The 71,760-nt window shown below is 50.1% G+C and overlaps 1 pseudogene; it reads left to right on the forward strand.

Annotated features, from left to right (window-relative positions):
- The first annotated feature begins 5,955 nt into the window (after nucleotides 1-5,955).
- Nucleotides 5,956-49,796, forward strand: LOC146811330 (uncharacterized; annotated as a pseudogene).
- Nucleotides 49,797-71,760: the final 21,964 nt, after the last annotated feature.

Consider the following 71,760-nt stretch of genomic DNA (forward strand, 5'->3'; position numbering starts at 1 on the left):
TACAAATACTGTAAAAAGCGGATAATGTGGGAATCCACTCCTAAGGCCTCAAGTATCCCCTATAATCTATTGTTTCTCACCAAGTCAAAGGCCGCCGTGAGATCCACGAATGCCAGAAACAGGGAGCCCTTCTTTATTCGGACGTATTTCCCCACCAGTAGGGCAAGGTTTAAGCTCTGCTCAACTGTTCCCAATCCCTCACGAAAGCCATACTGTATATCTGATAGGACCTGTCTATCTTCTGTCCACGACTGTAGGCGCTCTAGAAGTACTCTGCGCGCAACTTTTACCAAGGTGTCCAGCAGCGATATTGGCCGGTAGCATCCGGGGTCGTTATGATCCCCTTTTTTAAATATAGGGACTATTATAGATTCACCCAGGGTCTTTGGAATTGCTTCCATACAGCTGCTTAAAAACCTGGGTCAATATAGGCCCCCAGAGATCGATGTTTGATTTAAATAGGTCCACAGGAACTCCATCGGAGCCCGGAGCTTTACCTTCCTTACTCGCTGCGATAGCTCTCCCCACCTCCTCCAGTGTGAAGGTTTGCTTTTTCCCGCTTCTCGCTTGGGATAACCATGAGAGTTTCATTAATGAGCTCCTGCTCAGCCTAAATCTTTGAGTAATGACTAACCCAGGATTTAAATTCATTTGGGTGTCTTCAAAATATCTGTCGACGCGTTTCAGCCTTAATTATTTCAGGCCTCTTCAGGACTAGGGCAGTTGAATGTGACCGAAATTCTAAGGGACTAAGGAGAAGTCCCTTAGAATTTCGGTTACAATTCGAATTTCTCGCCATTCGTTCAGTTGAATTATGAATTTGCACATTCAACTGCCCTAGTCCTGAAGAGGCCTGAAATAATTAAGGCTGAAACGCGTCGACAGATATTTTGAAGACACCCATATGAATTTAAATATGACCAAATAGATATAAAGAACACTCTATGAATATGTGGTTAAATAGATAAACCCTTGAGTTTCTCTAAGAGAGTGATCTTCAAAAAAGGAATGCTGGTGTGATAAAGTATTGAAAGCATCCTGAGTAATTAGTAGGGCAAAGAGAAATGGTGTAAAATGTAAATGTGAAATATAAATATGTGTATATATATGTAAAACTTGATTATATATATTGCGAAAAATAAAATAGCAATGATTGTTTTTGACATTTATTAGTCAAGTGTATATATTTTCGTGCTGGTCTTCCTTTGACTTAGGATTGAAATATTTAGATTCATCTATAAAAATAATCTGTACAAGAAGAGATAACTAATCTACCTCTTCATTTAGTAGTATTGTGGATCAATCCCGAGGCATTATTTTCTTTTACGACTTATGATGTCACTAGCAATACTTTTTACAACGTTTTCCAACTCAGCTGATGGAATGTTGTTATAGATATTAATCAAAACAATGCAATGGGCCAGACTTGTGTATAGTTTGATCAATTGATAATATCTGTCCCCCCACCCTGATTCTGTTTTGACTAATGGGAATTTATTCGATAGATATATAGACATACCGCCCATTGCTCTACCCCGTGGCCCCTTTACTGCAGACATGTGTAATGTTTTAAATCCATTAATATGTATTGGATCCATCAAACACGTTTCCTGCAAACAAAGTATATCAAAGTCTAAAATCGAATCACACCACATTTGATTATTCACCTTGTTGCACAACCCTGCGATCTTCCAAGATATAATCTTGCACAAAGTGCGGTCATAGTTTAACACGGGTCCCCTTCATTCTAGCATTGCAGGCTTCGATCTTAAATCTCCCATGGGGGGCGTTACGTTTGTTTGGGGGTCACACAAACCAGTTATGGGGGGTGGTCTACTTGTTCTGTATACTCCCTGCGGCTGTTCCAGCTCTAATATAATGGGTGAAGGATTAGGCAGTAATTCCTCTGCATCTATGATGCTACCTTTGAGCGGAATTACAACGCCACCCGATCTAGAAGGGCTTTCGTCCTGAGCCGGGTCACAGCTTTGTGGGGCCAGTCAGTCGATGTCCTCTAGAGTATTAAAGACATTTTAGCGATTGGTGACTGGAATGGTGTACCTAGCTTGACTCAACCCAAGTGATCTGTCTTCCTCATACATTAAACTGTGGGAATCTATACGGTTGGTTAAAGAAGCCCAGGGGTAAAATGCTTATCCTCGATGTATTCACAGACCCGTCACATCATGACAGTATCAACAGACTCACTATTGATGGAATAGAACAAGTAGCAGCACAATTTAGGGAATTGTCTGGGTACTTGGTAAATAGAAATAAAACAGATTGTCTTCAGGGCCAGCAACCACATATCAACAGGTAGTTCCATCTGCTGGGTACACTTAAATATCTTGGGTACACTATTATCTTTCATGTGGAAAAACTAATTGAAATGAACTATGAGTTCGTACAAAGGAAGGTTAAAGCTAATCTTAAGAATTAGCACTGTATATCAAATGTCAGTTCTCCCTAAGTTAATATATCTCTTTTGCCCTATTCTTTTGTTGAAAAAGGCCTCTTTTTAAATTAGTCCATCTTTAGTTTCTACCAATTTCATAAGGACCCTCGCTCTGCAGTTTCTGCTTTCACAAGTCAAAGTTATCGGTGCCATGTCCGGAGGGAGGGAAGGGAAGCAGACTGAGACTAGGACTCCTGAATCAGAGTAATGAAGTTTACTGGTAAGTAATGAAGTTTACTGGTAAGTAATAGCTTCATTACCTCCTTGTAGCTCCTCATCCAAGTCTTTACTAATGAGGCGATATATAACCCTCCAGTGCACTTATAACCTTTCATATGCTCTTTATTTAAATAGTTTACTCCTCTTATGAATATGCTTGCATTAATACAGCTTTAAACACTCCTGCAGCAAAATTCTTATTTCAATCCAACCAATAGTGTGTTACGAAAGTGTTAGGAGTGGAGAAAGTGGTCGCCCAACATATCTCTTGCAGGGAAACCCCACCTGACTCTGCACAAGAGATAGATACTGCCCTGGTAAAGCAACCTTGCAAACAATCTGGAACGACACAGTCTATTGAAAGAGAAGCTAGCTTGATGGCCTGCTTTACCCACCTACCCAGGGTCACTGTTGTCACTTCCTTCCTTTAGTTCATATCTCCATAAGCCACCAACAAAGCTTTGAAGAACAAAACTCCTTAGTTCTTCTTAAATAAACCAACAGCGCCCTCTTAATGTCCAGTGATTCAGGAATATCCAAATCTCCTTCAATCACTGACAAAATATTCTCTAGAAAGTCTCTTGAGAACAATGAAAATGCTTCTGGATTTGGGCCTACACTTAGAATCAGGTATCATAACCATATTGTCCAGCAGGAACTTCAGTAGGGGTAAAAATTCACCAAATGCCCCTATCTCTCCCAACCTCTTAGGCAAGGTTATAGCCAACAAAAAAGATACTTTTGCCAATACCGTCAAAATGTCATAAGTTTCTGAAGGTTCAAATGGTCTATCCTGCAAACCCTTAATAAGCACTGAAAAGTCCCAAGATGGTACCAGAGTATGAACTACTGGCCTCGACAATCTGAAACCGTTTAAACATTTAAAAGCTTGTGGGATTATTTTAGAGATATCCCCAGTTGTTTCCCTGAAACATTTAATTGCTGCCCATTGCTCCAACAGTGTTGTGTGGTATAATCCTAAAAAATTAAACTCTTAGCAAAACCTGCAGTAAGGAACTAGGGGCCAGATGTATGACTGTTTTTTGCAGTCCCAAATGGGAAATCGGCCCATTTGTTATTGCAAAAAAAAGGGTCCTGGCATGTACAAACGTTATTTTGTGAGTTGGTGACTTGCCAAATAGTGTTTGGGACTCTTGCTATTAGGAAGGGGCAATCCTTTCTAATAGCAAGTCACAATGCAACGTACGATTGTTTTGCAACCACATTTGTGGCCGCATAACACTCGCAGTTTGCCACCTACTTCAAGTAGGTGGAAAGAAACTCGCAAACGGGAAGGGGTCCCCAGGGGACCCCTTTCCATTCGTGAGTGTGTGCGAAAATATTTTTTAAGAGCAGGCAGTGGTCACAGGGACCACTGCCTGCCCTTAAAAAATTAAACAGAGACATTTCGTTTTCCGTTAAGGAAATTGGCCAGCATTTAAAAGAAAAACTGCTTTATCAAAAAAGCAGTCACAGACTTGGCGGTCTGCTGACCCCAGCAGGCCACCATCCCTGCGAGAGCTTGCCATTCCTAATGGGGTCGGAAATAGCACTTGCTTCATGAATATTAATGAAGGAGGCAATTTGCGACCCCATTAGGAATCGCTGACAGTGTCTGAGACACTGTTGTAATTTGCATTTTGTGAGTCGCAAATTGCGAGTCGCATAGTGATGCAATTTGCGAATCGTAAAATATAAGGGTCGTACATCTGGCCCTAGCTGTGTTATATGAGCTCTATCACAAACTTGCTCTAATATGTTGAATGAAGAGATATGAAAAAAAAGAAACTGATGACAGGACTTTGCTTCTACCCCTTTATCTTGACACCACAACTCAAAATCTTTCCTGTGTCTTGAGTAGACTTTCAACATTGAAGGATTCCTACAGGCCTAAATGTCCACTGCCACCTCACTTGAACATTCCAAACCTTGAAGGACTAGCCCCTACATTTCCATACCATGAGACATAATGTTCCCAGCTGTCTTTGCGTCAGGGCAAAATGGAGCTGACAAAATTACATGCACCTGCTTATTCAGAAGCTTTTGTAAAATCTCTAGAAGGAGAGATATTGGGGGAATGCAAACAGAATACCTTGCGGCCACGGGATTGACATCACATTTGCAGACCACACATCCTTACTCTGAACAGAAATGCAACAGGCCAGCATTCTCTGGGGATGCAAACAGGTCCAGCAATGGACTCACCAGTGTATCAAGTATCAATTGAAAACCCTGCTTCCTTTTTTCATTTTCTAATTTTATGATGTTCTCCTGAGAAAGGAGTAGTAATAAAAAAAGTTGCTGTTTCGTTTTACATAAAATGGAAAAACAAATAACTATGACAATATTAAGTCTAAGAACATCACAGCTCATCTTGTAAGGGTACAGGAATGAGACGCATAGGCAATGTATTTGGCGGTCTCAGGGGGTGGAGCAAGAAGTGCTCATGGGTGTGGCCACTCATGGCGGTTGGGTGGTCTCTGAGGAGTCTAATGTCAGGAGATAGTCTCTCAGTGGTTGCCAGATATCCTTTGGTTTGGAGGTAGGTGGTTGCAGGGAAGCGTATAGCTTGCTATTAGTGTCACAGCGCATTAGGCTTTTAATCCATGCCGCTGTTGCAGGTGGGTGTTTTCTCCCCCAGTGAATGGCTATGTCCCGTTTGGCGAGAAATAATGCAATGGCGACAAGGTGGCACAGGGATTTGGGTATGTCCTGCACGTAGTCCAATAGAGGAGCAAAGGGGTTGGTTTGATGGTGATGTGTGTCATAATAGTAAGCTTATTGAAGACTTCCCTTTAGTATGGTGCAATTCTACAACATGTACACGTCATATGGGCATCATCTGCTGTCATTTTTTGGCATTTTGGGTAATCGGCTGATCGGGTAGGGACTAAGCCTGGCTAGTTTAGTGGGTGTGACGTAGGTCCTATGCGAGAATTTATAGTGTATTATCTTATAGGTGATGATGAAAGAAAACAAGGCACATCTGCGAGCAATAAGCAGACCAAACCCTATCAGTCAAGGATTGTTCCAGATAGGTCTCCCGCGTAGCTGTAAGTCTAAAGTCGCCGGCTGGTAAAAGATCTAAACAGGTGTGATATATTTTAGAGATCAGCCTATCCACGTCCATGTCAGCGATCATTAATGTCAATGGTGTAAATTCATCAGGGGCCAATGCGTAAGATTGGATCTGAGCCCTGAGTGCCCTCTGAGCCGTTGCAACAATAATGATCCATTTAGGGCGCATCTTGAAATCGTACGTCCTCTGTATGGTAGAACACATGGCCGTCTGGAAAGAGATCTCCAAAGGTATGTAGTGTATATTTCGTCAATGTATGTTGGACCACCCATTCTTGTGTGATAGGCAGCCAGGGGTTGTCAGCTAGGGGGATCACGGGAGAGTATAGGAGCTGTCCACCCAGCATCCGAATCAGCCTCTTCCAGATACAGCTGGTTGTAGACAGCGTCTGTATGTCATTTGCGTCTTGTAGGAGATGCGCTGGCAACAATGTCTTTAAGGGTGTTGGGGCTGCAAGATCTACTTCGGGTTGGTGTAGGGCATCTGTGTGATACCAGTGTCGGAGGAAGCTACACTGCGCGACTAGATAATATAAATGCATACGGGGAACTGCAAAGCCTCCGTGTTTGCACAGAAATACTAAGGTATTCCACCCAACCTGTGGCTGTTTACCAACCCAAATGACCTGTGTTAATATACTCTGCAATGTCTCAAAGAACTAATTGGTTAATGGGATAGGGATGTTTTGAAAGAGATATAGAAATTGGGGAAGAACAATCATTTTTAAAATAGCAATGCGGACCGCCATTGAAAGCGGGAGGCAGATCCAGCGCTCTACTTGGGTGGTCAACTTATCCACATGTTCCTTTTTGCAAGAAGGAACATGAATTTTTAATTAAAAGGAAAAATCAGTAATTCCAGCTCTATAGGGCATCCCTAAAACACACAAGAACGTGACAGATCCTCTTTTAAGACCAATAGTTTCTGCTATCAACGCTCTGACGGGACCACTATCTAAATTTGTAGATACATACCTCTGCCCAGTGGTCAAAACATTTCCATCTTACATCAGGACTACGGGTGACCTTATTGGTAAAATAGGGAACATCCCTTTTAACAACAACGGAGACATTCTAGTAACTCTTGACATAGAGGCACTTTATACCAGTGTGCCCTAAAAATGGTCAAGTTGTAATTAGAAAGAACATCAAATCTTAGCCTCAAGAACACGCTTGTAAATAATGTTTACAGTCCATATAGATATATTCAAAAATCACAATCCGTGTTTCCAAGTTGTTTTTTAATTGCTCAGCCTGTTGATCAATTTCTTTCTAGCTATAAAGCCAACCTGTGTTTCGTCGTTATTGGGAATTAACCTACGACTTCCTAAGGGCTAACAAATATAGAGAAAATGATCTTGGTTGCAATGTTACAACTCTCTATATTACCAATTGCAGCCTTAATTTAGTGACATTGGTGTCAATGTATATATCGCCTAACGTCCCTGTCCGTGACATGTGTTGAAACCTATGCCCAATAGATTATATATACAGTGGATAAATAGCTACACTGATACAACATCTGCATCAACATAAATTGTCTCCTAGACTTATTGTGTATAAAAGAGGGTTCTAATTGACACCTCGAAGATAGTGTACCACCATCTACATTATCTTCCACAATGTTCCTATCTAAGGCATGTTTCCTAGGTTATCACATTTTAGTGCTTAACAATAGCACACATTATCAACACAAGTACAACACATTTCAATGGCAAATAAAAAATACCTGTCGGTTTCAAAAGAATATTCGTATCTCAAAGAAGGGAAGCAAAACCCATGGAATAATCACTTCATGTTGCAATAACTCTAAAAAACAAATCCCTTATTATTGTCCAGACTATATGCATACCTTGTTGCCAGTTTTACTTCCGTCCCGCATAAAATCAATTTGTGCACCCTTCAATTTTCCATGTGAATATGCAACGTAGCCATCAGACACTATAGATAAAACACCCAAATGTAGGCAAAGTCAGAATCAAAACCATAATGCACTCACCCCTTAATGTCATCAAGCGTCCTTATTCAAACGATTAGGTGTAGTTACTTTAATTAGTCATGAAGGGTCTCAGATATTCAGAGATCCTCATCCTTAAAAAAAACATTTAGCAAGCAACAGTAATGTTAATTACATGTCCTAGACCTAGGCTTAAAATATCAGTGTTCCCCATCTTAATGAATCAAAACAAGCCCCCTGTCTGCTTACCATTTGTGCACTTTTCGGTCCATGAAATGACGAGCGTGTATGCTTGAGAATCTGCATTCAACTCGTGCACCTTCAAACACATCATTATGTGTTGTGATGATGAAGAAGGACTAGCCAGAAAAGCCAGTGCGGATGCTTATGGTGAAAGGCCGACATCTTGGAATAGGCAAAAATAGAGTCCTGTGAATAATATAAACCTATTTCGACATATGAAATCTGCTCAATGGCCCTGATTTGTTTTCTATTTATGGTGAGGTAGAATTAATATATCCACCTCTGTATATGAAAATCTTAAAAGCATCCATATAATTCCTCTATTTATTATAACAACAGGTTACAACGACTAGTCCTGAAAAACATTTGTTATCTTTGAATATCTGTTACCTAACGGACAGTTAATTAACTGCTATTCCAACTATACATCACATTTCTACTCCCATAATTTAATGTTTCCAGCTTCTATATTCCTCCATAAGTCGTACCTAAAACTACCGTAATGTCAATAAAGGCCTATACCCAATATGATGTAGATTTTCACATTTAAAAGATGGATTCCATGTCATCGATGAAAATTTCAATAAGTCTATTACGTACCATCCATATTATATCTGATATGAATGTTAATCATGGCCTGCCTCTTTCATTAATAATTGCTTATTCATATCACCCTATGGCGCTATCACATGTACCTTATGGCTCCCTTGTTTATGATTGCTGCAAACCTTATACATAGAGTTTATCATCACATTGTAACATAATCATAATATAATTTTTGACAAGCAGTTTGTCATCACAATGTCACATAATTTTGTCCTAGCATTTTTTTTAACTTGAAAATACAATTATTCTATAATGAACACCGACTCATATTCTCGTCCAGTACAATGCCATATTGGACGTACTCTATACTATATAGTCATTATCCCATCATTTCTTGGCAATATTCAGCAACATATAATGTATATGTAACCTATAAATATAGGATCTAACTAATCCAATTTGAAATATTGTGTGCAAACCTGTGTCCTCATATAAATAATAGGAACTCAGGCATTCTAATAGAGATGACGGTAAAGTCAAGATGGAACACAATTAGTGTAATCTAAAGGGCATCAACAACTTCTGCCTTCTTGAGTCTCATATTTAAGATCGCACGTTTACCCATAGTCATTGGCTTATTCTCCCAAAAAATATTGTTATTCATGATCCGTGTTGAGGCCTAATTCAACTGTCCTCGAACTCATGATCCACATCGCCTCCTAATACATAGTGGAATTATATTGATGCTTTTAATATATTCATATATGGAGGCTGATATAATAATTCTACCTCACCACACATTTCATTTGTCAAAATAGTTTAATGATATTTATGAGGCTTCTTTTGCCTTTTCCAAGATGGCGGCCTTTCGTGGTAAGCATTCGCACGGGCTTTTCTGGCTAGTCCATCTTCATCATCACAACACATAAGGATGTGTTTGATGACGCCTGAGTTGAACGCAGATTCTCGAGTGTACCCACTCATTGTTACTCAGACCGAAAAGTTCACAAATTGTAAGCCGACAGGAGCTTACTATTACTGTTTTTTGCTACATGTTGGTTTTTTTTTAAGGATAGGGATCTCTGAATTTCTGATACTGTCCAGCACTCATTTAAGAGACTACAGCCAAGCGTTTGAATATGGACACTTGATGACATTAAGGGGTGAGTGCGGTATGGTTTTGATTCTGATTTTGCGTACATTTGGGAGTTTTTTCTGTAGTGGCTGATGGCTACTTTGCATAGTCATAGGGAAAATTGAAGAGTGCATTATATTGAGTTTTTATCCGGTAAATAGGTAAAACCGTCAACAATGTATTCATATAGTCTGGACAATAATAAGGGATTTGTTTTTTTCGTTATTGCAACATGAAGTGATTATTCCATGTGTTTTGGTTCCTTTCATTTAGATATGGATATTCTTTTGAAACAGACAGGTACTTTTTATTTCTCATCGAAAGGTGTTGTACTAGTAGTGATAATGTGTGCTATTGCTAAGCACAGATATGATGACCTAGGATACATGCTTTCGTATAGGCACATTGTGGAAGATAACATAGATGGCGGTACACAATCTTCGAGGTGTCAATTAGAACTCCTATTTTATACACTATAAGTCTATGGGACAATTTATGTTGATGATGTATCATTGTAGCTATATATCCGCTGTATATATAATATATTGTGCATGGGTTTCCACACATATGTCATGGAGAGGGACATTGCGCGATATATACATTGACACTGATGTCACTGAATTAAGGGTGCAATTGGTTATGTAGAGAGTTGGAACATATAACAAGTAAATTTTTTCTATATGTTTTAGCCCTGAGGAAGTCTTGGGTTGATCCCCAATAATGACGAAACATGTGTTGGCTTTATGGCTAAAAACAAAGTGATCAGCAGGCTGAACAATTAAAAAACAACTTGGAAATACGGATTGTGATTTTTAAATATATCAATATGGACTGTAAACATTATATACAAGCATGTGCTTGAGGCTAAGATTTGATATTCCCAATGATCTCTTGATCACATGATTGGGAAGTGGGGTGAATCTCCCTACCTTTGTGAGCACTGCATCAGCAATGACATTGTGCAAAATATTGTGGGTAATAACTTCTTGAGTGCCAGATCATTTACTGATCACCCATACAAGACCACATTTGCTTTAATAGAGGGCAGCCTGCGACACATGTAAATTATATAGATATGGATAATACAATGGACTGAGATAGAGAAACAGAGGAACTATTCAGCAACCTATGAAGAGGTAGCACCGTTGGGGAGGCAGCAAGGAGTGGCAACCCACAGCACAGAGAAGGTTATAGGGATACATATATACGACTTGAGAGACTGAAGAAAAAGGATATGTCCGAATTGAAGGGACGGTGAGCCACTAAAGTAATATGTAAAACTTAATAGGATCCCAAGGGGGTTGAGATCACAAATCATCCCAACCTATGATGATTTGGATGAAGACCTGCTATTTGCCTGATAGAAGGAGCTAACATCTAATTCTATGAATCTAACGGGTATCCTCATTGAAAACGCAGACAGGAAGGTCTCTGAATTACAGACAGCATTTGTCAAACTTCAATCTGAGATTAAAAATCTCAGGGGCATATTCACAAGGAGTTATTGCCGCTAATGCGGCGATATTTTTATCGCAGTATTACCAAGCTATCGCTAACAGCCGTTAGCGACAGTTTTTAGGCAAAAACGTCTGTTGTAAAGATCACGACTTATGTTAGCGATAATTATATGCGGGAGAGGCGCTCCAGTGCAAAAACGGCCGCAAACCCCAATTTTCCATATTCACAGGGGATCCTTGAAGTTCTGAAGACCAAAAAAACTGTCTCTAAATGCAGTTAGAGCCAGTTACTTAAGACCAGAAAATAGCTGGTGTTAAAAATGAGGATAACACTGGGGCCTCATCTCAGCAGGTTTTGGTGCTGGACAGCGCTGCAAGCAATGTTGCAGCGCTGCCCTGCGACAAAACTGCAGTGCAGGAATGCGCACCATCAATAAGATAGTGCGCATTCCTGGGCCCCAGTCATGAAAAGTGTTGCAGCGCTGAGACAAGACAGCGTTGCAACACTTCTCACTACGCCCTTCTCGCGACAGCATGGATGCGCTGTATTCACTGGACAGCGCTCCATAACGCAAGTAATGACAGATACGTCAGAAATCCTGAAGTATCTGTCTGCCCTAAAGTCACGCATTGCTGCAGTCATGTCACAACCATGACGCAACTCCAGCAATGCATGGGGACAGCCTATCCCTGTGGCACTGCGTCACCCTAGGCACTGACGCAGTGCCGTTCATGAGGGGTGCCCGAATGTCGGCGCTGTTGGAAATCCATCGATGGTGGTTGCGCGCTACAGTGTCATCGTGTGGAAGCATTGGTAGAGTGTTGGTGTGTAGGGAGTTGACGAGACGTTCTTCGGTGGCCTTGATCCAGCTGCGAGGGGGTGTGATGATGGTGGTGGCATCCGGTGGGCAAGGTGAAGATGTGATGTTACCAATGATGGTCGGTCCAGCATAGTCCGGTGTTGTGGCTGTAGTTGAAGTTCCCGCTGGCGGAGGTGACATGCTCGACCGTGTGTCCTGCTATGTGGCTTGTTGAGGTGACTTGCTGCTTGCGTCTGATGTAGGGTAGCTTCCTCAGGAGGGGGTGGTGTTCTGGTCACTGGGGTTGTCCAGGTGGAACTTGAGTTCACCGGAGTGTGCTTCTGTAGGTTATGACAATGCCTCCTCCTTGACGGTCGGGTGCTCCTTGCAGTTGATACTGCAGCCGTCAGTGATGGCGATGTCTGGTGCGGAGTAGAGGTAGGTCCTGGCAGGCGAGGTGGCATCCAGGGTTGATGGCAAGGAGGGTGCTGGTGTCGTAGTGGTGGTGTCCAAGAGGAAGGCTCCTTGGTGCTGAGCGCAGTCCAGGGTACAGACAGACACAAATGGAGTAGGCTATGGGTTATCTTTGGCACAGGAGACAACCATTACAATGCAGGCAGTGCATCGTTAACAACACAACGCCGACAATGCAGGTGCCTTTACATCGCATTTGATTACAACGCATTGTGAGGTCAGTAATGGGGTAATTAAAAGTTTTTCGAGTGGGTATGGGTTTCGGATGTCTGATCAGGAAATTGGGGGGTGTTTTGGTGTAGAATATGAATATTGGGGTGTGTTTTGGGGTGAAATATGGAAATCGGGGTGTGTTTTGGGGGCTCAAAAAGGAATTTTAGGGTTTACGCTTTGGTTTGGGATACAAAGGTTAGTTTTTGGGTGCACTCACTGAAGTGGGAATAGTAATTTTTATGTCTCCGCTATGCAACACCTTCCCTACTGTTGCAATATGCCTAGTATTAGTATGCATTGGAATGGAATGCTGTGTAATGGCATGCTTCGTAACTACGTATGTACCTTTGGCACACGAGTAAACTTTGAATTCTGACATGATTTCACTTCTGCAGAAAGGAATGGGCTTTTTCCCAAGTAGTTCTGGGGATATTTACAGCATGAAAATAGATCTGTTTACATTTATCAGACGCCTGAAGATTAAAAATTCTTCAAACTGAATCCTCAAGGAAATAAAATCTACAATACATTGCAAACTAATTTTGTGTCCAGTGCTCTATCTATACAGGATATATATGACACCAAAACCCTGTTGTCTATTTCTGATTCTGAAGGGGATTCCACCACTACAAGGAAGATATTAGATGACCTGAATGTACAGATGGATTTGAATACCACAAGTGGGTTTAGGAATAAGTCCAAGTGGACACCTACTCTGCCAGGAGGGAATAACACAGACATCTTTCACAAATTGATTTTGGGTGATTTGGACAAGTATAGTTAAAGACGGGGACTACACCAAATGAGGGGAGACAATCTTAGCAAAGGCGAGCATGAAGCTCTGAGATTACTTAAGACAGATACTGATATCACTATTCGTGAAGCTAACAAAGGGAGGATTATCGTGGTGATGATCAATATGGACTATGAACATGATATACTAGCACAATTGAATGACCCTCTGTGCTATGGAAACGTGACTGGTAATCCAATCTGGGACATGACAACTAAGATCAATAAATCACTGAAACAGTGGCATGACAAGTGACGACGAATACACATACTAGAGGGTGGAACGCCCAAGATATTGATGCCTTCACACCCTTCCTAAGATACACATGGATCTCCCGTTTCCACCAGGAAGACCCAAAGTCTCAAGTATAGGTGGCCTGACTGAAAAACTCCAGGAATATGTGGACATTTTTCTGCAACCTTTTGTGTCTAACCGTCCATCCTATATAAAGGACACAAAACATATTTTGAGTTTATTAACTGACATCACATGAGAACCAGATATGACATTGGTAACACTGGACATTATAGCTTTATATACCAGCATAAAGCATGAAATGGGGACTATTGCATAGCAACACATACTGAGGAACAGATCAGCATGTTTATGGGAACATACGGAAACACTTTTAGATGTGAATAAGTGTAGGAAGCTGGGTTTCTGTTGCAGTAACCCCCCCACACTTATTGCAAGACTACTGATGCACTTTGACTTTGATGTGCCCGCAGTCCCTGCCAATCAGGTTCCCAGGGCCTGTGTTCTTTCCCCAAAACTGTACCTTGTACCCCCAATTGGCACCTCTCTGGCCACATGTCAGTCCCTTGTAAAAGGTACCTTGGGTACCAAGGGCACTGTGGCCTGGGAAGGCCTCTAAGGGCTGCAGCACTTATTGTGCCACCCTTAGAGGCCCTGTACTTTTACACACACACACTGCAATTTCAGGCTGCGTGTTTTGGTGCAGAACAAAGTGAAGAGTCGACATGGCACACATCCCTGTGTGCCATGCCTTCAACCCACCGCCCTGGCATAGATTGGTCACCCCTCTAGCTGAGTACAGAATACCAGTGGTGAGGGTACAGGTGCATGAGCCCTGTACCCCTACAGTGTCTAAGCCAATTCTTAGACATTGTAAGTGTAGTAAATGCCATTAAGAATATATGGGGCTGGGAGTTTGTCATTAAATACTCCAAAGCACCCTGGGAGGGCAAACTCACGCAAGCCACGCCGCTATGGCACAGTGAACAACCCTGTCCAAGAGCTTTGACAAATGGGACCTAATAGGCATTTCCAGGGTTGGCGACCTCTGGAAGTCTGGAGATGTGGTGCCCTTTTCCCGACTGCAACAGGAATATGATCTGGCCAAATCTGAATACTTTCGGTATCTTCAGATTAGAAATACCCTGCTCGCGGCTCTCCCTAGAGGTAGCGTTCTCCCTGAATCCTTCCCGCTTGAGTATAGAATACTTGATGGCGATCTACCCGAGAAGGCCATCTTCCATGTCTATAAAAAACTAATTAACAATATGGCGGACCCTTTGATCAGCTTGCGGGCTAGATGGGATCACGATGTCGCAGGTTTGGAAGATGAGGAGTGGCGGGCGGCGGTAGCTTCCCCTCGCGAAGTGGCCATTTCCTCCCGGATCAGACTGGTCCAACTTAAGCTGCTTCACAGATCCTACTTGTCGGGATCTTTGCTGGTTCGCATGGGCTACGTCCCAGAGGGCAGCTGTACAGGACAGTGTGGGCAGGAAGGCACATTTATTCATTTATTCATTTGGGAGTGTGCGGTAATCCAGGGGTATTGGGAACGGGTGGTGGGCCGGATGGAGGAGGCGTTGGGGCAAAAGGTTCATTGTACCATAAAGTTAGCGCTGTTAGATATTTGGGACCCTACTGACTTGAATTACAGAGAGCAACTGTGGGTGACACTTGGGTTCATGATCGCTAAACAAAATATGGCACAGCTTTGGAGGGCCCCAAACCCGCCGAAACTAGTGGACTGGTCTAGAGATTTGAATTGGTGCATGGTGACTGAGAAATCCATCTATGAGTCACAGGGTTGCCCGAACAAATGGACACAAGTCTTGGGTCAGTGGAACTCAAACAGAGGGGAAATCTGCGCACTTCCACAGACTAGAGGAAACGTCACTGGGGGTCTTGATGTTGTATGACAAGACCACCATCTAATTATTGTATTGGGTGTTCTGAGAGAGGGTAGAGACTGTCCATTGTATGAACCGCCCTGATTGCAAATGTGTTGTTTTTGTAACATGCCTTTTTTTCTTAATAAAGATTTGAAGGGAAAAAAAAATACTCCAAAGCACCATAATGGCCTTACTGAAAACTGGGAAGTTTGGTATCAAACTACTCAGCACATTAAACCCACACTGATGCTAGTGTGGGATTTAATGAAAAATGCACTCAGAGATGCCACCAGAAAAACAACCAGCCTCTGGTGGGTTCCCTGACTGGTACACACCAGCCTGTCACCACGAGACATGTTTCTGGACCCCTGGGGTGGGAGCCTTCACTCCCTGAGCCCAGACACAAAGCCTTTCCTGGGAGGAGGTGGTCACACCTCCCCTGGCGAGGAAGAGCCATCTGTGCAGGGGAGCTTCAAAGGCCTTGCAGCCTTTGTAATGTGACCCCCAGCCTCTTCTGCTACAGGAGCAGGCCCCCTTCCTGTCTCCCCTTCTTTTCGGTGGGAAGATAGGCGGGACAAATTAGGCAGCCCAGAAGTTGTGCGAACCTCTGCCAACCCCACCCCTCAGATGGGGGAGGCAAGGTGGAGCCCACTCTTCAGTGCACACCATCTTGCAGATGGCAGGCTCTTCCCAATCAGGATTAGGGATGGTGCTCACTCTCCCCTGTGGGGTGAGCACACCAAGGGTGTAGTCACCCTAAGGTCAGCAGCCCATTGGCTACTGACCTCAAGACCCCTAAAACGCCCCCTGAATACAGTATATAGGGGGCAGCCCTGAACTAAGAAGTCAGCCAAGAAACCAGAAGAAAAGAAGAAGAAGGACCGAACAGCCATGCCAAAGCTAACAAGAGGAGGACAACCACTGACTTGGCCCTAGCCCTATGGGCCTGTCCCAACCTTGAACCAGCTCCAGCGAAACCCCGGTGTGTCCTGCAGCCAGCAACCTCGAGAAACCCAGAGGACCTGCCTGCCTTCAATCCCAAAGACTCTGTCCTGTGAACACCAGATTTGTTCAACAACAGACTCCAGCTCCGCAAGGATCAGCGAGTCTGCACCACTCTGCACCGGACGCCCCCGGCCTGAGTTAGAGTGGCCCAACACCAAGAGGAAGTCTCCCTGTGCTCCTGACCCAAGATCCATTGATTCCTGACCAGCCTCAAGCCTCCAGCCGACGCCTGCAGCCTCAAACTGGAAGGTCCTCCCAACCGCGACCAGGAGCCAGTAAGAAGATCCGACCCTAAAAGGCACCCCTACACTTGATGCCCCACAGCCTTGGGTGGCCCAACCGACGGTGCCTAACCAACCCCCAGCATTCCAACTTACCTCTCCAAGTGGTGGTCGCACCTGGAAGACCTTCATCCCCTAGCCTGCAGTGTGTTTGTAAACCGGAGACTTCTTATTGAAACCTACAGGGCGCCCAACGCCAAAACAGCATTCTGCATACGGCCGCCCCAGTGCCGCTGAGGGTGCACCTTTTGTGCTGGCCTAAATCCCCATTTGCCCTGAGATTAAGTCCAGGAGCTTTGCTCCCACAACCGAGTGGCCTGTTCGTCAGCAGCCACCAACCGGAGGCCCCCTATAACACTGGGCCTCAGCACTCTGCACCCGGCCGCCTTAGTGCCGCTGAGGGTGTAACAAGAGTGCATCCTTGACCCTGGGGGACCCCTGAGTCTAACCCCAGAATACCAACTCCCACAACAAAGTACATACCTGCTAACTGAGAACACTATATTCCTCCATAGGATAAAATGGACTGTTTTTCTATGAAAAGTTTCTACATGTGGAGTTGGAAAACCTAAGAAATCCTTTCAAAATTGTACTTAACAAAAACGCTTTTACTCACCTGTTTACAGAAAATGTTCCAGTGCAGTATTTAGGTATACTGTACAAGTAAAAGTAATCTGCAAAGTAATCTACTGGTAATTTCACTAAAAAGCCTGTACAAAGTATATGTACTGTATTTCCAAAGCGCTGCATTTTCAGTAACAATACTGTAAACAAAACAAAGTGCATATGCAATTGCAATCTAAACTGTGTTACAACTGCATTACTACTGTGAAGTATTTTTTGCTTATCTGTGCTAGGCTTGCTTGGTTCTAGAAAATAAAAAAACTAAAAGAATATTTTTATACAAAAACAATTGGTCAGAGTTCAGTCGTTGAGTGTGTGAATTCATTTGCTGACTGAGTGTGTATAACAAATGCTTAACACTGTCCTCTGATAAAGCCTTACTGCTCGACCACACTACCACACATAGAGAGTGAGATACTATCTACTTTACCCCCGAGTATCTTTAGGGTTCCACTGCACTCTGGGCACACTATACCTCACTTTGGTATAGTATATACAGAGCCTGCTTCCTATACCTTTTCTACATAAAAGTGTGGGGGGGCCCTGGTGTATATTGTGGTTGCAGAAGTCTCGTCAGTATATTTCTCGGCCTCTCCTCCTCCACAAAGAGGTAATGGGCCTGCCTTTCCACAGTCTCTCTAAATTCTGTCAGCAATATGGCATGACTATGCGAGTGGGCTGTAGTGGGCTGTTGGGCATGTGTCTTGTCCAACTACGCCGGTTCTACTTCAATATGGGCAGAGTTCTGCACAGATCTAGCAATACTCTTGCATGGTTAGAGATACATATGCCCTTGGTATATGCTTTAAAGACCTCCCACAAGGTGGTTTGGGATGTAACAAGCCCTTGTTAAGTTAAAAATATTCGATAATGGCTGAGCAGAGTTCAGCACAAAAAGGTTTGTCATGAAGTGCCATGCTGGTGAATCGCCATTGGTGCTCGGCACTCCCTGCACTAGGAACACGCACTCTCATTGCCACAGGTGAATGGTTTAAAAGCCTGCAAGGAATATGTGTAATGGAGCTGAGCCAATGTGCGAGTGTGGTAGAAAGGAGCCAATAATCTATTTGCCTCAAGATATCATGTGGTGCCGAATTAAATGTTTAGGCGGGGTGGCAGGATGTCGCAGGCGGCAGGGGTCTATATGTACATACGTGTCTCATATGTCTCACAGCTTGCGCAATGAGTGGGGTTTTCCAACCGGGGTCTGCGCTGTGATGTCCAGCAGAGGGTCTGGAAGCATATTAAAATCTCCCCCCTTAATAATTTAATATGTAGTCTTTTAGTGCCTGGATTGTTTAAAAAAAGATTCTGTGCTGTCCATGTTTGGGACATATACATTAACCAACAGTACTCGATATCCCACTAGCTGACCTGCCACTAAGATATGTCTGCTCCTTTTGTCTGAATGGGTAGCGTAGGGTTGAAAAGGCAGTCGCTTATGAATCAATGTGGAGACGCTTTATGGAATGGGTACTGTCGCTGGAAGAAAAAAAACATGTGGCCCCATGAGTTTGCATAGGTGGGTGGGTGACTGGGCGATAAGTGAGCCCTGTAAAAAGGAAATATCCGTGATGTGCCGCTGTAGATATTGCAGCCCTTGCTTGCCTTTACATGGTTTATTGAGACCACAAATATTCCAAGACATAAAGGCGGGGTACGTAAATGGACAGATTTTAGCATGTAAAGACATCTATCAGAAACAAAATAACAGTGGTGTATCTGGTATGGTACATAGGTACGGTAACAAACAAATACATTCAAACGAACCTAAACATCCCAATAACAGTAACCCTCTTTCCCCCTCCCATGCCTGGTGAAAATTTGCCAAGTGAACCCCATTAGTGCAACAAAATTGCAAAACATTTCCTCCCTCTGTGTTGTGGTATAAAACCATTGGGGAGTAGTAACATCTCGATGGGCGGCTCAATGTGTGGAAATGTTCAGCACAATATTGGGGTCATGGATGGGTCCAAGCAGTCAGCTGAGTTGGAGTATCAGCGGTGTGCCCCACAGTAGGAGAAATAATAAAAGGCCAGGGCAGTGCCAGTAGACCACATATCATGCAGCCAGAAAGCAGCTCGATGGAGATTCTCAACCGGGCGGGTAGAGTTCCATGCTGGCAGGGATCTGTGAGTCAGGTGCAGTGTGGTCGGGCATTGAGCGCCTCAGGGACCCGTGGTGGCTGGTTCGTTGTTTACAGAATGCCATCATATCTGCTGGGGCGTCAAAGTAACAGGTTTTTACATTGACATCAACCTGAAGTCGGGTAGGGTAAAGCATTCGGTATTTGAGACCCAGTTTGCGCGACACAGCTTTGGCTTCGCTGAATCTGCGACGGGCCTCCTGGACCACTACAATGAAGTCCGTTAAAAGCGAAATAGTGTCTCCCTGGTGCTGGAGTGGGCCCAGGTATTTCGCCCTTTGAAGCGTGACATTGCAGTCTCTGTAATTGAGAAGTCAGGCAACTATTATTTTTATTTTATTTTTTATTTTATTTTAAAAGTTTTATATACCGTAGGTATCAGAGCGCTTTACATACATACTGTAAAGAAAAAGAGTAAGGAAGCAAAACCAGGGGAAAAAAGAAAATAAATACAGCATGGAAGATAAGGTGGTTAACACAGTCCGGTCACCAACTATCCTTGAATGTCAAGAGAGAGGAGTAAACTCAGATATTGAAGTCAAGGTTAGTTGACGTTGGTCAAGAAAGTATTTGTTAAGGAGATGGATTTTCAGGTCTCTTTTGAAACAGGAGGAGGAGGAGTTGCATCTGAGGACTCTAGGGAGAGCGTTCCACATCCTGGGAGCGTTGCCAGAGAGCGATCAGTATTGTGTGGTTTTCCTTTTCAGTTTCTGAGGAATAAGAAGGAGTGAGTTGGAGCTTCTCATTGTTCTGGATTGACCTGCTCTTACCAGTTTGTTGTTCAGGTAGTTGGGGGCCGGAGAGTGAAGGGTTTTGTGTGTGATGCAGGTGAGTTTGTAAACTATTAGTCGCAGCAGAGCACCCGGCACCAGATGGGGGCCCAGAGACCTGTGCGCACATTCCACAACAACTGTAGGCGTAATGGTCTGCCTCCCCAGTAGGCCGGAGAGTAATGGCTCAACCAATAGGTCCAATCGCCCTGTGTTTAATGTTTCTGCGACTCCCAAAATGCAGATGTTATTTTGGCAACCCCTGGCCTCCAGGTCTTAATTTTTAATGGCCATGGCTGTCAGGCATGCCTACAACTTTTCTAGTCTCTTCACAAGTGCAGTGGAGGTGTCCTGTAGTCCAAATATCTGTTCCTCTGCCCCCACAATTCGCGTCTCTTGTCTGTCCAGGCATTCGCCCATGCAGTCTAAGCAGCTTTAGATAGTATCAAAGCGTGCATCTATGGCTCGAAAACCTGTCTTGAGTTTGGCCACATCGCACCACCCTCCATGCCTGAAGCCTTCTCTGCTCTGCCAGTAGCTTTAAATTTCTCAAAAGGCAGCTTACGTTGTTTTGGGTCGCCCAGTACCATTGTATTAGTGGGTGCTGTCACATCGCAGTCCTCCCCACTGACGGTGGGAGCCACTGGTAGGGTCTAGGGCCAATGTTTATGGGTGGACCCTCAGAATATCACCAAGTGGGAAGCAGGTGCACAGATAGCAGTCGGAGCGCAGGTCCCAGAGTGCCGATGCCAGGAGAGTAAGAAGCAGCAAAGTAGGGAATGAGCCGTGGCTAATACAGCACAGGTGGCGAGGGAACGGCACAGCAATCATTGTGTCTTCCTGAGGGCGTATCACAGAGCAGGGTGCATGCTGTTGGGAGGAGCCGGAGGGGGTTTTCAGGGCGGTTCAGTCAATAAGGCAGTCAGTCTCAAGGGCACATTCCCATCAGGTGTATGGTGCAGTCAGTAGGGGCCAGAATGTGAACTTCCGCCTAGGCAGCGTAGTCCCACAAGATTTTCCCCCAGTGGCTACTGCGGCATCAGTGCTGTCGGGGTCGCCGATACTGGGTGGTGCTGGTCTCAGCATGTAACGGCCTCCTGCGCCAGTCCCAGTAGTCAAAGCCACAGTTGCGACGCAGGCAAGTCAGGGTGGGATTACCATGGCATCCTGCTGCCTTCAATGCAGCAGGGATAGTCTGGATCACGCTCAAGTCACTGGCTGCCCCATGCCTCAGGCTAACCCATGAACCCTATCACCACATCGCCTACGAGGCGCGTAGCAGCTGCAGAGCGCGGATTCCTCCACCAAAGCACTGCGGCCACATGGAGTAGCCGGGTTCGGTCACAGCATCCACCAAGCAGTACAGGACAAGCCCCAATGCCTCAGGGCTAGTTTCAGGTGCACAAAGGTCCCATCCGACAAAGGATTGGAGCCCTGTCTGGCAGAGCTCCAGCGCCGTGCGGCCATCTTGGTCACCGGCGTGTCCATGCCCCAGAAAAGCTTGATTCCTTTCATGATAAGACACTGATGTTGTTAGATTGTTGCTCAGTCTGTCTGCCCACCTGCACTTCGACCCTAGAATGTTATTATTATTATTGTTATATGATTTATACACAGTTATTGTGCACTAAAGAGTGGGCAAACCACTCCCCCTCTGCCCTGCTTAGAGAGCAGAGAAGCCCCGCCCACCCGTCCGCCGCAAAGCAGCAGGACACAAAACAGAAAATGACAATAACTCTAAGTTGTCATTTCATGCTTCTCCCTGCTTAAAAGCCCCTGCATTTGACCCTGATCCACTACTCATCCAAAGCCAGAACTAAAGCGGATTTGGTGCCATGAGCAGGCCTGAAGACAGAGTGTACCTCCTCTAAGAGGGTGAGGACTTCCAGATATGCCGATCAGTTCTTGCTGACATATCGTTGAATAATTTGAACTGGGAAAGGCAGCTGAGATATAGGCCTGTAGTTGCTAAGATCAGACAGGTCCGCTGAGGTTTTTTTAACAGGAGTTATTAGTGCTCTTTTCAAGGCACATGGAACTTGGCCCATTTCCAGAGGTGATTGCAAATGTTTAGGAGTGAGGGAGACACATGATCTGCTAACAGTTTCCAGGCTTTTGGCGGTAATGGGTCTAGTAAAGAGCCCTAAGAGATGGACATTGCTGCTGTCCTAAACTTCCTCGGTCAACATTTCGAAGGATTCAAGTTTATTAGTACAGGTTGCAATGATTTTGCCCAAAGTGGCATCCTCCACCTGTGAAAAGCACAGACGGGATCTGGGAGGATTTATATGTAAAATAATGTTCTTGATCTTATTGTCGAGAAAAATCGATAAAGTGTCACATAAAGTCTGAGAAGGCCTAATGGCCTGCTTAGTGCATTCTGGGTCAGATAACTCACGGGCAATATCAAATATCTTTTTCGTGCTCTTTGAAGCTCCTAGAATGGCTTTGGCACAGTGTTCCTCCTTAGCCTTGCACATATATTTTCATAGCGGTTTAAGGCAGACTTTAATTGTTGTTTATACTCAGCTAAACAAGACATGTGCCATTTCCTCTCCAACTTTTTGCAAGCTAATTTAGCCTGTTTTAAAGTCTAGGTATGTCAAGGCGCAGAAGGTCTTAAGCAGGCATTGACCCCTTTAAGAGATGTTGCTTTATCTAGAGCCTCTGTAATCCTCCATTGCGAAGCATTGTAGGTGTCTTCGACCTCACACTTTACTATGAAAGCATGGTCCCAGGCCAGAGGTATTCGTTTCCACTATGTGGGCCCGTTTGGCCCATGCTCTACGAGGAACTGGCTTTGTAGACCCCAGCCTGGAGTTAAGTACTTTGGACACTTAATATAGAAGGCCTCCCTTCCGGTCTGACTAACTCAGAGGAGTAACACCCCCCACGGAGATAAGGTCTCCCTATGCAAAACTGAGGTCCAGTGTATGCCTCTCCTGATGGGTGGGCCCAGGCACAAGGTGCTGTACTCCCGGCATTTCACAGGAACCCTGTCGGTCCTTCGAGTATTGCACAGTCCAGTCTCATCCGCCCAAATATTAAAATCAATAGAATAAAAAGTTGGGAGTGTGAGAGGACCAAATTTGAGATACAAAGAGAGAAGGTTTGCACAAAAGAAACCGCAGAGCCCGGAGGACAGGAGCGCAGTATTCCAGAAAGAGAGCTGCCCTTCCGCTCCCTCAAGGAGAAACCTAGGACCCCAGCTCCCTCAAAGTTATCCAGATGCATGGTAAGGAAGTCCCAGCAGTCCTTTGAGATTATGGCTACTCCCTTCCCCACTCTCCCCCTCTCCTGCCCTCTCGAAAGACGATGTAAGACCTCGCAGCTCATAGGGGGGGATATGCCAAAATGAGCATTCGAGATACCCCGGAGTGACACCCCTGTGTAAGTGTCTGCGCAAGTCTTAGTATGGATGTGTGTGTGTGCGCAAGCAAGATGTGACAATCTCTGCCTTAGGTCACCGCCGTCTTAGAAGCACCAGCAGCAGAATCCTGTGAATGGAACCCCTGTGACTGACAGGCCAGGTCCTCCAATGTGATGTCACGAGGTCCGCGCTAGCACCAGAAGCAGAATCCTGTGAATGGAACCCCCATTATGCGCAAAGCCCTTCACTGTGATGTCACGAGGTCCGCGCTAGCACCAGCTGCAGAATCCTGTGAATGGAACCCCCATTATGTGCAAAGCCCTTCACTGTGATGTCACGAGGTCCGCGGTAGCACCAGCTGCAGAATTCTGTGAATGGAACACCTGTGACATGCCGGGCCCTCCACTGTGATGTCACGAGGTCCGCGCTAAGTGCAGAGGGGAGGCCTCCGCCGCAGCAGAGACAAGCAGAGGCCACTGATGGGGAAGAATGTCGTGTAGGATGGGATCGTCTTTGAGGTTCATCGCAGGATCATTTTTGTGACTGAATAGCTTTTTGGGTTTTTTCAGGAAATTTAATTGAAACAGTGTTTCGCCTGTTCCCTCCCCCTTCCACTGCAAGACACGATCGCCCACAAACCAGTGATGTATGATGACACGAATCGATGAAAAGTCTCTATTGTGACGTGTCCTTGGTATAAAAGGCTGGTAACCAGGCAGCCGCAGCATTGCACTCATGAGCACCGGACAGAGAGGACCACTGCTGGCGGCTGGAGCTGAGGCCCGCGAGAGGCGGAAGCAGCAGGGGCCTACCAGGCTCCAAAAAAGAAGTGGGTGGGGATGGGTCTAAAGGGACACAGTGAGTATATAAACCAAACTTGAAATTGAACTGAAAACCGAACTTGAAACCAAACTGAAACCAAACTTGAAACCAAACTGAAACCAAACTTGAAACTGACTTGAAACTGGCTTGATACTCAATTTTCCTCCCCTTTTCTTCCTTCCCCTTGGTTCCCTTCCCTTCCATCCCTCTTCCCTTCCCTCCCGTCCCCGATCTTCTCCCCTGCATTTCCCTTCTCACTTCTCCTTCCTCCTCTTCCATCCCTTCTCCCATCCCTGCTGTCCCTACCCTCCCCGTATTTCCCTCTCCCTTCTTCCCGTCACCCTTCCTCCCTTCTCTCCCCCTCTCCCTTCTTCCCCACACCCTTCCCTTATCCCCACCTTTCCCTCTCTTCCCCTTCCCTCTCTACCCACACCATGTACACACACCCCCCTCGTTCCCCTCTCCCTCCACCCTCCACCTTCCCATCTCCCATCTCCCTTCCCCTCCCTCATTCTCACTCTTTCCCTCTTACTCTCCCTCCCCTTCACCCTCAACCTCTCCTTTCCCCTCTCCCTTTATCTATCCCTTTCCCTCACCCTTCCCCGCTCCCTCACCCTCTCCTGTTCCCTCACCCTCTCCCTTCCCTTCTCCCTCAACTTCTAACCCTCCTTCTCCCTTTACCTTTCCCTTTTCCTAACCCTCTCACTTTCCCCTCTACCCTCACCCTCTACCCTCACCCTCCACCATCTCTTCTCCCTCCAACCTCCCCTCTCCCTCCACCTTCCCCTCTTCCTTTCCCTCTCCCTTCCCTCTTCCATCCCCCTCACCCTCTCCCTTCCCCTCACTCTCACCCTTCCCCTCTCCCTTCCCCTCACCCCGCCCTCTCTCTTCCTCTTTCCCTCTCCCTTTCCCTCCCCTCTCCCTTCCCTTCTCTTCACCCTCTCCCTCTCCGTTCCCCTCACCCTCTACCCTCCCCTCACCCTCTCCCCTCACCCTTTTCTTTCCCTTTCTCTTTTCCTTTCCCTCTCCCATCCCCATTCCCCTCTCCCTTTCCCCTCTTCCTTTCTCCTCACCCTTTCCCTATACCCCCCTTCCTCTCACCCTATCCCTTCCTCTCTGCCTTTCCCCTTCCCTCTCCCTATCCTGCACCCTCTGCCTTTCCCTCACCCTATTCCTCTCCCTTCCCCTCTCTCCCCATCCCCTTCCCCTCCCTCCCTCTCCTTCCCTTTCCTTCTCCCTCTCCCTCAACCACTCCCTTTTCCTCACCCTCACCCTTTCACCTCTCCCTCCACCTCTCCCTCCCTACTCCCCTTCTCCTCTTACCCTCTCCCCCAACTTTTTCACTTTCCCTCTCCCTTCTTCTCTTCGTCTCCCTTCTCCTCTTCCTCTCTCCCTTCCCCTCTACATTGACCTTTCCCTCTCCCTCACCCTCTCCCTTCCCCTCACCCTCACCCCTCCCCCTCCCTCTCCCTTCCTCTTTCCCTCTACCATTGCCTCCCCTTCTCTTCACCCTTCCCCTAACCACACCCTTTCCCCTCCCCTCACAAACTCCCCTCCCTCCCCACACCCTCTCCCCTTACCCTTTTCTTTCCCTTTCCCTCTCTCTTTCCCCATTCCCTTCCCCTCTCTTGTTCTCCTCACCCTTCCCCTTTTCCTCTCCCTCTCCCTTCCCCTCACTCTCTCCCTTCCACTCTTCCTTTGCTCTCTCCCTTTCCCTCACCCTGTGCCTTCCCCTCCACCTCCCCCTCCCTCTCCCTCTCCCTTTCCCCTTCCCTCTCCCTCACCCTCACTTTCCCTCACCCTCACCCCTCTCCTCCACCTCTCCCTCCCCAATCCCCCTCTCCTCTTACCCATCCCTCCCCCTCTCCCTTTTTTCTCTTTCCCTCTCCCTTTGCCCTGTCCCCTGTCCTCTCCCTCTCCCTTCCTCTCTCCTTTCCACTCTTCGCCTATCCCCTCTCCCTTTCCCTCTCCCGTACCCTCTGCCTCTCCCTTCTGCTCTCCCTTCCACTCTCCCTCACTCTCTCCCTCTTCCTTTCCCTTAACCTCACCCGCACTCTCTCCCTTTCCCTCACCCTCTCCCTTACCCTCCCCCTCTCCCCATCCCTCCCCCTCTTCCCCTCTCCCTCCCCCTCTTCCCCTCTCCCTCCTACTTTCCTCTCCCTTTCCCCAACCCCTGTGCCTCTCCCTCACCCCACCCTCTCCCTTTCCACTTCCCCTCTCCCCCTCCCTTTCCCTCACCCTCTCACTTTCCCTCACCCGCACCCTTTCCCCTCTACACCTCTCCCACCCCTCCCCCTCTTCCTTCCCCCTTCCCCCTGTGCCTTCCCCTTTCCCCTCTCCCTTTCCCTTCCCCCTCACTCCACCTCTCCCTCCCCCTCCCCATCTCCCCCTCTCCCCTTCGCCTCTCCCTTTCCCCTTTCCCTCTCCCTTCCCCTCTCCAATCCCCTCTCCCTTCCCCTCACCCTCTCCTTTCCTTTCTCGCTTCCCTTCTCTTAACCCTTTTCCTATTGCCCCTCCCTTCCTTCCCTCTGCCTTAATTTCTCCCTTCCCCGCTCCCTCCCCCTTTCCCTCTTCTTCTCCCTCCTTCTCCCGTTCCTTCACCATCTCCCTTCCCCTCACTCTTTCCCTTTTTTCTCACCCTCACTCTCTCCCTTTCCCTCCCTCTCCCTCTCCCTTTCCCCCACCCTCTTCCCTTTCCCCTCACCCTCTTCCTCTCCCTTTCGCTCCCCCTCTCCCTTCCCCTCTCCTTGCCCACTCCCTCACCCTCACCCTTTTCTTTCCCTTTTGCTCTCCCTTTCCCATTTCCCCTCTCCCTTCCCCCTCTCCCTTCCTCTCTCCCTCGCACCCTTCCCCTCACCCTCTCTCCCTTTTCCCTCATTCTCTCCCTTCCCCCTCCCCTTCCCTCTCCCTCTTCCCCTCTCCCTCACACTCTTCCTTGCCTTTACTCTTCCCCTCTCGCTCTCCCTCACCCCACCCTGTCCCTTCCACTCTCCCTTCCCCTCTCTCTCTCTCCATTTCCCTCACCCTTTACCCTCTCTACCACCCCCTCTTTCTTACCCTCCCCCTTCCCCCTCTGCCTTTCCCCTCTCCCTTTCCCTTTCCCTCTCCCTTCACCTCTCCCTCCCCTGTCTTAATTCCCTCTGACTCTCTGTTTCCCAGTCCCCTCTCCCATTCCTCTTTCCCTATCACTCCACCTCTACCACCACCTCCCCATCTCCCGCCCCCTCTCTGTTTCCCCTCCCCTCTCTGTTTCCCCTTCTCCTCTTCCATTCTGCTTTCCCTCGCCCTTCCCCTCTCACTTCCCGTTTCCCTTCCCCTCTCCAATCCCCTCTCCCTTCCTCTCTTGCTTCCCCTCTTTTCACCACTCTCCTATCCCCCTCTCTTCCTCTTCCACTCACCCTTGCTCTCTCCCTTTCCCTCTCCCTCACCCTCTGCCTTTCCCTCACCCTCTCTCCCTCTTCCTTCCCCTCTACCTCACCCTCATCCTTCCCCTCTCCCTCCCCCTTCCCCTCCCTCTACCTCTCCCTCTCCCTTTCCCTCTCCCTTCCCCTTCCCTCACCCTCTCACTTTCCCTCACCCTCACCCCTCTCCTCTACCTCTCCCTCCCCACTCCCCCTCTGCTCTTACACACTCCCTCCCCGTCTCCCTTTTTTCTCTTTCTCTTTCCCTCTCCCTTTCCCCTCTCCCCTGTCCTCTCCCTCTCCCTTCCCCTCTCTTGGCCTATCCCCTCTCCCTTTCCCGTCCCCTCTTCCTCTCCCTTCCCCTCTCCCTCGCTCCCTTCCCCTCTACCTTGCCCTGCCAGTCTCCCTGACTCTCCCTCTTCCTTTCCCTTAACCTCACCCGCACTCTCTCCCATTCCCTCACCCTCTCCCTTTCACTTTCCCTCACCCTCTCCCTTACCCTCCCCCTCTCCCCTTCCCTCCCCCTCTTCCCCTCTCCATCCATCTTTCCTCTCCCTTTCCCAAACCCCTGTCACTCTCCCTCACCCCACCCTCTCACTTCCCCTCTCCCTTCCCCTCTCCCCCTCCCTTTCCCTCTCCCTTTCCCTCATCCTCTCACTTTTCCTCACCCGCACCCTTTCCCCTCTACACCTCTCCCACCCCTGCCCCTTTTCCTTCCCCCCTCCCCCTCTCCCTTTCCCCTTCACCTCTCCCTTTCCCTCTCCCTTCCCCTCTCCAATCCCCTTTACCTCTCCCTTCCCCTCACCCTCTTCTTTCCTCTTTCGCTTCCCCTCTCTTCACCCTTCTCCTATTGCCCCTCCCTACCTTCCCATCTCCCTTCCTTTCTCCATTCCCCAATCCCTCGCCCTTTCTCTCTTCTTCTCCCTCCTTCTCCCGTTCCCTCACGATCTCCCTTCTCCTCACTCTTTCCCTTTTTTGTCACCCTCACTCTCTCCCTTTCCCTCCCTCTCCCTTTCCCCAGCATCTTCCCTTTTCCCTCGCCCTCTTCCTCTCCTTGTCCCTCACCCTCACCCTTACCCTTTTCTATCCCTTTTATGCTCCCTTTTCCCTTTTCCCTCACCTCTCTCTGACTTCCCCTCTCTTCACCCTTCCCCCTTTCCCTTCCCCTCTCCCTTCTCAACTCCCTTCATCTCTCCCTCGCACCATTCCCCTCACCCTCTCTCCCTTTTCCCTCATTCTCTCCCTTCCCCCTCCCCTTCCGTCCCCCTCTTCTCCTCTCCCTCATTCTCTTCCTCACCCTTCCTCTTCCCCTCTCGCTCTCCCTCACCCCACCCTCTCCCTTCCACTTCCCCTCTTCCTTCCCCTCTCCCCCTCCCTCTCCCTTTTCCTCACCCTTTACCCTCTCTACCTTTACCACCCCCTCTTTCTTACCCTCCCCCTCCCCCCTCTCCCATTCTCCTCTCCCATTCCTCTTTCCCTATCACTCCACCTCTACCTCCACCTCCCCATCTCCCACCCCCTCTCTGTTTCCCCTCCCCTCTCTGTTTCCCCTTCCCCTCTCCCATTCTCCTTTCCCTCGCCCTTCCCCTCTCACTTCCCGTCTCCCTTCCCCTCTCCAATCCCCTCTACCTCTTCCTTTCTCTTCCCCTCAGCCTCTCCCTCCCTCTCTTGCTTCCACTCTATTCACCCCTCTCCTATCCCCCTCTCTTCCCCTCTCCCTTCCTTTCTCCCTTCCCTGCCGAGCTCCCTCACCCTTTCCCTCTTCCTCTCCCTTCCGCTTTCCCTCACCCTCTCCCACTTCCCTTCTCCCTCTTCCCTTCTACCTTGCCTTCTTCCCCCCTCCCTTCCCTTCTCCCTCCTCTTTCCCTTCCCCTCATTATCCTCCCTTCCCCTCTCCTTAGCCCTCTCTTCACCCTCATCCTCCCCCTCACCCTCTCTCAACCCCTCACCATTTCTCTCCCTTTCCCCTCTCCCTCTCCCTTCCCTCTCTCCCTTCCCTCTCTCCCCGTCCTCTCTCCTCTCCCTTTAATCCTCCCTTCCCCTCTTTTCACCCTTGCCCTCTCCCTCTCCCTCTTCCTCTCCCTTCCCCTCCTTCTCCCTGCCACTCACCCTCACTGTCTCCCTTTCCCTCACCCTCACCCTCTCCCTTCTGCTCTCCCTCTTCCCCTCCCTTCCACTTCCCCTCTCCCTTTCTCTCACCCTCACCCTTTGTCATATCTCCCTCTCCATTCCTTCCCCTTCCCCTCTCCATTTCCCTTTCCTTATCCCTCTCCTTCTCCCTTATTCTCTCACTTCCCTCACCCTCAACCTTTCCCACTCCCTCCACCTCTCCCTTTTCCTCCCTCCTCTCCTTTCCTTTCCTCTCGCCCTCTCCCCTTACCCTTACTGTCACCATCTCCTTCCCCTCTCCCTTCCGCTCCCTCATCCTCTTCCTTCCCATCTCCCTCTCCCCTCCCACTCCCTTCCCTCACCCTCTCTTTCCCTAACCATCACTTCTTCCCTCACCATCCCCCTTTCCCTTCCCCTCTCCCTTCCCCTCTCTCTTTCCCCCTCTCTCTCCCTACCTTTCCCTAACCCTTTCCCTTCTCCCTCCACCTCACCCACCCTTTCCTCACCCTAACCCTTCCCCCTCTTCCTTTTCGCCCTCCCCTTTCCTTTACCCTCTCCCCCCACCTCTCCCCTTTCCTGCCCCTCTCCTTCCCCTTCACCCTCTCCTTTCCCCTCTCTTCACCTTGCCCCTCTCCCTTCCCTCTTCCTCTCCCTTCCCTTCCCCCTTCCCCTCTCACTCCACCTCTCCCTCCCCCTCTCTTTCCCCTCTTCCTTTCCCCTTCCCCTTCCCCTCACCATCTCCCTTCCTCTCTTGCTTCCCCTTCACCATTCCCCTATCCCCACCCCTCTTCCTCTCACCTTACCATCTCCTTCCCCTCTCCCTTCTGCTCCCTTCCCCTCTTCCTCTCTCTTCCCCTCTCCCCCTCCCACTCCCTTTCCTCACCCTCTCTTCCCTCACCATCCCTTTACCCTCACCCTCACCATTCCCCACTCCATTTCCCTTTTCATATCCCTTCCCTTTCCATTCCCCTCTCTTCACCATCATCCTTCTCCTCACCCTCTCTCTTCCCCCTCACACATTTGTTTCCATTTCCCCCTCCCTTTTCTCTCTCCCTTCTCTCATCATCCTTCCCCTCCCCCTCTCACTTTCCCTCACCGTTCCCCTCTCCACCTCTCCCACCCCTCCCCCTCTTCCTTCCCTTGCTCTTCCCCACTTTTTCCCCTTCACCCTTTCCCTCTCCGTTCCTTTCTCCTCTCCCCTCTCCTCACCCTTCCCCTCACCCACTCTTTCCCTCTCCCTTCCCCTCACTCTATCCCTTTATCCCGACCGTCTTCCTCTTCCTTCTTCCTCACCCTCTCCCTCCCTCACCCTTTCTCCTCTCCCTCCACCTTCTCCCTTTCCCTTCCCCTCTCCTTCCCCATTCCCTTCCCCTCCATCTTCCTCTCTCTTCCCTCTCCCGTCTCTTCTCTCTCGCCCCGTCCCACTCTCTTTCCCTTACCTTCTCTTCCCCTCACCCCTTCCCTCTCCCCCTTTCCCTTTCCCATCCCCTCCCATTCCCCGTCCTTCACACACACCCTCTCCCTTCCCCCTCTCCACTACCCCCTTTCTTCTCCCCCTCCCTTTCTCCATTGCCCTTCCTCTCTCCCCTTACCCTCTCCCCTTTCCCTTACCCTGTCACTTTCCTCACCATAACCCTTTCCCTCACCCTCTCACATTTCCTTACCATAACACTTTCCCCTCTCCCTCTGCCCCTCCTACTCCCCTCCCCTTTCCTTTCACCCTCTCCCTTCCCCTCACCCTCTTCCTTCCCCTTTCCATATCTCTTTCCCTCTCCCTTCCCTCTCAATTCCCATCTCTTCACCCAACCCTTCTACTCATCCTCTCTTCCCCTCACCCTTTTTTCCTTTTTTTTTTCCCTCTCCTTTCTCCATTCCATCCCTCTCCCCTTCTCTCCCCTCCCCACTCAATTCCTCTCTCCCTTCTCCTTTATTCACCTGTCCCCTCTCCCTTCTCATTTCCTTGCTCCCTTCCTCTCCCTTCCCCTCTTCTTCTTCTGCTCCCTTACCTTCCCCTCACCCTCACTCTCTCCCATTCCCTCCCCCTCTCCCCTTTCCTTCCCCTTCTCTCTATCCCTCTCCCTCTTTCCCTCCCCACCCTCTCCCTCCACCTCGCCCCTTACCCTTTCCTTCACCCTAACCCTTCACCCTCTCCCTACTCCCCTTCCCTTTTCCCTTTCCCCTCTCCCTCCACCTCGTCCCTTCCCCTTCACCCAGCCCCTCTCCCTTCCCTTCACCCTCTCCCTTTCCCTCTCTTCACCTTGCCCCTCTCCCTTCCCCCTCTTCCTCTCCCTTCCCTTCTCCCTTCCCCTCTCACTCCACCTCCCCCTCCCCCTCTCTGTTCCCCACTTCCTTTCCCCTTCCCCTCACCCTCCCCCTTCCTCTCTTGCTTCCCCCTTCACCATCCCTTCCCCTCCCTTCCCCTCTTCCTCTCGCTTCCCCTCTCCCCTCCATTCCCTTTCCCTCACCATTCCCTTTACCCTCACCCTCACCATTCCCCTCTCCATTTCCCTTTTCATATCCCTTCCCTTTCCATTCCCCTCTCTTCACCATCATCCTTCTCCTCAACCTCTCTCTTTCTCTCACCCTCACACATTTGTTTCCATTTCCCCCTCCCTTTTCCCTCTCCCTTCTCTCATCACCCTTCCCTCTCCCTCTCACTTTCCCTCACCGTTCCCCTCTCCACCTCTCCCACCCCCTCCCCCTCTTCCTTCCCCTTTCCCTCGCCCTCTCCTCCTCCCTTCCTATTTCCCTTTCCTCTCCTTTCTCTTTACCTCTCTTTTCCCTCTCCTTTCCCCTCTCCCTCCACACTCACCCTCTCCCTCTCTCTTCCTGCCTCCCTTCCCCTTCAACCTCTCCCTTCCTTTTCCCCTCTCCCATACCCTCTTCTCCCTTCCCCTCTCCCTCTCACTTTCCTCACTCTTCCCCTCCCCTCTCTCTCTCCCCTCTCCCTTTTCCTCTCCCTTCCTCTCTCCCTTCTCTCTCCCTCTCCCTCCACCCTTCCCCTCTCCTTTACCCTCCATTCCCCTGACCCTCACCCTTCCCTCACCCTCTTCCTTCCCCTCACCCTCTCTCTTTCCCTGACCCTCTCCCCTTCCCTTCCTCCCCCTCCACACCTCTCCCTTACCCTCGCTTTCACCCTCTCCCACTTCCTCTCTCTTCCCCTCTCTTCCTCCCTCTCCTTATTCATTGTCCTCACCCTCTCACTTTCCCTCACTCTTTCCCCTCTTCCTCTCTTCCACCCCCTACTTCTCCTCCCCATCCCCTCTTCCTTTCACCTTCCCCTCTCCCTTCCCGTCTCCCTTTCCCCTCTCACTCCACCGCTCCCTCCTCCATCTCCTCCACCTCTCTGTTTCCCCTCCCCCTCTCCCTTTTCCTTACCTCTCTCCTTCCCATCTCCCTTTCCCCTCTCCAGTCCCCTTTACCTCTCCCTTCCCCTTTCCCTATCGCTTTCCCTTCCACTTTCCCATTCTCCCTTCTCCTCTCCCTCATCCTTTCCTCTTCCTCTCCCTTCCCCTTTCACTCCTTCCCCCTTCCCCTCACCCTCTCCTTTCCCTCACCTTCCCTCTCACTTTTTCCTCACCCTCTCCCTTTCCCTCTCCCGCTTCCCTTCTCCCTCACCCTCCCCTTCTCCCTTCCCCTGTCCCTTCCTTCTCCTCTCTTTATCCTCATCCTTCCCGTCACCCTCTCTTCCCCTCACCCCTTTCTTTCCATTTCTCTCCCTTATCTCTCCCTTTTCTCTCTCCCTTCATCTCTCCCCTTTCCTTTCCCTTCCCTCTCCTTTCTCCCTTCCCGCTCTTCACCCTTCCCCTCTCCCTCTTCCTTCCTCGCCCCTTCCCCTCTCCCTTCCCTTCTCCTTCTTCCTCTCCCTTCCCCTCTCCCTCCTCCCTTCCCATCATCCTCTCCCTTCTCCTCAAACTCACTCTCTCCCTTTCCCTCACCCTCTGCCTTTCCCCCACCCTCTCCCTTTACCTCACCCTCTCCATCTTCCCCTCTCCCTTCCCCTCTCCCTCTTCCTCACTCTCTCCCTCACCCCTTTCTCCTCTCCTCCACCTTCTCCCTTTCCCTTCCCCTCTCCCTTCCCTTCCCCTCTCTTTATCCTCATCCTTCCCATCACCCTCTCTCTTCCCTCACCCTTTTCTTTCCCTTTCCCTCTCCTTATCTCTCCCCTTTTCTCTCTCCCTTCACCTCTCCCCCTTTCCCTTCCCTCTCGCTTTCTCCCTTTCCGCTCTTCACCCTTCCCCTCTCCCTCTTCCTTCCTCGCCCCTTCCCCTCTCCCTTCCCTTCTCCTTCTCCTTCTTCCTTCCCTTACCCTCTCCCTTCCCATCATCCTCTCCCTTCCCCTCAAACTCACTCTCTCCCTTTCCCTCACCCTCTGCCTTTCCCTCACCCTCTCCCTTTCCCTCACCCTCTCCATCTTCCCCTCTCCTTCCCCTCTCCCTCATCCTCTCCCTCCCTCACCCTTTCTCCTCTCCCTCCACCTTCTCCCTTTTCCTTCCCTCTCCCTTCCCCATTCCCTTCCCCTTCCACAACCTCTTCCTCTCTCTTCCCTCTTCCGTCTCTTCTCTCGCGGCCCCTCCCACTCTCTTTCCCTTACCTTCTCTTCCCTCACCCCTTCCCTCTCTCCCCCTTTTCCCTTTCCCATCCCCTCCCATTCCCTGTCCTTCACCCACACCCTCTCCCTTCCCCCTCCCCCACTACCCCCTTTCTTCGCCCCCTCCCTTTCTCCATTGCCCTTCCTCTCTCCCCTTACCCTCTCCCTTCCCCTTACCCTGTCACTTTTCCTCACCATAACCCTTTCCCTCACCCTCTCACATGTCCTCACCATAACACTTTCCCCTCTCCCTCCACCCCTCCTTCTCCCCTCCCTTCCCCTCACCCTCTTCCTTCCCCTCTCCATATCCCTTTCCCTCTCCCTTCCCCTCTCAATTCCCCTCTCTTCACCCCCACCCTTCTCCTCATCCTCTCTTCCCCTCACCCTTTTTTCTTTTTCCCTCTCCCTTTCTCCTCTCCCTTCCCTCTCCCCCTTCTCTCCCTTCCCCTTCCCCACTCAATTCCTCTCTCCCTTCCCCTTCCTTCACTTGTCCCCTCTCCCTTCCCCTCTTCCTCTCCCTTCTCCTTTCCTCGCTCCCTTCCCCTTTTCTTCTTCTGCTCCCTTACCTTACCCTCTCCCGTTTCCTCACCCTCTCCCGTTTCCTCCCCCTCTCCCCTTTCCGTCCCCTCTCTCCTTCTCTCTACCCCTCTCCCTCCCCCTCTCCCTCCCCACCCTCTCCTCTCCACCTCTTCCTCCCTTCCCCTCACCCTCTCCATCCCCCTCACCCCCACTATCCCCCTTTTTTCTCACCCTATATATATAATATATATATATATATATATATTTCAAATAGCCCTAAAACCCAAACATTACACAGAGCACCCCAGAAGCCAAACACACACAGAACCCAAAAAGTACCCTCAGCACCCCAAAACCCAAACCTACCATGAGCCCTAAATTTACCCTGGGCACCCCAAAACCCAATCCTACCCAGAACCCTAAAGTTACCCCAAAACCCAAACCCACCCTGAACCCTAAAATTACCCTGGTCACCCTAAAACCCAAACTCACACTGAACCCTAAAATTAAATTACCCTTAGCACCCCAAAACCCAAACCCACCCTGAAGCCTAACATTTCCCAAGTCACGCCCAAACCCACCCTGAACGCTAAAATTACTCAGCACCCCAAAACCCATACCCACTCGGAACCCTAAAATGACCCTTAGCTCCCCAAAACCCAATCCACACCTCAAGCCTAAAATTACCCTGTGCACCCCAAAACCCATACTCACCCGAACCCTAAAATTACTCTTATGCACCCCAAAACCTATAGCCACCCGAAACCATAAAATAACCCTGTGCACCTGAAAAACTATACCCACCCTGAACCCTAAAATTATCCTTAGCACCCCAAAACCTATACCCACTCTGAACCCTAAAATTACTCTGTACCCCAAAACCCATAACCTCCCTGAACCCTATAATGACCCTTTGCACCCCAAAACCCATACCCACCCAGAACCCTAAATTAGTTTTAGCAATCCCATGCTAAACCCTAAAATTACCCTTGCTACCTCAAAACACATACACACACTAACACTTAAAATTACTCTTGGCACCCCAAAACGCAATCCTACCCTGAACCCTAAAATTAATCTGTGCAGCCGAAAAACCCAAACCCACCCTGTACGCGAAAATTATCCTTAGCACCCAAAACCCATACCCACTTTGAACCCTAAAATTACTCTGCACCCCAAAATCCATATCCACCCTGAACTCTAAAATTATCTTTTGCACCCCAAAACCTATACCCACCCTGAACCCTATATTACTCTTAGCACTCCAAAAACCAAACCCACACTGAACCCTAAAATTACCCTTGGTACCTCAAAACACATACCCACACTAAAACTTTAAATGACTCCTGGCACCCCCAAATCCAAATCTTTCCTTAACCCCAAAATTACCCTTAGCAGCCCACAACCCAAACCCACCCATCAACGCTAAAATTGCTCTTACTGCCCCAAAACCCATACCCATCCTAAAATTTATAATTACCCCTGGCATCCCAAAACCAAAATCCACCCTGAATCCTAAAATTAACCTCGGCACCCCAAAACCTATACCCTTACTCACCAAAACCCAATCCACTCCAAACCCTATACTTTCCTTATACTTACATGTGAAACACATATGCGTTTACCATTCATGCCTTTACAACAAATTGAGTTTTGGAGTGCAAGGGTGGATTTTGGTTTTGGGGTGCCAAGGGTAATTTTAAGTTTTAGGATGGGTATGGGTTTTGGGTTAGTAAGGGTCATTTTAGAGTTCAGAGTGGTTTGGGGTTTTTGGGTGGCAAGGGTAATTTTAGGGTTCAGGGTGGGTATGGGTTTTGGGTGCAAAGAGTAATTTTAGGGTTCAGGGTGGGTTTCGGTTTTGGGGTACCCAGGGTAATTTTAAGATTCAGGGTGGGTTTGGGTTTTGGGGTGCTAAAGGTAATTTTAGGGTTCAGGGTGGGTCTGGGTTGTGGGGTGCCCAGGTTAATTTTAGGGTTCAGGCTGGGTTTGGGTTTTGGGGTGTAGGGGTTCAGCGGGGTTTGGGTTTTGGGGTGCCCTGGGTAAATTTAGGGTTCAGGGTAGGTTTTGAGATGCCAAGGGTAATTTTAGTGTTCTGGGTGGGTTAGCGTTTTGGGGTGTCCAGGGTAAATCTAGGGTTCAGGGAGGGTTTGGGTTTTGGGGTGCTAAGGGTAATTTAAAGGTTCAGGGTGCGTTTCGGTTTTGGGGTTCTAAATTTAATTTTGGGATTCAGGGTGGGTTGGGTTTTGGGGGGCCAATAGTAATTAAATTTGTTAGGGTGGGTATGTTTTTTGGGTTGGCAAGTGCATTTTTAGGGTTCAACATGGGTTTGAGGTGCCCCAGGTAATTTTAGGGTTGAGGGTGGGTTTGGGCTTTGGGGTGCTATGGGTAATTTTAGGGTTCAGGATGGATTTTGGATTAGGGCTGCCAAGGATAATTTTAGGTTTTAGGGTGGGCACGTGTTTTGGGGTTGCAGGGGTATTTTTTGGATTAAGGGTGGGTTTGGGTTGCCCAGGGTAATTTTAGGGTTCAGGCTGGGTTTGGGTTTTGGGGTGTAGAGGTAATTTAGGGTTCAGGGTGGGTTTGGGGGTGCTAAGGGTAATTTTGGGGTTCAGGGTGAGTTTGGGTTTTGGGCTAGGGTTAGTTTTAGGCTTCGGGGTGTTTTTGAATTTTAGGGTGCTAAGGATTTTCTTAGGGTTCAGGGTGGGTTTGGGTTTTGCGGTGTCCAGGGTAATTATAAGGTTCAGGGTGGGTTTGGGTTTTGGGGCGCTAAGGGTAATTTTAGGGTTCAGGGTGGGTTTGGTATTTGGGGTGCCCAGGTAATATTAGGGTTCATGCTGAGTTTGGGGTGTAGGGGTAATTTTGGGGTTCACGGTGGGTTTGGGTTTTGGGGTGCCCTGGGTAAATTTAGGGTTCAGGGTAGGTTTTGGTTTCTGGTGGCTAAGGGTAATTTTAGGGTTCTGGGTGGGTTTGGGCTTTGGGGTGCGAAGAGTAATTTTAAGGTTCAGGGTGGGTTTAGGTTTTGTGATGCTCAGGGTAATTTTAGGGTTCAGGGAGGCTTTGGGTATTGGGGTGTTAAGGGTAATTTTAAGGTTCAGGGTGTGTTTGGGATTTGGGGTTCTAAATTTAATTTTGGGGTTCAGGGTGGGTTTGGGTTTTGGGGTGCCAATAGTAATTATAATTTTTAAGGTGGGTATGTCTTTTGGGTTGGCAAGTGTATTTTTAGGGATCAGTGTGGGTTTGGGGTGCCCCAGGTAATTTTAAGGTTGCGGGTGGGTTTGGCTTTTGGGGTGCTAAGGGTAATTTTAGGGTTCGGGATGGATTTGGGTTTTGGGGTGCCAAGGGTTATTTTAAGTTTTAGGGTGGGTATGTGTTTTGGGGTAGCAAGGGTATTTTTAGGGTTCAGGGTGGGTTTGGGTTTTGGGGTGCCCAGGGTAATTTTAGGGTTCAGGCTCGGTTTGGGTTTTGGGGTGTAGTGGTAATTTTAGGATTCAGGGTGGGTTTGAGTTTTGGGGTGTGAATGGTAATTTCAGGGTTCAGGGTGTGTTTGAATGTTGGGGTGCTAAGGATTATCTTAGGGTTCAGGGTGGGTTTGGGTTTTGGGGAGCCCAGGGTAATTTTAAGGTTCAGGGTGGGTTTGGGTTGCTAAAGGTAATTTTGGGGTTAAGGGTGGGTTTGGATTTTGAGATGTTGAGGGTAATTGTAGGGTTCAGGCTGGGTTTGGGTTTTGGAGGGTAGGGGTAATTTGGGGGTTCAGGGTGGGGTTGGGTTTTGGAGTGTCCTGGGTAAATTTAGGGTTCAGGGTAGGTTTTGGTTTTGGGGTGCTAAGGGTAATTTTAGTGTTCAGTGTGGGTTTTGGGGTGCCCAGGGTAATATTAGGGTTCAGGCTGTGTTTGGGTGTTGGGGTGTAGGGGTAATTTTAGAGTGCAGGGTGGGTTTGGGTTTTGGGGTGTCCTGGGTAAATTTAGGGTTTAAGGTAGGTTTGGGATTTGGGGTGCTAAGGGTAATTTTAGGGTTCTAGGTGGATTTAGGTCTTGTGGTGCCCAGGGTCATTTTAGGGTTCAGGGTGGATTTGGGTTTTGTGGTGCTAAGGTTAATTTGTAATTTTCAGGGTGGGTTTGGGTTTTGGGGTGCCAATAGTAATTTTAAGTTTTAGGGTGGGTATGTATTTTGGGTCGGCACGTGTTTTTGTAGGGTTGAGCATGGCTTTGGGGTGCACTGGGTAATTTTAGGGTTCAGAGTGGGAATGGGTTTTGGGGTTTGCAGGGTAATTTTAGGGTTCAGTGCTGGTTTGGGTATTGGGGTGCCAATGGTAATTTTAGGGTTCAGACTGGGTGTGGGTATTGGGGTGCTAAGAGTAATTTTAGGGTTCACGGTGGTTGGGTTTTTGGGGTGCCAAGGGAAATTTTAGGGTTCAGGGTGGGTTTGGGTTTTGAGGTGCTAAGGATAATTTTAGGGTTCAGGGTGGGTTTGGGTTTTGGAGTAGGGGAAGGGGAGAGGGGGAGGGGAATGGAAAAGGGGCATGAGGGAAGGGAGATTGGGAGGGAAAGGGAGAGGTGGAGGGAGAGGGGAAAGGGTAAGGTTGAGGGAAAGTGAGAGAGTGAGGGGGAGAGGGGGAGGGAGATGGGAAAGGGTGGGGGAAGGGAGAGGGAAAGGGAAAGTGGAAGGGAGAGGGAGAGGAGGAAGAGGGGGACGGGGAAGACGGAGAGGTAAGGGAAGAGGATGAGGGAAAGCGAGAAGGTGAGGGAAAGGGAGAGTGAGGGTCAGAGGAAAGGAGGCGGGAGAGGGGAAGGAGAGGAAGAGGGAGAGGGAGAGGGGAAGGAGAGGGAGAGGGGAGAGGAAAAGCAAGCAAGGAAGGGAGAGGAGAAGGGAGAGAGTTGTGGGAGGGGAAGTGAGAGGATGGGGAGGGAGAGGGAGAGACAGAGGGAAAGAAAAGGGTGAGAGGAAGAGAGGCTGAGGAGAAGAATGAGGGTGAAGAGAGGGGAAGGGAGAGGGAAGAGATGAGGAGAGGGGAAGGAAGAGGGAGAAGGGAAGAGGGAGAGGGGAGGAGGGTGAGGGAAAGGGAGAGGGTGAGGAAAAAGGAAGAGAGTGAGGGTGAGGGGAATGGAGAAGGAGGAAGGAGGAAGAGGGGAAGTGAGAGGAACAGGGGAAGGGAGAAAGGAAGGTAGAGGGAAAGGGAGAGGGGAAGGGAAATGGGGAATGGGGAGGGGAAAGAAGAGGGTGGGGAGTTGGGAAAGGTGGAGAGGGGGAACTGTGAGGGGGAAGGAAAATGAGAAGGTGAGAGAAACAGAAAGGGAGGGGAGAGGGGAAGAGGAAGGGAGAGGGTGGGTTGAGGAAGATGGTTAGGGAGGTGATGGAGATGGGTAGGGAGAAGAAAAGAGGGGCAGGAGAGAGAAGAGGAGAGGGAAAGGGAGAAAGAGAGGAGAAGGGAGGGGAAGGGTGAAGAGAGGGGAAGGGAGAGGAAAAGAAATAGGCGAGGCAAGAGAGATGGTGAGGGGAAGAATGAGTGTGAAGAGAGGCATATGGAGAGGGGAAGGGAGAAGGGAATGGAAAGAAATGGAGAGGGAAAAGGAGAGCGTGAGGGGGAGGGCGAGAGGAAGGGGAAGGGAGAGGGTGAAGGGTGAGAGCAAGGGAGAGGGAAGAGAAAGAGGGAGAGGGTGATGGAGGGGGAAGGGAAGGGGAAAGGAAATTGAGAGAGGAGGGGAGATGGTGAGGGGAAATGTAGAGGGGAGGGGGAGGGGAAAGGATGAGGGCGATGGGGAGGGAGAGGTGGTGGGAGAGGAGAAAAGGTTAGGGTGAGTAAAAGTGAGAAGGTGAGGGAAACGTAGAGGCTGAGGGGAACGGAGAAGGAGGGAGAGGGAGAGAGAAAGGGGGTGGGGAAGGGAGAAGGGAGAGGGGAAAGGGAGGGGAGAAAGGGAAAGAAATGTGTGGGGGCGAGAGAGATGGTGAGGGGAAGGATGAGGGTGAAGAGAGGTGCATGGAGAGGGGGAAGGGAGAGGGAAAGAGAAATGGAGAGGGGAAGGAAGAGCATGAGGGTGAGGGGAAGGGAAAGGATGAGGGGAATGGAGAGGGTGAAGTGTGAGGGGAAAGGAGAGGGGAGGGAGAGATAGAGGCGAAGGGAGAAGGTGAGGGGAAAGGAGAGGGGGAGGGGCAATAGAGAGGGGAGGGGAGAGGGGGAAAGGTCGAAGGAGAGGGGAAGTGTTTAGGAAGAGGAAAAGTGAGGCAAGGGTACTGGGAGAGGGGGAGGGCAGGGAAGAAAGGGAGGGGAGGGAAAGGGAGGGAGAGGGAGGGGAAAGGGAGATGGGGAGGGAGGGAGAGGGGAATGGGAAGGAGAGGGGGGTGGGAAAGGGAAAGAGGGAGGGGGAGGCTAGGGGTGAGGAAAAGGGAGGGTGAGGGAAAGGGAGTGGGAGAGGGAAAGGGAGAGGGAGGGGAAGAGGGGAAAGGAAGAGGGGAAGGTAGCGGAAGGAGGAGGGAGGGAAAGGGAAAGGGAGAATTGGAAGGAGAGGAGAAAGGGAAGGGGAAGTGGGAGGAAGGAGAGGGAGAGGGAGTGGGAAAGGGAGAGGGTGAGAAAAAGAGAGAGAGTGAGGGTGAGGGGAAGGGAGAAGCAGGGAGATGGGAAGGGAGAGGAAGAGGGAGAGGGGAAGGGAAAGAGTAAGCAATAGGAAGAGGGGAATGGAGAGGGGAAGGGTGAAGAGTGGGAAAGGGAGACAGGAAGGGAGAGCGGGAGGGGAAGGGAGAGAGAAAGGGGGAGAGGAAAGGGAGCGGAAAAGGGAGAGGGGAAGGAAAAGAAAAGGGTGAGGGAGAAGAGAAGAGAGGGTGAGGGGAAAGAGAGGAGAAGGGAGAGGGGAGGGGAAGGGAAAGTGAGAAGGGGAGGGCAAGGGAGAAGGGAAGAGGGAGAGGGAAAGGGTGAGGGAAAAGAGAGGGGGAGGGGGAGGGAAGGGAGGAGGGAGAGAAGGGAGAGGGTGAAGAGAGGGGATGGGGAGGGAAAGTGAAGGGAGACGGAAAGGGAGAGTGAAATGAAAATGGAGAGGGAATGGGGAAGGGAGAGGTGAGGGGAAGGGGAAGGGTATGGGGAAGGGGAAGGGTGTGGGGAAGGGAAAGGGTGAGGGAACGAGAAGGTGAGGCAAAGGGAGTGGGAGGGAGAGAGGGGAAGGGAGAGAGAGGGGATGGGAGAGGAGAGAGCAGAGAGGAAGGGAGCAGAAGGGAGAGGGGAAGGAGATGGTAAGGGAAGAGGGAGAGGGATAGGGGATGGGTGAAGGAAGAACCAAGAAAGCAAGGGAGAGTGAGGGGAGGGGAGAGGTAGAGGGTATTGGAGAGGGGAAATGGAGATGGGAAGGGAGAAGGGAAGGGAGGGAAATGGGGAAGGGTGAGGGGAAGGTAGAGGGGACGGGAACAGAGAGGGAAAGGGAGAGATGGAGTGAGAGGGGAGGGGAGAGGGAAAGGGAGAGGAAGAGGGGTGGGGGGAGTTGAAGGGTGAAGCGAGGGGAAGGGAGAGGGTGAAGGGAAAGGGGAGAGGTGGTGGTGGAGGGAGAGGGAGAAGGGAAGGGTTAGGGTGAGGAAAAGGGAGAGGATGATGGAAAGGGAGAGGGTAAGATGAGAAGGGGAGGGTAAGGGAGAAGAAAGGGAGGGGGAGGGAAAGGGAGGGACAGGGAGGGGGAAAGAGGAAGTGAGAGGGTGGGTTGAGGAAGATGGTTAGGGAGGTGATGGAGAGCGGTAGGGAGAAGAAAAGAGGGGCGGGAAGAGAAGTGGAGAGGGAAAGGGAGAGAGAGAGGAGAAGGGAGAGGAAGAGGGGAAGGGTGAAGAGAGGGGAAGGGAGAGAGGAAGGGAGTGGAGAAAGAGAGAGGGAAAGAAATAGGTGAGGGTGAGGGGAAGAGAGATGGTGAGGGGAAGAATGAGAGTGAAGAGAGGCGAATGGAGAGGGGAAGGGAGAGGGGAAGGGAAAGAAATGGAGAGGGAATGAGAGAGCGTGAGGGGGAGGGCAAGGGGAAGGGGAAGGGAGAGGGTGAAGGGTAAGAGAAAGGGAGAGGGAAGTGGAAGAGGGAGAGGGTGATGGAGGGGGAAGGGAAGGGGAGAGGAAATTGAGAGAGGAGGGGAAACGGTGAGGGGATATATAGAGGGGAGGGGCAGCGGAAAGGATGAGGGCAATGGGGAGGGCGAGGTGGTGGCAGAGGGGAAAAGGTTAGGGTGAGCAAAAGTGAGAGGGTGAGGGAAAGGGTGAGGGTAATGGGAGGGGGAGGGCAAGGGAGAAGGTGAGGGGGAGAATAAAAGGAGGGGGAAGGGAGTGATAGGGAGGGAGAATGGAGAGTGGGGAAGGAGGAAGAGGGGAATGGGAGGGGAATGGGAAAGGGGAGGAAAAAGAGGGTGAGAGAAAAGGAGTGGGAGACGGAGAGGGAAAGGGACAGGGAGGGGAAGAGGGAAGGGAGAGGAAGAGGGAAAGGGAGATGGGAAGGGGAAGGGAAAGGGAGAGTTGGAGCGAGAGAAGAAAGGGTGAGGGAGTGAGAGGGTGAGGGAAACAGAGAGGGAAGGGGAAGAGGAAGGAAGAGGGTGAGGGAGAGGGGAAGGGGGAGAGGCTGAGGGGAATGGAGAAGGAGGGAGAGGGAGAGAGAAAGGGGTGGGGAAGGGAAAAGGGAAGGGGGAGGGGAAAGGGAAAGAAATGTGTGGGGGTGAGAGAGATGGTGAGGGGAAGGATGAGGGTGAAGAGAGGTGAATGGAGAGGGGAAGGGAGAGGGAAAGAGAAATGGAGAGGGGAAGGGAGAGGGTGAGGGGAAGGGGAAGGGAAAGGATGAGGGGAATGGAGAGGGTGAAGTGTGAGGGGAAAGGAGAGAGGAGGGAGAGAGAGAGGTGAAGGGATAAGTTGAGGGGAAAGGAGGGGGAGGGGCAATAGAGAGGGGAGGGTAGAGGGGGAGGGAGAGGTCGAGGGAGAGGGGAAAGGGTTTAGGGTGAGGAAAAGTGAGGCAAGGGTAGTGGGAGAGGGGGAGGGCAGGGAAGAAAGGGAGGGGGAGGGAAAGGGAGGGAGGGGGAAGAGAGAGGGGGAGGGAGAGGGAGAGGGGAATGGGAAGGGGAGGGGGATGGGAAAGGGAAAGAGGGAGGGGCAGGCTAGGGGTGAGGAAAAGAGAGGGTGAGGGAAAGGGAGTGGGAGAGGGAAAGGGAGAGGGGGGTAAGAGGGAAGGGAGAGAAAGAGGGGAAGGGAGAGTAAGGGGGAGCAAGGGAAAGGGAAAGGAGAATTGGAAGGAGAGGAAAAAGGAAGAGGAAGTGGAAGGAAGGAGAGGGTGAGGGAGTGGGGAAGGGAGAGGGTGAGAAAAAGGGAGAGAGTGAGGGTGAGGGGAAGGGAGAGGCTGAGGGGAAGGGAGAAGAAGGGAGATGGGAAGGGAGAGGAAGAGAGAGAGGGGAAGGGGAAGGGAGAGAGTAAGGAAGAGGGGAATGAAGAGGGGAAGGGTGAAGAGCGGGAAAAGGAGACAGGAAGGCAAAGGGGGAGGGGAAGGGAGAGAGAAAGGGGGAGAGGAAAGGGAGCGGGAAAGGGAGAGGGGAAGGAAAAGAAAAGGGTGAGAGGAGTAGAGAGGGTGAGGGGAACGATGAGGGGAAAGAGAGGGGAAGGGAGAGGGGAAGGGAAGGGAGAGTGAGAAGGGGAGGGCAAGGTAGAAGGGAAGAGGGAAAGGGTGAGGAAAAAGAGTGTGGGGGAGGGAAGGGAGGACAGAGAGAAGGGAGAGGGTGAAGAGAGGGAATGGTGAGGGAAAGTTAAGGGAGACGGGAAGGGAGAGTGAAAGGGAAATGGAGAGGGAATGGGGAAGGGAGAGGTGAGGGGGAAGGGTGTGGGGAAGGGTGTGGGGAAGGGTGTGGGGAAGGGAAAGGGTGAGGGAAAGAGAAGGTGAGGGAAAGGGAGTGGGAGGGAGAGAGGGAAAGGGAGAGAGAGGGGATGGGAGAGGAAAGAGCAGAGAGGAAGGGAGCGGAAGGGAGAGGGGAAGGAGATGGTAAGGGAAGAGGGGGAGGGGGAGGGGGAGGGGATGGGTGAAGGAAGAACCAAGAAAGGAAGGAAGAGTCGGGGGAAGGGGAAGGGAGAGGTAGAGGGTATTGGAGAGGGGAAATGGAGATGGGAAGGGAAGGGAGAGGGGAAGGCAGGGTAAGGGGGAAGGGTGAGAGGAAGGTAGATGGGAGGGGAACAGAGAGGGAAAGGGAGAGATGGAGTGAGAGGGGAAGGGAGAGGGAAAGGGAGAGGAAGAGGGGTGGGGTGAGTTGAAGGGTGAAGAGATGGGAAGGGAGAGGGTGAAGGGAAAGGGGAGAGGTGGTGGTGGAGGGGGAGGGAGAAGGGTTAGGGTGAGGATGAGGGAAATGGAGAGGGTAAGAGGAGATGGGGAGGGCAAGGGAGAAGAAAGGGAGGGGGGAAAGGTTAGGACAGGGAGGGGGAAAGAGGGAGGGAGAGGGGGAGGGATGGGGAGTGGGGGAGAGAGGGGAATGGGAGCGGAGGGGGATGGGAAAGGGGGAGAGGGGAGGGGTGAGGGGGAGGGAAAGAGAGGGTGAGGAAAAGGGAGAGGGAGGGACAGGGAGAAGAAGAGGGAAGGGAGAGGAAGAGGGTGAGGGTGGGGAAGTGAGAGGGGAAGTGAGAGGAGGAGGGGAGGGAAAGGGGAGGTGGAGGGAGAGAAAAGGTGAGGGAGTGAGCGGGTGAGGGAAAAGGAGAGGAAAAGGGGAAATGGAATGAAGAGGAAGAGGGAGAGGGAAACGGGAAGGGAGAGGGGAAGATGGAGAGGGTAAGGAAAAGGAAGAGGGTGAGGGAAAGGGAGAGAGCGAGGGTGGGGGGAAGGGTGAGTGGAAGGGGAGGAGAAAAGGAGAGAGAGGGGAAGGAAGAGGAAGAGGGAGAGAGGGGCCTTCGGATCGAGGACGGGAGAGGAAGAGGGGAAGGGAGAGGTAAAGGGGACTGAAGAGGGGAAGGGAGATGGGAAGGGAGAGGGTAAGGGAGAGGGAAAGGGAGGGGGAGGGAGCAGTTGAGTGAGAGGGAAAAGGGAGAGAGGAAAGGGTGAGCGAAAGGGAGATGGGAAGGGAAAGAAAAGGTGAGGGGAATAGAGAGAGTGAGGGGAAGGATGAGGGTAAAGAGAGGGGAAGGGCAAGGGGAAGGTAAGGGAGAGTGAGAAGGGGAGGGAGAAGGGAAGAGGGAGAAGGAAAGGGAGAGGGTGGGGGAAGGGAAGGGAGGAGGGAGAGGTGAAGGGAAGGGAGAGGAGAGGAAAAAGGAATATGGAAGGGAGAGGGTAATGGAGAGGGGAAGGAAGAAGGGGAGGGAGATGGAGAGGGAGAGGGTGCGGTGGAGTGAGAGGGGAAAGGGAGAAGGTAGATGGGAAGGGGAAATGTGGGGGGGAAACAGGGAATGGATGGAAGCGTGGGAAGGGTGGGCGAGGTGGAGCATGGAATGGGTGAGAGAAAGTGAGAGGGTGAGGGAAAAGAAGAGGGAAAGGGAGGGGGAGAGGGGAAGTCGAAGAAAGAGGGTGAGGGAGAGGAAGGGAGAGGAAGAGTTAGAGGTAGAGGGGAAGGGAGAGTGGAAGAGGGGGAGGGGATGTAAGGGGATAGAGAGAGGGAAAGGGAGAGTGTGGGGGTGAGGGGAAGGGAGAGGTAGCGGGTGAGGGAGAGGGCGAGGGGAAGGGTGGGGGAAAGTAGAGGGGAAGGGAGATAAGAAGGGAGTTGTGAAGGGAGAGGGAAAGGAAAGGGAGAGGGGGAGGGGAAGGGAGATGGGAGAGAGGGGGAGGGAGAGGCAGAGTTAGAGGGGAAGGGAAGGAAAAGGGAGAGGGAGAGGGGAAGGGAGGAGAGGGTGAGGGAGAGGAGAAAGGGAGAGGGGAAGGGAGATGTTCAGGGGGAAGAGTAGTGGAAGAGGGAGGGGAAAGGGGGAGGAGAAAAGGGAGAAGGGGAGTTAGAGGGGAAGGGTGAGGGAGAAGGGATGGGAGAAAGGAAGGGAGAAGGAAAGGGAGAGAGGAAAGGGAGAGAGAGAAGGGGAAAGGGAGGAAAAGGAAGAGGGGAGGGGTGGGAGAGATGGAGAGGAGAACGGGGGAGGGACAGCGAGAGGGTGAGGGAAAGGGAGACGGGAAGGAAGAAGGGACGGTGAAGGGAGAGGGTGGAGTGTGGGAGAGGGGAAGGGTGAAGAAAGGGGAAGGGAGGAAGGGAGAGGGAAAGAGAGGGGAAGGGAGCGAGGAAGGGAGAGGATGGGAATGGAGAGGGGAAGGGTGAAGAGAGGGAGAGGGGCAGGGAGAGGGGAAAGGGAGAGGGAAAAGGAAAGAAAATGGTGTGGTGAGGAGAAGAGAGATGGTGAGGGAAAGGATGAGGGTGAAGAGAGGGGAATGGAGAGGGAAAGGGAAGGGAGACGGAAAGGGAGAGAGAAAGCTAAAGGGAAATGGAGAGGGGAAGAGAGACGGAGAGGGGAAGGTGATGGGTGAGGGGTAGGGTAAGGGTGAGGGAAAGAGAGTGGGAGGGGGAGAGGGGAAGGTAGAGAGGAGAAGGGGGAAGGGAGATGAAAAGGTGAAGGGAGTGGAGGGGAAAGGGGAAGGAGACAGTAAGGGGAGAGGGAAAGGGGAAAGGGAGTGGGGAAGGGGAGAGGGGGCGAGGAGGAAGGGAAGCAGAGAGGGTGAGGGAGAGGTGGGGAAGTGGGAAGGGAGAAGGGAGAGCAGAGAGGGAGAGGGGAAGGGAGAGGGTGAAGGGAAGGGAGCGGGTGAAGGGGAGAAGGGGAGAGAGTACTGTAGAGGGAGGTAGCGGTGGAGGGAGAGTGGAAAGGGAGAGGGGGAGTGTGAGGGGGAGGGAGAGGGCCATGGGTTAGGGTGAGGGAAAGTGAGATGGTGAAGGAAAGGGGAAAGGGAGAGGTGGAGGGAGAGGGGAAATGTTTAGGGGGAGGGGAAAGGGAGAGGATGAGGGAAAGGGAGGGAAAGAGAGGGGGAAAGGGAGAGGGTAAGGGGAATGGGAAGGGGAGTGGAGTGGAGTGGGGAGGAAGAGGTGGTGGGAGAGGGGAAGGGAGAGGGGAAGTGTAAAGGGGGACAGAGAGGGGAGGGTGAGGGAGTGTGGAAGGGAGAGGGGAAGAAGGAGACAGTGAGGATAAGGGGAGAGGGGAGTCGGAAAGGGAAAGTGATTGTGGGAGGGAAAGGGAAAGTTGGAAGGACTGGGGAGAGGGGGAAGTTGAGGGAAAGTGAAAGAATGAGAGAGAGCGAAAGGGAGAGTGACAAGGGAAGGGAGAGGTAGAGTGGAAGGGAGCAGGGAAGGAGAGGAGAAAGGGTGAGGGAATGAAAGGGTGAGGGAAAGGGAGAGGAAGGGGTGAGGGGAAGGGAGAGAGTGAGGGAAAGGGAGAGGGTGAGGGTGAAAAGAAGGAAGTTGGGAAGGGACAGGGACAGGGAAAGAGGGAGGGGAAGGGAGGAGCGGGAGAGAGGAAGGGAGAGGGGAGAGAGGGAAAGGGAGAAGGAGAGGGTGAGGGAGAAGGGAAGAGAGAGGGGGGAAGGGAAGGAAGGGAGAGGAAAAAGGGAAAGGGTGAGAGGAAGGGAGAGGGGGAGGGGAAAGAAGGAGAGGAAGAGGGACAGGGTGAGTGAGCACAGAAGGGAGAAAGGAAGGGAGAGGGGGAAGGGAGGGGATAGGCAAAGGGTGAAGAGAGGGGAAGCGAGACAGAAAGGGAGAGGGGGAGGGAAGGGGAGATGTGGGGGGATTGGAGAGGGGGAGGGGAAGTGGAAGGAAGAGGAAGAGGTTGAGGGTGAGGGAGAGGGGAAAAGAGGGAGGGTGAGAGATGGGGAGAGGGTGAGGTAAGGGGAGAGGGTGAGGGAAAGGGAGATGGTGAGGAAAAAGGGAAAGAGTGAGGGGAAGGAGAGGGGGAGTGGGAGGGAGAAGGAGGGAGAGGAAGAGGGAATGGGCGAGGGAGCAAAGAAGGGAGAAAGGAAGGGAAAGGGGAAGGGAGGGGGATAGGAGAAGATTGAAGAGAGGGAAAGTGAGATAGGAAGGGAGAGGGTGAGGGGAAGGGAGAGGGGGAGGGGAAGGGAGGGAGATGGGAAGGGAGAGGGAGAGGAAAATGGGAATGGGAGAGGGGAAGGGGAATGGCAGCAGAGGAGGGGAACAGAGAGGGCGAGGGAGATGGGGAGGGGGAGGGAGAAGTGGAGTGAGAGGGAAGGGAGAGGGAAATGGAGTGAGGGAAGGGGAAAGGCACAGAGGATGGAGAGGTAAAGGAAGACGGGGGTGGGAGAGGTGGAGGGGAAAGGGTGAGGGTGAGGGAAAGGGAGAGGGTGAGGGAAAGGGAGAGGGAAAGAGGAGAGAGGGGAAGGGAGAGGGGACGTGGTAGGGAGAGGGTGGGGTGAGGGAGAAGGGGAGGGGAATGAGATAGGAAGAGGGAGAGGGTGAGGGAAAGGGAGAAGGTAAGGGAAAGGTAGAGAGTGAGGGAGAAGAAGAGGGTGAGGGAGAGGGAGAGGGGAAAGGCAAGATAGAGAGGAAGGGAGAGGGGAAGAGAGAAGAAGGGAGAGGAAGAGGGGAGGGGAGGGGAAGCATGAAGAGACTGGAAGGGAGAGGAAGGGCTGGGGAGAGGTCAAGGGAGAGGGGATGGGAAAGGGGAAAGGGGAAAGGGAGAGGGAAAGGGAAAGATTAGGGGGAGGGAGAGGGTAAGAGGAGAGGGGAGTGGGAGGGAAAGGTGGAAGGAGAGGGGAAAGGGTAAGGATGAGGGAAAGTGAGAGGGTGAGGGTAAAGGAGAGGGAAAAGGAGATGGAGGGGGAGGGGAGGGGAGGGGGCGGGGTAGAGCGAGTGGAAGGATGAGGGTGAGGGAGGGGGAAGAGAGGAAGAGGGAGAGGGAGAAGAGAAGAGGGTGAGGGTGAGGGAAAGACATAGGTTGAGGGAAAGAAAGAGAGGAAGGGTGCGAGGAAGGAAAAGGGAGAGAGGAAGTGAGAGGGTGAGGGTAAGGGAGAGGTAGAGAGGAAGGGTGGGAAGAAAGGGAGAGAGAAAGGCAGAGGAAAAGAAAATGGTGAAGTGGAGGGGAGAGGGTGAGTGGAAGGGAGAGGTTGGGGTATGGGGAAGGGTGAGTGTGAAGAGAGAGGAAGGGAGAGGGGAACGGGAGGGAAAGGGAAAGAGGAAGGGTGAGGGAGAGGGAAACGGAGAGAGTGAGGGTGAGGGGAAGGGAAGGGAAGGGAAGGGAGAGGAAGAGGGTGAGAGAGAGGGGAAGGGCAAGGTAGAGGGGAAGGGAGCGAGGGAGAGAGGAAGGGAGAGGAGAAGGGATAGGAAGAGGGAAGGGAGAGGGAGAGGGGAAGAAAAGGGTTAGGGAGCAGGAGAAGGTAAGAAGAGAGGGGAGTAGGGAGGGAAAGGTGGAGGGAGAGTGAAAAAGGTGAGGTTGAGGGAAAGGGAGAAGGTGGGGTAAAGGGAGAGGGAGAGGGCAAAGGGAGAAGGGAGAAGGGGAAAGGGAGAGGGCAAGCGGAAAGGGAGAGTGGAAGGGGGAAGGACGAGGGCGAGGGGATGGGGAGGGGGAGAGGTGGAGGGAGAGGGGAAGGGAGAGTGTGAGGAAAAGGGAGAGGGAGGGTTAGAGGGGGAGGGAGAGGGGGAGGGAGAGGGTGAGAGAATAGGAGAGGGTGAGGGAGAGGCAGAGGGGAAGGGTGAGAGAAAGGGAAGGGATAGGGAGAAGGAGAGGGGAATGGAGAGGGTGAAGGGGAGGATAGTAAGAGGGAAAGGGTGAGAATGAGGGAGGGGAAGGGAGAGGGGAAGATGGAGGGAGATGGGAAGATGGAAGGTGGAGGGAGATGAGAACGAGGAGGTTGAGAGTACATAGTGGGGGTAGAGAGGGAAGGGGAAGGGTTGGGGAAAGTGAAGGGTGTGGGGAAGAAGGGAGAGGGGAAGAGAAGGGAGGAAGGGTGAGGGGAAGAAGGGAGAGGGAAGAGAAGATGACGGTTGGGAAAGCATAGATGGGAGAAGGGATGGAAGATGAGGAGAGAGAAGTGAGAATGGACGGGTAGGGGAGAAAATCGGGGAGGGAAGGGACGAGGGGATGGAAGCGAAGGGAACGGAACGGACGGAAGTGAAGAAAGAAAAGGGAAAGAAAATTGAGTTTCAAGCCAGTTTCAAGTCAGTTGCAAGTTTCGTTTCAAGTTTGGTTTCAGTTTGGTTTCAAGTTTGGTTTCAGTTTGGTTTCAAGTTCGGTTTTCAGTTCTGTTTTCGTTTGGTTTATATACTCACCGTGTCCCTTTAGACCCATCCCCACCCACTTCTTTTTGGAGCCTGATAGGCCCCTGCCGCTTCCGCCTCTCGCGGGCCTCAGCTCCAGCCGCCAGCAGTGGCCCTCTCTGCCCGGGGCTCATGAGTGCAATGCTGCGGCTGCCTGGTTACCAGCCTTTTACACCAAGGACACGTCACAATAGAGACTTTTCATCGTGTCATCATACATCACTGGTTTGTAGGCGATTGAGTGTTGCAGTGTAAGGGGGAGGGAGCAGGCGATACACGGTTTTAATTCAATGTCCTGAAAAAAGAAAAAATCTATTCAGTCACAAAAATGATCCTGCGATGAGCCTCAAAGACGATCCCAACCTACGCGACATTCTTCCCCATCAGTGGCCTCTGCTTGTCTCTGCTGCGGCGGAGGCCTCCCCTCTGCACTTAGCGCGGACCTCGTGACATCACAGTGGAGGGCCCGGCATGTCACAGGTGTTCCATTCACAGAATTCTGCAGCTGGTGCTACCGCGGACCTCGTGACATCACAGTGAAGGGCTTTGCGCATAATGGGGGTTCCATTCACAGGATTCTGCAGCTGGTGCTAGCGCGGACCTCGTGACATCACAGTGGGGGCCGGCCTGTCACAGGGGTTCCATTCACAGGATTCTGGTGCTTGCGCATTGGAGGGCCTGGCCTGTCAGTCACAGGGGTTCCATTCACAGGATTGTGCTGCGGGTGCTGCTAGGAAGGCGGTGACCTGAGGCAGAGATTGTCACATCTTGCTTGTGCACACACACATCCATACTAAGACTTGCGCAGACACTTACACAGGGGTGTCACTCCGGGGTATCTCGAATGCTCATTTTGGCATATCCCCCCCATTGAGCTGCGAGGTCTTACTTCGTCTTTCGAGAGGGCAGAAGAGGGGGAACACAACACAATAGCGGGGAAACTTTTTGCAATTCTTTGGCATTATTGGGGTTCCCTTGGCAATTTTTCACCAAGTGTGGGAGGGGGTTTGTTGTTATTGGGATGTTAGGTTCGTTTGAATGTATTTGTTTATTACCGTACCTATTTGCCATACCAGATACACCACTTTTTTTTGTTGCTTCTGAGAGATGTCTCTACATGCTAACATCCGTCCATTTACAGACACCACCTTTATGTCTTGGAACATTCGTAGTCTCAATAACCCATGTAAAGGCAAGCAAGGGCTGCAATATCTGCAGCGGCACAATGTGGATATTTCCTTTTTACAGGAGACTCACCTATCCCCCAGTCACCCACCCACCCACCTATGCAACCTCATGGGGCCACATCCTGTTTCTTTCCAGCGACAGTACCCGTTCCATAAAGAGTCTCCACATTGATTCATAAGGGACTGCCTTTTCACCCCTACGCTACCCATTCAGCCAAAAGGAGCAGATGTATCTTAGTGGCAGGTCACCTAGTGGATATCGAGTACTGTTGGTTAATGAATATGCCCCAACCACTGACAGCACAGAATCTTTTTACACAATCCAGGCACTAATAGACTGCATAGACACACATTACATTATTATGGGGGAAGATTTTACCATGCTTCTAGACCCTGTGCTAGACATCGCAGCGCAGATCCCGTGGGAAAACCCCGCTCATTGCACAAGCTGCGAGACATATGCAACACGTACGTACTTACAGACCCCTGGCACCTGCTACATCCTGCCACCCCCACCTATACATTTAATGCAGCACCTCACAATATCTGGACGGGAATAGATTATTGGCTCCTTTCGACCACATTCGCACCATGGCTCAGCTCCAGTACACATATATTCCTTGCAGGCTTTCAGACCATTCACCTGTGGCGATGACACTGCGTGTTCCTACAGCAGAGAGTACCGAGCACCAATGGCGATGCCCCAGGACGCCACTTCACGATGAACTTTTTTGTACTGAACTCCACTCAGCCAATATCGAATATTTTGAACTTAACAAGGGCTCTGTTACATCTCAAGCCAACCTGTGGGAGGCCTTTAAGGCATATACCAGGGGCATATGTATCTCCAAACATGCCGGAGTATTGCAAGATCTGTGCAGAACACTGCCCGTATTGAAGTAGAACCGGCGTAATTAGACAAGACACATGCCCAGCAGCCCACTACAGCGCACTCGCATAGACGCGCCATATTGCTGACAGAATTTAGAGAGACTGTGGAAAGGGAGGCCCATTACCTCGGTAAATATGCTGCTGTCCCCCATTATAGGAAGGGGTAACAGCCATGATATATGCTGACTAGACTTCTGCAACCATAATATACACCAGGGCCTCCCCTCACTTTTATATAGAAAAGGCATAGGGCCAAAGACACAAAGAATTATAAAAGGGGTCCTTCCTGCCTAAATCTCTTTCACAAAGGAGCCAATCTAACAGTTCGAGACCACACTTTGTTTATTTGTTTACAACATATTACTTTGCCATATTTGATTTCTTTTTTTGTTCTTTGTATCATCCTTTACAAAAATCCATTATTGGTTATTTATTGCAATCAAACATATATACATTTTGTCATTTCAAACACTGAATTGCAAATTTTTCAATTATAGCATTGTACAAATTCATTTTACAGATTTAAAATACTTACCCCGCAAAACATCACAACTTCACTTGACCTTCTATTTCACACTCACTACTAACATCCCACTCACACTACAAACCATACAATTATCATACACCAATCTGGAGAACAGCAAACGTCCTAAATACACCAGAGGAGTCTCTATAGTTCCCTCTTACTGGTGTAGTGGCCCCGGACTGCAAACACTGACCGTCAATGCTCATTTCAGTGGTATTTAATAATATGATACCAACTACTTCAGAACCGAACTGTAATTAAGCAACATCAGGAGGGCAAAAAGAGAAATCTAAAAAAGCAGCAGAAAACTTTAGCAATGTTGTGCTTTCCATAATTCAATTACATGTATAGTCTGGAAATGTTCAGCAATTTTCTGTAATTTGAGCAAAGCTTCCACATTATTTAGAGAGAACAGCATGACTGGACTATCCCAGCACCACCCACTAGGTCTCACACAATAACATGCAAATAGCATGTGTGGCTGGTCCAGGTAAGAGGGGAGGGCGATGGGGGAGGGGGAGTCCGCAGACGACTGAATAGGGAAAATAAAATGTCAAAAAAGAAAAACACTTACCTTGCGCTCGCTGCATTGCCGACTCGGCGATGAGGCGAGCACAAGGTAAGTGGTTTTATTTATTTTATTTTATTTTCCCTGTTCCGTCGTCTGTCAACTCCCCCCTCTTCCCCTGCCCTGCCTCACTGCCTTTACCTGGACCGCCTGCCCCCTACAAATAGATTTATATTGCTTTATGTAGTTCTGTAGATAGCCATCAATGCTTATATCCATTCAAGTCCTATCTACAGACACCCGGTAGCCAAATAATTGCTAGTCACTGCAATAGTCTTTTTAAAAAAGAACTTTGAAAAAAACCACAGAGTGTGAATACTTAAAAGCATGCATGGAGCGATTGTCATTCAGGCAGAACCTGAGTAAAGCGCCTCTATATATACCTTTTAGGAACCCGAAAAGTGCCATTAAATTATAAGAAGAAAGGAAAGACTCCCATATAACCATTAAATTAATTTTCTGGAAAAAAGGCTTACTCTCTCCTATATTTCATCAGTCTTATAATATCCCTTATATTTCAGAATAAAGAACAGTTTTAGTCACTCCAGAGTCCCACCGAAAACGAGACCAAAAACACAGGAATAAGGGGGCCACAAGGCCCTCACAATTAGAAGCCTTCTACAATCTACAAATGCACTTAGAAGGAGCACTCTCCATCCAAAGACAAGAATAACACAGTGGCCAAACATATGGAGCTATATCACAATGGAAGTTGGAAAACCCTGACATTTTATGGGATAGAAACCATTCCAGCCAATGTACGAGGTGGCAACAGAGAAAAAACACTATGACAAAAAGACTCACACCATATCTTAAACCTCAGAAGTATGACACCGTATGGCTTAAATCAGTCGGAAGAAATGTATATACATATTTAATTAACCAGTCTGCCTCCCTTAGTGTGCAGTTGGACACAAACTACACCAATAAGTTATCACCAAACAATAGGAACGGACATCCACATGGGACTGTTTTACCCACTGGGGGGTATAATGAATGGCAGCATAAAAGAAATTGAATAAAAACATCTAGTTCCCATCATGGCATACATATCCCCACTGGAGGGGTAAAAACGTAACCGACAAAATGTAACTTGAGCAGTTTCAAAGGGTTGCCGGCAACTGAAATGAAAATAATCCCACTAATGGGCTTAAAACAAGTTTAATTTTGTTGGACTGTAAAGAATCCCCACTCGTGGGTAACAACGATGCCAAGATCTGGGGACATTGTATTGTGTTTCGAGCATGCACAAACAATAGCTGGACATTTATTCATTCTCAAGCCATCTATACATGAATAATAACTGTGTAGGGATGACGTTTTTTGGAGATATAATTATTAACTGTTTTTAACTCACGTAATTTGTAAAGAATTTCACCCCTGTCACTTTTGCACATTTCATACTCATAAAATAATAGGGGACTACATCTCCCAGTAACCTGAGTAGTAAACCTTGTGTCAAGCAGGAAATGAGGTACCAGTATTTCCTGTGGATGATTTAAAAACAAGGCAGATTGCACTAAAAAACAGCTGTGAGCAAGGTATTCTGTAATACCGAACCACGTTGGTTTGGTCTGTGTTTGCTGACGAGAAAATGATTTAAAAATAAATTAATTCCCGGATAACAACTGCTGGAGTGCGATCCTTTTTTCTTCCCCGTGAAGGATTTGTTATATATATATATATATATATATATATATATATATATATTCACTGAAAAAACCATAGGTTTCAGACATGTTATAGTTAGCGGAAATTTTACTGATAAAATACCAATGAAATTCCCCCGTTATAGTTAGTGCAGGCAACTATAACTCACGCGACCGCAATCCTCTGCTGATGCTAATACTGTATTTAGACACTTATTTGCCCATGTCTTCTTCCATAAATTTTTAGCTATACATATATTACAAATATTTTTTTTTCATAAAGACACATATGTCATCAGCAGAAGATTGCGGTCGCGTGAGTTATAGTTGCCTGCACTAACTATAACGGGGGAATTTCATTGGTTTTTTATCAGTAAAATTTCCGCTAACTATAACATGTCTGAAACCTATGGTTTTTTCAGTGAATTTGCAAGGTTTTTTAAATGCTAATTCCTAACTATAACGTGTGTGAAACCTATGGTTTTTTCAGTGAATTTGTACGGTTTTTTAAATGCTAAGTTACTTTACGCCATTCGTGGCGTGCACGCCCACTTAACGCAGTTCGTTCCATGCGCGCACGGTGCGCTTCGCGCACCGTGCGCGCACAGTGAGCACGCGGTGCGCTTTGCGCACCGCGCGCCCACTTTACGCAGTTAGTGCCGTACACGCAAGGTGGGCACGCAGTGCGCTACGTGCACCGCGTGCCCACGTTATGCACCGTGCGCACATGGAGGACATATTATGCGCTTCCTTGTGATAGGTAATCTGTTAAATTTAATTTGTAAGTGATGACAATAATATGCCATGCACAGAGAGTGTTTTTTTTTTTTATTAAAATTTTTAGCGTAAGCGCACCGTACGCGTACGGTAAGCGTAATCGGCGAAATTTTCAAAAAATAAAAATTTACCGTTTTTGGCCTTGGGGGATCTTTGAGGACTCAACTAACATGGCTATGTGCATGGGCGCTGTCTAAACAGCCCCTTTATATGTTTTTTGCCTTTGTTTACAGCCCCCCCCTCAGAGTGCGAGAGAGAAAATGGCGGCCGCCGCTTCCTGGTTTCGACCGATTCGAATGTTTACTTAGATGTAACAGCCAATCAGAATCGCGCTCGCGCACGCCACCGTACGCGTACGGTAAGCTTACGGTAAGCGTACCGTAAGCTGGCTCAGATATATATATTGATTTAAAGGCTATTTTCTCAGAATCTACTGAACAGATTTACACCAAACCTACAAAAGGCACTTCCTTGACCTGAGGACTACCTCTCTGCCAAATTTCTAGTAATTCTGTTCAGCCGTTCGGGCTGTAGCCCTGTCTAAAGGTCCTATGGAAAAATGCATGGGAAAAACGCGTTTTGGGACCCCCCTTTTATCTCAGCCCCCGCTTGACGAATCCCCCCGAGACTTTCAGGGTAGGAGCGGAGCGTAGCGCCCCACCTATTTTGAGAAATTCGCGAGGATTCGTCGGCCGGCGCCAAAGTTATTCAAAATAGAATGTTGCGGATTTCCTATGGAAACAGGGTCCTAACTATAACTACCTACTGGCGACCGCCAGTAGGTAATATATATATATATATTTTATACCAAAGGCCCCAAAGCTTTTGAAAAATGCACTCGACAGCCAACTGACACCAAAGGCATTTATTAAATACGGATACCAGCTAGTGTTCCGATTTGAATTACTTCGCCAACGCGTTTCAAGGCTTCCGCCTCTTTTTCATAGGCAATTCCGAAAATGCGGTGAGCAGATTCCAACTTCTCAATCTGGCAGTCTTTTATGTACTTCCCTCAGTGGGCTTTGCTTAGTGCCTTGCGCATAGTGCCTCAATTTTCACAATGCATGATGGAACTTGCTGTTCTAATTTTAGAACTGTTGTTACTCACAGTGAGTTGCTCTCCGTATTCTGTTATTGGAACATTGTCATTCCCTCCAGTGGGTTTCTGAACACTTTCGCCGGTCAAATTGTTCCAAAGTTAGCTGTGCTGTCAGCAGCTGTGACACAGTTCATTAGCCGCTCAGCCTCTCTTCGTCCGAGATGGTGCACTTTTCCACAGCAGGGCAGCCGTGCAATTTCTGTTTTATACCAAAGGCATTTAAAAAACCTTGCAAATTCACGTCAGATATTACATCACTGATGACATATGTGTCTTTCTGAAAAATAAATAATAGGCATATATGTATAGCTAAAGATTAATGGAAGAAGACATGGGTAAATAGGTGTCTAAATACAGTGATGTAATATCTGACGTCATCAGCAGAGGATTGCGGTCGCGTGAGTTATAGTTGCCTGCACTAACTATAACGGGGGAATTTCAATGGTATTTTACGAGTGAAATGTCCAGCTAACTATAACATGTGTGAAACCTATGGTTTTTTCAGTGAATATATATCTATATATATATATATATGTTTCCAAAAGTTTTCCCTGCTTTAAGAACGCACTCAACAGCAGGTAGGTTTCACACCCTTTATTTGCAGATGAAAGTGAAATTGCATTCCGACCTTTTTCAATCCTCCTGCCTACGGCGTTTCAAAGCTCTTCTGCTTCTTTTTCGAAGGCATCCGTGATTGCACAGCAATGTTTCTTGAACACAGTATTCTGCGTGCTCCTTCATTTATAGGCTTCCGGTGTGCCTGCCTTAATGGATTTGATTTACTGTTGCACGCTGGTACTTGTGGTCATATTTGGCAATTATTTATACCTTCCAGTAGGTTCTGTGTAATTCACGTTACTCCAAAGGACAAACCAATATATATATTATATGTATATATGCCAAATCCTCGCCTTGAAAATCCTTTGCCAGGAAAAGAACAAGCGCAGACCCAGGTTCAGTGCATTTTTTAGTTTATTTAGCACACCATCACATCGCCATAACGCGTTTCGGCAGATCCCTGCCTTGATCACAGGACAAAACCTATTTTGGGGGCCTCTGTTCAGAACACATTTATGATTTAATTTCAGCTCTTTCATGCCCTCTTAGGCCTGGGCACTGACAGTATAATAATAATGGATTAATTATTGTATTCGCAGCTCTCAGTTGTTATGGCTGTGGCACAGGCATGGCAGTTGCCACGGCATTGATTGCCTCTCACCGGGGCAGCACCTCTTATAGTGCTCTGATGTGTTCTCAAAATTATTTCATCCAGGAATTGACTAATTTGTCCCTCAGATTCACATTCCTCCTGTACGCAAACATAGGCTTCTCCAGTGCCTGATCTTCTTAATTTGTATTAAGTATGTTCCAATTCTTTTTGAAGATATTTTCTATTTTGAAACTAAGATTAGAGTGGTTGATGACACACACCAAATTCACTCATCATCTCTTTTTTTCCTGTTTCCCAAAAAGAGCTTCACGGTTGTAACACCTGGCTCTCTTGAAGGCTTGCCTGACAAGTCTCTTTGAGTAACCGCGTTGTATTGATCTCTTTTTCAATTTTACTCCATTCTGAACATAGTCCTCCATTTTGGTAGAATTCCTGTGAATCCTTAGAAATTGTCCATAGGGTCAGAGTCTTTCTAACACTTAGGATGGAAACTTCCACGTTCTAAGACAGTATTTTTGGCCGTGGGCTTCCTATAGAGTGCCAGCTCTATATGGTCTTGTGCTCCCACAATCCATGTATCTAGGAATTCCACATGTTATTTGCTGCATTTCTCAGTGAACTTGAGATTCTTCTTACTGACATTCAACCATAAAATGAATTCACACACATTTTCTTCTTCCCCTGACCAAAGAAAAAAGATTTAATCTATGAATCTCACCCAATTTTTTACGTTCTTAAAGAAGGGCGTGAGTTAATTAAAGATGTATTTTTCCTCATACATACCCATGTAAAATATTCGCTATACTGAGAGCACAAGAAGCCCCCGTGCTGGTCTCTTTAACTTGATGGTAAATGTCATCATCAAATTTAAAATAGTTATTAAGAAGGACCACTACCAAGAATTCCAAAATGAAACTATCGGGTCTGGTGCCCGGAGTTCTTTCTAGTAACTGTGGTCTTGTAGAGGAGATCAAAAAAGGGACCTGGTGCTCAACAAGTTCTTAAACACAATATTTTACACAATGTCAGTGCGGATGCGGTGCTCACAAAGGTAGGGAGATTCACCCCACTCCCCAACCATGTGATCAAGAGATCATTGTAAGTATCAAACCTTAGCCTCAAGCACACGCTTGTATATAATGTTTACAGTCCATATAGATATATTCAAAAATCACAATCTGTATTTCCAAGTTGTTTTGTATTTGTTCAGCCTGTTGATCACTTCTTTGTTTCTAGCCATAAAGCCAACACATGTTTCATCATTATTGGGGATTAACCCACAACTTCCTCAGGGCTAAAACATACAGAGAAAATGTGCTTGGTTATAACATTACAACACTATGCATTACCAATTGCACCCATAATTTAGTGACATTGGTGTCAATATCGCCTAATGTCCCTGTCCTTAACATATGTGTGGAAACCCGTGCACAATATATTATATTTACAGCAGATATATAGCTACAATGATACATCATCCGCATCAACATAAATTGTCTCATTGATTTATTGTGTATAAAAGAGGAGTTCTAATTGACACCTCGAAGATTGTGTACCGCCATCTATTGTTATCTTCCACAATATCACATCTCAGTGCTTAACAATAGAGCACATTATCACCACCAGCACAACACCTTTCCATTAAAGATAAACAGTACATGTTTGTTTCAAAAGAATATCTGTATCTAAGAGAAGGGAACTAAAACCCATGCAATAATCATTTCTTGTTGCAATAACTCTAATAAATCGATTCCTTTATTATTGCCTAGTCTATATGCATACCTTGTTGACAGTTTTACTTCTGTCCCAGAAAAAAATCAATATTGTGCACCCTTCAAATTTCCTTGTGAATATGCAAAGTAGCCATCAGACACTATATATAAAACACCCAAATGTACGCAAAATCAGAATCAAAACCATGATGCACTCACCCCCTAACGTCATCAAGCATCCTTATTAAAACGCTTAGTTGTGGTCACTTTAAATATTGCTGGAGGGTGTCGGATATTCAGAGTTCCCCTTACTTGAAAAAAAAACGTACAGCAAACAGTAATATTAATTGCATGTCTCGCACCTATGCTTAAAATATCAGTGCTCTCCATCTTAATGAATCAAAATAAGCCACCTGTCTGCTAACCATTTGTGCACTTTTCAGTCCAAGTAACGATGAGGATATACGCTTGAGAATCTGCGTTGAACTTGGGCGCCATCAAACGTATCCTTATGTGTTGCTCATTTGGGTTGGTAGACAGCCTCAGGTTGAGATGAACAACAGAGGTGCCAATTACGATCCGGCAAAAACCGGGTACGAACCGTCGGACGGAGCATATTCTCCGTCCGACGCGTACCCGGTCGTCAAAATATACAAACATGGAAGTACGATTCGCACGGAAATACCATTTCCGTACGATTCGTACAAAACCCCGACCGACGAAAATAAACATACAAATGTGATCCGGGAAAGCGCCGACGTGACGTCGGTACGCATGCAGCCTGCCATTCACGAACCAGGAAGTACGATTTGCACCTACGTCATCCCGCACGGACAATATTTTCCGGCAGCCAAAAACTGCCGGGAAATCGGGACGACGCGAACAAGGAGGACCTGTACGCGACGGACAGACATGGACCCGAACCTACCTGTCATCCCGGCCCTCATAGCAGTCGACCTCCTCTACAGGTTACGACGCAGATGCCGCAGAAGGTCAGAACAACAAAGGGAGCGGGGAAGGGGGGGGGCAGGACCAGGGGCAGGCCACAAACCCCCCACCAAAGTCACACAGCACACATGCCCTGGACATACCTGACCCGCAGGCCCTGGTCACTACGAGAGGGTGGGGGCGTGTCCAGCAAAGCCAGCGTCCGCCACAAAGGAAGTGCTTGACGACGCGAACCGGCAACACAACAATACAGGTACGTCCCGTACCCACGCCTTAAGAGCGTGGGTACGAGTCGTACCCCGCCCACACCTACGTCACACCAACAATGGCGGGACGGCTGTACCCACGTGGCAAAGGCCTGGGTACGGCCCGCACAAGCATTCCATAGCGTGGGTACAGATATGTACGGACCGTACCCTCACCCGCGTACGTATGGAGCGTACCTCCCACCCCAACAGTGTAAGTACGACCCGTACCCTCACCCGCGTACGTATGGAGCATACCCCCACCCCAACAGTGTAAGTACGACCCGTACCCTCACCCGCGTATGCATGGAGCTTACCCCCACCCCAACCGTGTATGTACGACCCGTACCCTCACCCGTGTATGCATGGAGCGTACCCCCACCCCAACCGTGTATGTACGACCCGTACCCTCACCCGCGTACGTATGGAGCGTACCCCCACCCCAACAGTGTAAGTACGACCCGTACCCTCACCCGCGTACGTATGGAGCGTACCCCCACCCCAACAGTGTAAGTACGACCCGTACCCTCACCCGCGTATGCATGGAGCGTACCCCCACCCCAACCGTGTATGTACGACCCGTACCCTCACCCGCGTACGTATGGAGCGTACCCCCACCCCAACAGTGTAAGTACGACCCGTACCCTCACCCGCATATGCATGGAGCGTACCCCCACCCCAACCGTGTATGTACGACCCGTACCCTCACCCACGTACGTATGGAGCGTACCCCCACCCCAACAGTGGAAGTACGACCCGTACCCTCACCCGCGTATGCATGGAGCGTACCCCCACCCCAACAGTGTAAGTACGACCCGTACCCTCACCCGCGTATGCATGGAGCGTACCCCCACCCCAACTGTGTATGTACGACCCGTACCCTCACCCGCGTACGTATGGAGCGTACCCCCACCCCAACAGTGTAAGTACGACCCGTACCCTCACCCGCGTATGCATGGAGCGTACCCCCACCCCAACCGTGTATGTACGACCCGTACCCTCACCCGCGTACGTATGGAGCGTACCCCCACCCCAACAGTGTAAGTACGACCCGTACCCTCACCCGCGTATGCATGGAGCGTACCCCCACCCTAACCGTGTATGTACGACCCGTACCCTCACCCGTGTACGTATGGAGCGTACCCCCACCCCAACAGTGTAAGTACGACCCGTACCCTCACCCGCGTATGTATGGAGCGTACCCCCACCCCAACAGTGTAAGTACGACCCGTACCCTCACCCGCGTATGCATGGAGCGTACCCCCACCCCAACCGTGTATGTACGACCCGTACCCTCACCCGCGTACGTATGGAGCGTACCCCCACCCCAACAGTGTAAGTACGACCCGTACCCTCACCCACGTATGCATGGAGCGTACCCCCACCCCAACCGTGTATGTACGACCCGTACCCTCACCCGCGTACGTATGGAGCGTACCCCCACCCCAACAGTGTAAGAACGACCCGTACCCTCACCCGCGTATGCATGGAGCGTACCCCCACCCCAACCGTGTATGTACGACCCCTACCCTCACCCGCGTATGTATGGAGTGTACCCCCACCCCAACAGTGTAAGTACGACCCGTACCCTCACCCGCGTATGCATGGAGCGTACCCCCACCCCAACCGTGTATGTACGACCCGTACCCTCACCCGCGTACGTATGGAGCGTACCCCCCACCCCAACAGTGTAAGTACGACCCGTACACTCACCCGCGTATGCATGGAGCGTACCCCCCATGCTAACAGTGTACGTACGGACCGTAACCCCACCTCGTATGCATGGAGCGAACCCACACCCGTGTATGTTCTAAGCGTACATATCCTGAAATAGGAGGGTTGGGTGCAGAGTCCTCCCAGCAGTGCCCAGACACAGGAGGGGTGTGTGCAGAGTCCTCCCAGCAGTGCCAAGACACAGAAGGGGTGTGTGCAGAGTCCTCCCAGCAGTGCCCAGACACAGGAGGGGTGGGTGCAGAGTCCTCCCAGCAGTGCCCAGACACAGGAGGGGTGTGTGCAGAGTCCTCCCAGCAGTGCCCAGACACAGGAGGGGTGTGTGCAGAGTCCTCCCAGCAGTGCCCAGACACAGGAGGGGTGGGTGCAGAGTCCTCCCAGCAGTGCCCAGACATGAGAGGGGTGTGTGCAGATTCCTCCCAGCAGTGCCCAGACACAGGAGGGGTGGGTGCAGATTCCTCCCAGCAGTGCCCAGACACAGGAGGGGTGTGTGCAGAGTCCTCCCAGCAGTGCCCAGACACAGGAGGGGTGGGTGCAGAGTCCTCCCAGCAGTGCCCAGACACAGGAGGGGTGTGTGCAGAGTCCTCCCAGCAGTGCCCAGACATGAGAGGGGTGTGTGCAGATTCCTCCCAGCAGTGCCCAGACACAGGAGGGGTGTGTGCAGAGTCCTCCCAGCAGTGCCCAGACACAGGAGGGGTGGGTGCAGAGTCCTCCCAGCAGTGCCCAGACACAGGAGGGGTGTGTGTAGAGTCCTCCCAGCAGTGCCCATGGAACGCAAAGGGTGGAGTACCCACAGATACAATGGCCACAAATGTCAGTCAGGTGCACAACGCCCCTGCAGTACATGTACCACATGTGTGCGAGGCTGGGAGTACACACATGCATAGCGCCTAAAAAAGGACATGTCCACATGAAGTCTTCTCAACAGTCTACACACACAAGTACAGTGACCACCAAGGATGCCACAAATGATGCAGGTGGAGACATCGCACAGCATGCATGTGCAAAGTTGAAGGAGTCCGTCACACCCCCAGCTGATGTAGACACAGCTCCGCACCACATAGTGGAAACACCCTGCAGGGAAGATGTCAGGTTACACAGAGGAAGGAACACACCTTGGGACGATGTCACCATGCAGTAACTGCTTACATGAACAAAGTTATGTAGCCAACAGCTTGTGATGGCACACAGATACCAGGATCCACCATATGACCAGCACAAGACTACAATTCCCACACACCCAACACATTATCACCACCCAAAATAATGGGGCAGGTCGACCAACAGCAGTACCAGACAGACAGTAGTGTACTAAGGAAAAATAAAGTGCTTTATTCAGCATCCAAATATCAGTTTGTCCCTTGAAAGTCCAAAATGTACAATGCCCATAGGGCAATCCAAAGGACGAATCCAGGTGGGGGACACAGTGGGACGCGTGTCCCCTAGCTTGCCTGCACAGTCAGACTCCTTCGTCTTCCAGAGCGGGGAGGGCATCATGTGGGGGGGAAGGACCAGGCACCGCAGGGACATGAGGGCGAAGGGTAGGCGTCGTGGGTGCAGGGATGGAGGACTCCACCACAGGGGGTGGGGCAGGGCCAAAGGTGGAGGCCAGGATGTCGCTGCACACCTTAGCAAGGTCCTCCAGAGACTCCCCTGCACCCGAAGGAACCACAGGCCCCAAGGAGGGGGGGGGGGCGGAGGGATGGGTCGCAGCGCCACTGGGGGAGGGTGTGGACAGGGGGGGGACTCAACCACCCTGACCGGGGACTCCCTTGACCGCTTGCGGGGTGGTGTCACAGTGGGGCTCAGGGACAGAGCGGCCATTAAAGAGTCTTTGCCGGATATGTGGCCAGGAGAGCTGAGGGGAGGGGATTTGGAGGGAGTGGATTGGGTGTAATGCGGACTCCCACTCTGGCTGCGTGTCTTACGTTTGCCCCCCGACCCAGTGGGTGTGCCTACTTCACCCCGCGTGTGCGTGCCAGGAGGTGTGCGTATGACCTTCCCTGCTGGTGTGGTGCCTGTGTCTGTTGTGGTGGGTGCATGCTGACGTCTGGGTGTACGTGGGACAGGCATGGGAGTGGGAAGTGTGGATGGGTCAGGGGTAGGGGGTTGGACGTAGCGCAGCAGGAGACCCACTGCTGCAGTCAGTGTCGAGTCAATGGACCTCAGCAAGTTGCGTTGGTCAGCCTGCGATGAGAAAATGCCCTCCAAGTATGCCTCCATGTTGTTCAGCACTTGGCTGTGGCCATGGAGGACATTAAGGATCGCAGCCTGACCAACCTGCAACTGCCGCTGGATGTCCACAGACTCGGCATTGGCGGCAGCAGTGGAGACAGGGGCAGGGGGTGCGGTGCCTGGCAGGAAGGAGACATGTGGTGACCGGGCACGCTGGGAAGGGACACGAGCAAGTGGGAGGCGGCTGATGGCAATGGAGGGGGCGGGGTGAGATGTTGTGCCGCTGTCAGCTGCTGGTGCAGCCTCCGCCCACTCGGAGAGATCATCCTCGGACCCGTCAGCTTCATATTCTGTTGTGCCAGTGGACAGGTCCTCTGCCTCACTCTCCTCCGCCTCAGTTCCACTCAATGTGCCAGCCACGATGTCACCGCTGGCACTGGTGCTCGGTCCCTCCGCTCCGTCTGTGCTCATGTCTCCCTCCGTGTCCCCCGACGATGCTGTGGGCAAGGTAAAGAGACAGCAATTAATCATACACCTGTATACATATGTCACATGAGTCCAATCTACATAGGTTACAGTGCATAGCCTGAAAAGAAAGATCAGTAACATCTACAAAACAAGGTACAGATGTAGGGCATGCAACACACAGTTGGTTGACAAACCATGCCACTGTAAAACTATGGAGAGCATGACACAATAGCAAATGACATGAAGTGGATTTTGACAGAGGAGCCAGGCTCTGGGGACAATCCAGCACTGCATCTGCACCACACAGCGTTGCCGAAAATAGGGATGAGCAGGGACCATATCCATGAACTTGAGGCACATGCTGCATAGGTAATACTGAAAACATGCCCACCATGACTGGCTCACTGCACCTTGAGTGTATGTCCAGACAAACATCACACACTGGCCAGACCTAGCAAGGAGACATCAGGTCATGACATGTAGGCTTTGCTCGCACCAACCACCCCCTACATGAGACTATTTGTTGAGACACAGGAAGCACTTACATCTCTTAGTCTGGGTGAAATACACAGGGGCTGCATAAATGCAAGAATGGACACCAAATACCCAAGGTGCGCCTGTCCAAATAAACATGTACGAATGGTCATCATCAGATGATTGTAACAAGACACACAGGCACTGGCCACCGTGAGTATGAACAAGGAAAATCAGGTCAGGCTGTACAGTGGACACTTGTACTACATTTACGTCAATATACATGGTGCCAGGGGACAATGGCACAGAGCACAACCTATGCTGTAGACACTGTGAGTGTCCACATTTTGTGATGACACACATGACACCTAGGAAAATATGCCCCAGGGGACAGTAGTGGCCACACAACTCCATGGTCCTGAATGGGAATGACAGCAACACACGCCACCATCCCTGCACTATGCGTATCGCACACTCATGCACATCATGTCACAGGCCACAACATAGGACATGCGTGCTGTAAGGCATGACACATGAGAGACTAACTCCCATGTCTGGACTCAGCATCAGTGCCAACTGACATGGAACCCACAAGTACTGAACTGGACAGGGCACAGGCAAGGCCCCAAAACCTGTTACACACCACCCCCACACATGATGCTGCAGGCATAGTTCACGTGGAGAAAGTTCCAGCCTACATAACCTTGTGAAGGAGTGACTACACACAGACCAGGGAACACATTGCAAGGAGAGGAAGGGAGGCTGGAGAGCACCGCTATACTGTCTAACAGGATCTGCACAGCACCTTTAAACCCTGGCAGTGTATCCATGCAACTGTGCACTTACAAATGCTGGTGACACACAACAAACACACAGGTACCTACCCCCTTCCTGCTGCTGCTTCTCCTGTAAGCGCCTCTCCAAGTCTGGAAATACCACCGCCAGCACACGCTTGTGGATGTGGGTCAGACGGCGGCGCCCGCGGTTCTTATGGGTCTCAGGTGAGTCCCCCAGCAGGACCCGTGCGATCCTCCGCGTCCAGCACCGGATATCCTGCCAGCGTTTCCTCACCTGGTACAGGCGCCGCTTGCGACCGTCCGTCTTCCTCACGGCACTGACGGCGTTCATCCATATCTGCTTCTTGGCAGAGGCGCCTACCTGTGAGGATGAACAAGTGACACTACATCAATACACCTGGCACATGTCACAGAGACACATATTAGAACCAATTTGCTGTTCACAACAAGGCATAGTATGCATCCAACGCATTGCACCTTTGTCATAGGGACATGATCCTCTGGGGAAGGGCAAAAGCAGTAAGTGCCATTGAAAGTACACAGGTGGAATGAGGGCACCGACACAATCAATGATCCAGCCTCACACTGTGCATCACAAGCTACACCAGGATAATGTGCAGCACCTCTAAGCAGTCACATGCCACAGGCCACTGACGCTACCTCAGCAGAGTACACAGACACACACAGGCACAGGACATTCACCTGCCATTGCCAAATGCAGCGACAAACCTCACTCTGCACATGTGCCACTAGACGGGGGGGGGCTCACAGGTGTGGGGCTGGCTCTGCACGTCAGACACACAGCACTGCTCCCTGCTCACATCACATGGCCAGGGTATATCCATCCCTCATGCAGCCCGGGTGCCACACTCCACATATGCACCCACCCACATGACAGGGGACTCACACACACACACCGATGTCCAGGGTAGGAACACATCATGTGGACACTCTCAGCACAGGTACACAGAACTAACACACATCTGTGGGTACAGTCACCTGTCACACTGGGCTGACCACATAATCACATGAGGACTGTAGAGGCCACATTCCCAGGAGGATAAGACAGGCAGAATGTGGCATGCAGTGATTGTCACAGTAAACACAATGCAAGTGAGGAGGGCAGACATGCACCACAGCATGCTCTGGCTGGGAGACGTCAGGCATTCCCCCCCCTGGGACCCCCCCTACAGTACATAGCATGTGTGTCACACCTGGACACAATGGCAGAAGTCACAGTCACAAAAAAGGGACACAGTCTGTGCTAGTGGACTCTGCACTCACCTGATACCCTGGTCGCCCATACAGCAGGGGGTACTGTGGGAGGATCACATCCAACAATGCCAGGTTCTCCTCCAGGGTGAAAGGCTGTGACCTCTCCACAGCCCTTGACATGGTTCCAGGGAATCAGTAGCAGCAGCTGGGTCGTAGAATCCAAAGATGTGCAGGCAAGTGCTCCCTCATGGGACCTGGCTGCCTTATATCTGCCTTGCTGGCCTGTTTCATGCACAGGAGTACAGAGTGATTGGTCACTCACATTTGCATCCTATGTTTCCTCCAATCCCTTCAAACCTAGCACAGTCAGTGTGTTCTGATTGTGTTTTTTTCTTGAGCATGATGTCAACTCCAGAACCACATTGCAACAAAGTAGATTTATTCAAACTGACTTCTGCTGTGCACCTGCTTAAAAAAATTCAAACTTTAAACTTGGTCTCCATGACAACCAGCATGCATGTAGGCCTTTATACTTGTCCCTCATGTGTCCCCTATGTAATTTGGAGTTTCACACACATGTACGGTGCGTACCAGGGCCCTAGGGCACCCCAAAAGCATAGCAACGGCCCGTACAGGCGTGTGTACGGTCCGTATCACTATGGGTGTGCTCGCGTATGCGTACCCATAGTGATAGTGAGCATACAGGCGTGTGTACGGTCCGTACCACTATGGGTACGCATACGCGAGAACACCCATAGTGATAGTGAGCGTACACGCGTGTGTACGGTCCGTACCACTATGGGTGTGCTCGCGTATGCGTACCCATAGTGATAGTGAGCGTACACGCGTGTGTACGGTCCGTACCACTATGGGTGTGCTCGCGTATGCGTACCCATAGTGATAGTGAGCGTACAGGCGTGTGCACGGTCCGTACCACTATGGGTACGCATACGCGAGAACACCCATAGTGATAGTGAGCGTACACGCGTGTGTACGGTCCGTACCACTATGGGTGTGCTCGCGTATGCGTACCCATAGTGATAGTGAGCGTACAGGCGTGTGTACGGGGCGTATCACTATGGCTTTGCTCGCGTATGCGTACCCATAGTGGTACGGACCGTACACACGCCTGTACGCTCACTATCACTATGGGTGTACTCGCGTATGCGTACCCATAGTGATACGGACCGTACACACGCCTGTACGCTCACTATCACTATGGGTACACATACGGCAGCACTCCCATAGTGATAGGGAACGTACACAGGCCCTCTGAGCGAATGTACGGTGCCTTTCACACATCACAGTGGTGACAGGCAGCACACCGGAAGGAATAGGGCTGACATACTTGTCCATGGATGGACATCAAGGCATTGTCTGGCCAGTACTACATGTGTGGGGCACAGGTGTGAAAGGCTGTGATGTGGCACATCACTCCTGAGTCGAGAAGGCACCAGATGTATGATGAGATGTGTACAGATGTCATGTGTGACGGTGCAATGTGTGCCAGGCATGCCCTTGACTCCTTTGACATGTGTGCATGTCGTACTGCACACTTGGGATGAGCGTCACTGGCATGGCACAGTCAACAACACACGCAACTGTCCCCTGATGCCCGCTACAGGGGTTACCACACCAGACATTTGACTACCCACGGTGCACGATGTGTCTATGTCATGTATGTGTGGGGTGTTCCCATTAGCTTGATGTTGGTGCTCCCTCAAAAGCATCAGCTGTTGCAGCAACCAACATGTGTCTGTTTGTAGATGGACATGGCACACTGTTACGCACACCAGGCCACATGTGTTATCGGATGTGAGGTGCGTATGTATGCATGGGACACGGATTAGCGTCACAAGGACATGTCTGCATCCTCTCAATGAATGTGTGGTGAGTCATTACATGTACACCTTATTGGCAAGGTGTGTGGGCTGTCCTAGTGTGATGTCATGTGACCTGTGGCTCTAGTGTTCTGCTACCAGTCTCTGAAATCGACATCCTACTTCTGCTGATGTGTTGATGTATGTCACTCCTGTGTTGCGTCTGGCTGTTCACTTACACTGGGACACAGCTAATCCTATGCCATGGCATGTGGAGGTTCCCAATCTCCGTGTGTAGCTGGGTCTTGGTAGGAGTGTCACCTGGCAGCCATACGTGGCCAGGGCATGTGGCACATACCTGACTCCGTATGTCGGATATGTGTATTGACAGATTAACATGTGCCCAGTACAAATAAATTGGTGTTGTAGTGCACTCACTCTTCCTTGTCACTTCCAAATTACTGCAGAGCGCCGCCTCTTCCCCGACCAATTCCGGACTTGGCTGACATGTGGGAGAGTGACTGTATCCGATGCTACCGCTTCCCCCAACAGTTGATTGAGGAGTTGACGGCAAGGCTGGCACCACACCTGCAACCGCTGCACAGGTATCCTACGGCACTGACACCCAAGCTGAAGGTAATGGCAGCCCTACATTTTCTTGCCACGGGTACCTTTCAATATACCATAGCTCATGTTGGTGGCATGTCCCAGAGCATGTTCAGCCGTGTGCTGCATGATTTCTTAGAGGCCATGTTGCTTCACCTGGATGAGTTCATCCATTTCCCTACTCCTGAACAGTTGACTGGGGTCAAGCGTGAATTCTATGCCCTGGGAGGGATGCCCCATGTCATTGGGTCCATAGATGGGACACATGTGGCTTTGGTACCACCACAGGCACAGGAGGTAGCGTACAGGAATCGCAAGCACTACCACTCCATCAATGCCCTTGTGGTGTGTCTGTCCAACCTGGTGATTTCACTTGTCTGTGCTCGTTTTCCAGGATCAGCACACGATGCCTACA

Source organism: Triturus cristatus, chromosome 7, assembly GCF_964204655.1.
Source record: "Triturus cristatus chromosome 7, aTriCri1.1, whole genome shotgun sequence".
In the NCBI taxonomy this organism is placed as follows: Eukaryota; Metazoa; Chordata; class Amphibia; order Caudata; family Salamandridae; genus Triturus; species Triturus cristatus.